The 72089-nt window shown below is 34.3% G+C and overlaps 3 protein-coding genes and 1 long non-coding RNA gene across 6 annotated transcripts; 1 reads left to right on the top strand and 3 right to left on the bottom strand.

The window, feature by feature from the left end:
* Positions 1-8177: 8177 nt before the first annotated feature.
* Positions 8178-11302, bottom strand: LOC124823085 (adenine nucleotide transporter BT1, chloroplastic/mitochondrial-like). Its single transcript, XM_047295225.2, has 3 exons — positions 10455-11302; positions 8996-9157; positions 8178-8827 (listed from the first exon to the last, which is right to left on the bottom strand). The coding sequence occupies exons 1-3, from the start codon at positions 11022-11024 to the stop codon at positions 8354-8356; spliced, it is 1206 nt and encodes a 401-aa protein (XP_047151181.2). The 5' UTR covers positions 11025-11302; the 3' UTR covers positions 8178-8353.
* An 8428-nt stretch (positions 11303-19730) lies between these two features.
* Positions 19731-20941, top strand: LOC148204917 (uncharacterized). The gene is made up of 2 exons (XM_088103423.1): positions 19731-20625; positions 20901-20941. The coding sequence occupies exons 1-2, from the start codon at positions 19731-19733 to the stop codon at positions 20939-20941; spliced, it is 936 nt and encodes a 311-aa protein (XP_087959549.1).
* A 14402-nt stretch (positions 20942-35343) lies between these two features.
* LOC148204916 (uncharacterized) lies at positions 35344-37903 on the bottom strand. Its single transcript, XR_015785092.1, has 3 exons — positions 37743-37903; positions 37521-37593; positions 35344-35591 (listed from the first exon to the last, which is right to left on the bottom strand). It is a non-coding gene; the product is annotated as an uncharacterized LOC148204916 (long non-coding RNA).
* A 3296-nt stretch (positions 37904-41199) lies between these two features.
* On the bottom strand, positions 41200-67792 carry LOC124838065 (AFG1-like ATPase family protein). Of its 3 annotated transcripts, none has more exons than XM_088100387.1 (14): positions 67485-67792; positions 67189-67325; positions 66876-67012; positions 66501-66646; positions 65681-65760; positions 65313-65570; positions 50015-50125; positions 49713-49835; positions 48541-48665; positions 48396-48465; positions 46813-46905; positions 46208-46335; positions 41865-42006; positions 41200-41600 (listed from the first exon to the last, which is right to left on the bottom strand). In XM_088100387.1, exons 1-14 carry the CDS (start codon positions 67609-67611, stop codon positions 41499-41501), a joined length of 1779 nt encoding a protein of 592 aa, XP_087956513.1. In that variant the 5' UTR covers positions 67612-67792; the 3' UTR covers positions 41200-41498. The 3 variants fall into 3 exon arrangements, with proteins under 3 accessions (XP_087956513.1, XP_087956518.1, XP_087956521.1); XM_088100392.1 differs by having other exon boundaries at positions 67226-67325; positions 67485-67508; XM_088100395.1 differs by lacking the exon at positions 67485-67792 and having other exon boundaries at positions 67171-67298.
* Between the last annotated feature and the right edge of the window lie 4297 nt (positions 67793-72089).

Here is a 72089-nt window from a genome sequence, read left to right as displayed (position 1 = left end):
TATTATTATTATTACTATTATTATAATTATCATTTTTATAATTTTGTTCTACTATTTTACACCTTTTTTATTTAATTCATTTTTTTATAAAAAATAGTCGATATATATATATATATATATAATTTTATTTATTCATCAAACTTATAATTAGAGTGTTTCAACAATTATACATAGTATAAATACTGAATAACACATTACTAATTAAAGTTTACATGTTATCATAACATAAAAAAATTTATATGGACTTATTTTAAAAAATATATTAAATTAAAATTAGACTTAATATCTCTTTTGGTCCCTCTTTAGGGGGCAATGTTCAAGTCCGTCCTACCTTTTTTAAAAGTTCAATGTCGTCCCAACTTGTAAAAAAAGTGTACAATTAAATCCTTTTTGGTCATAGCGTTAAATATTTAACGATCCAGCTGACAGCGTGGAGTGATATGTGCAACGTGGCTGTTTAGGTTCATAATGTGACAGTGACAGTGATTTTCATTAAAGTTCACGTGACAGTGGCAATGATTTTCATTAAGAGGGGTTAGGGTTTGGTTTCCTCCCAATTGGTCTTTAAGGTTTGGGAAGTGTTTGGGGAGACATAGGAATGGCTTCCCAAGGGTGTTCTTTGTTTTCGAAAAGCTGGGCCAAAGGATCTTCTCGTTTGTCCCATGATGGTGCTTGTAGAGGAAACCAAAGGGTTTGGTTTCCTCCCATGATTTTTACCACTGGATGGAATCAATGTTTAAGCTATGTTTGGATGATTTTGTCTCGAGTTGGAGAAGAAAGTAGAGGAAAATGTAAAGGAAGGTTGGTGATCGGATGGAGGGAGAGTATTTCCCCCCTGTTCTAGGATACTTGAGGAAAGAAAGGAAGCAAACCTTTTTCCTTTTCTTGAGATTTAAAGTTAAACCTTTTACTCCCCCTTGTTTAATTTTAAAAACCTTTTACTTACCCTTTTACCTGCTCTATCCCACTAAATTATAACATTTGAATGTTTGGATTAGAACGGCTGAAACACTTCTGCATCTTCCATATCTTATTAATCCTTGCTTTGTTCTTTATGAAACTTAGGAAAGCCCAATTGCAACCTGCTGCTTCTTTCTGGTGTTCATTTTTTGAGTTTCAAGCAAGTTCTATATTTAGTTATGAAATGCCATTTCGTAATGGCTACAATTCATTCCAGTTTAATAATCCTCTACAATTTATTTCGAATCCTCAATTTCAAGCATTGGAAGCTCATTTCCCTTTCAATATTAAATTGGGAGGAAACCAGACCCTAACCCCTCTTGATGAAAATCACTGCCAGTGCCACGTGATCTTTAATGAAAATCACTGTCATTGTCACGTTATGAACCTAAACAGCCACATTGCACAGATCACTCCGCGCTGTCAGCTGCATCGTTAAATTTTTAACGCCGTGACCAAAAAGGATTTAATTGCACACTTTTTTCACAAGTTGGGACGACATTGAACATTTTAAAAAAGGTAGGACGAACTTGAACATTGCCCTCCTAAAGAGGGACCAAAAGAGGTATTAAGCCTTAAAATTATTCAAACTATTATTCTATTGAATTGAAGGAATAAGTGTTAAAACTTTACTTCAGTTACTAAAAATTAGATATATCATTTTAACCCCTATCTTATGGACTGATTCTAACCGATTTAAAATTAAGACCCTTATTTCTTTTTCCATTCAAGAGGGAGATTTTTCTGAAGCTCCAACCCCCAAAACCCATAAAAAGTGGGTTGCGGTTGGGGATAGGATGGACTGACCTTGAAATCCTCCCTTTCCATTCACTAAAGCCACACATTCATGAACTCTCACACATAAAAAAAGCAAGTTATATACATAGATTTCAAGGCCTCAAATATATTCGTTGATAGTGTCACTATATTTTTTGTTAATTGATTTTATTATGTTATTTGTTAAGCTATCTTTTCTCTTATTTTTAGAGATGGAAGCTAAAACATTTGAAGTGTAAAATTGAGATGAACACAAATTTTACAATTTGTATCCCGTTTTTAGTTTTACCAACCAAACTAATGTTGAAAATAATAATTGTTTCGGATATAGAGTTGACGTCCTATACTCAAAGCACTCAAGATTGTGTGGATGACTGGACGAACTTTGAAGACTGGGTGGACGTTGCAGACCGGACAAACTAAGCATTATTGAAGATCGGACGGGCGGGACTCAGGGTGGACGGACGTTGCTCCATGCACTAGGTTAAAGACCGATCAGACGTTTCTCCGTGCGCTCCAAGTGGTCGTCCTCCTCCTTCTCCAAGCCGGGCGAGCGGGCACCTGGCAAAGACATTCTGACGCTCAAGTTAGTAATGTAACCGAGCGGTAAGTAATGCATATATATAGTGCATTGTGTACAGTCTGTTCTCGAAATCATACCTGGGACTTTTATTATATTGGTTGTAATGGACTTTTACCTTTCGTCGGCCTCATGACGGCCAAATCACGCCTTAATCTTCATTAGGGGATTTAATGAGCTATTATAGTTTATAACCTAACCATGTGGTCGGCCTGTTGGTTGGTCTGATGTTCGGTCGACTCGGATGGTCGGCCTGTGTGGTCGTCTTGGACGATCGGCCTGGTCCTGCGCAGGAGGCCGTACGGTACATCAGCCCCCCAAGCCCAAGCATGATATTTAATGATGCGAAGGGGTTTTGTAGATGACCTTCCTGAAAAGGACGAGTTCTCTGATTTGATTTCGTCTATAATTCCTCTTTGCTTGTTGATGAGTGGATGGAAAATGAGTCGTGCCTTCGTCGGCCGAGCTGGATAATCTGCTGATCCTTACTTTAAGTAACAAGTCATGAAGATCCACGATCGCCCACTCTCGTTGAGGCCGACCGATATATCTTTGTTGAAGATCCACGGTCACCGGTCGGGATTCCTTTGAAGAAGAATAGTTGAGGTCGAATGGACGAGAGCTGGTAGCCGAATGGTCGAGAGCTTGAAGCCTAATGACTGAGATGTTGGGGCCGAATGACCGAGAGCTTGAGGCCGAACGACCGAATAACTTGAGGCCACTATAAGGCTAGATGGTTGCTAGGCCATGGAAGGAAAAGTTGTTGAGGACGAATGTCCGAATAGTTGATGGTTGGAAGCCGAATTTCACTAAGTACCTGCGGGGCCATGAAAGGCCGAGCGGTCGAGGCCACATGAGACCGAGTAGTTGAGACCAATGTAAGGCCGAACGGTTGGGGCCAAATGGTCGGATGCTTGAGGCCAACGTAAGGCCAAACAATATAGATCATGTGAGGCCGGATGACCGAGCAGTTGAGGTCGAATGACCAAAAGGTTGAGGCCGAATGGTTGAAGCTTGTGAGGCCGAACGGCCGAATGACCGAGACATTGAGGCCACATGGCCGAATGCTGGATGCCAAATTTGGCTAAGTCCTTGTGAGGTCGGATGGTCGAGTAGTTGGGGCCGGATGGTCGGACAGTTGCAGCAGAATAACCGAAAGGTTGAGGCCGAATGGCTGAAACCTTTGAGGCCGGATGGCCGAGCAATTAAGGTGGATGACCGGACAGTTGGGGCCGAATGGCCAGATGTTGGATGCCATGTTTGGTTAAGTCTCTGTCAGGTTGGATGATCGAGCAATTAGGGCCGTATGGCTGAAAGGTTGAGGCCGAATGGCTAAAACCTGTCAGGCCGAACGACCGAGACGTTGAGGTTGGATGGCTGGATAGTTGGGACCGAATGACCAGATGCTAGATGCCAAGTTTGGCTAAGTCTTTGTGAGGTTGGATGGCCGAGCAGTTGGGACCGAATGGCCGAAAGGTTGAGGCCAAATGGCTGAAACCTGTGATACCCAATGACCAAGACGTTGAGGCTGGATGGCCGGACAGTTGGGGCTAAATGGCCGGAAGGTTGTGGCCGATTGGATGAAGCCCGTGAGGCCGAACGACCGAGACGTTGTTTCCGCATGGTCGAATGCTGGATGCCAAATTTGGCTAGATCCCTGTGAGGCCGGAGGGCCGAGCATTTGGGGCCGAATGGCCGGACAGTTGCGAACGAATAGCCGAAAGGTTGAGGCCGAATGGCTGAAACCTTTGTGGTTGGATGGTTGGACAATTGGGGGCGAATGGCCAGATGCTGGATGCCAAGTTTGGTTAAGTCTCTGTGAGGTTGGACGGCTGAACAATTAGGGCCGAATAACCGAAAGGTTGAGGTCGAATGGATGAAACTTGTGAGGTTAGATGGCAGAGTAGTTAGGGCCAAATGGCCGAAAGGTTGAGGTCGAATGGCTAAAACCTGTGAGGCCGAAACAACCGAGATGTTGAGGTCGGATGGCCGGACAGTTGGGGCCAAATGGCTGGATGCTGGATGCCAAGTTTGGCTAAGTCTCTGTGAGGTCTGATGGGCGAGCAGTTGGGGCCGAATGACCGAAAGGTTGAGGCCGAATGGTTGAAACCTGTGAGGTCGAATGACCGAGACGTTGAGGCCGAATGGCCAGACAGTTGGGGTCGGATGCTGGATCCCAAGTTTGGCTAAGTCTCTGTGAGGTTGGATGGACGAGTAGTTGGGGCCGAATGGCTGAAAGGTTGAAGCCGAATGGCTGAAATCTGTGAAGCCGAACGACCGAGACGTTGAGGCCAGATGCTTGAGGTCAATGTAAGGCCAAACGGTTGAAGCCATAGGATCGTCGTTCACCGCTCGTCCAAGTTGACTTGTTCCTTGAGAAACTCGTCGTTCATCAACTTGGGCTTTGTCTGGAATCGGACGACAATGGTTCTGTAATGAACTTGTCGTTTATCGCCCGGCCAAGTTGATAGTGGTTCCTAGAGGAACTCGCCATTCCTCAACTCGGGCTTTGTCTGGAATCAGGCGACAACAATTCTTTAATGAACTCACCGTTCACCGCCCGACCAAGTTGATAGTGGTTCCTTGAGGAACTCGTCGTTCATCAACTTGGGCTATATCTAGAGTCGGGCGGCAATGGTTCTTTATGAACTCACCGTTCACCGCCCAGTTAAGTTGGCAGTTCACTAAAGAACTCACTCCTTTGGCTCCGGGTGACAGTGGTTGATGGACGGTCGAGCAGTTGAGGTTGTGGACGACCGAGAAGTTGAGGCCGAAGGGCCGAATGTTTGATGCCAAATTTTGGCTAAGTACCTGTGAGGCCATGGACGACTGAGCAGTTGAGGCCGAAGGGCCGAATGTTTGATTCCAAATTTGGCTAAGTCCCTGTGAGGCTGGAGGGTCGAGCAATTGGGGCCGAATGGCAGGATAATTGAGGCCGAAGGGCCAAATGTTTGATGCCAAATTTGGCTGTACATAAGGTCATGGACAACCGAGCAATTGGGGCTGGACGATTACGGTCATGGGAGACCATGGAGTTAAGGTCAAGTTAAGGTCCGACAATTGGGGCCATGGTCGGCCTTGAAGTTGAGGCCTAAGATAAGGCTGGACGAATGCGACCATGGACTGCCGTGAAATCGAATCCAAGTGTAAAATCACTTAATGGAGAGAGTTTCTTCAATCCGGATCAATATGTAGGGGCCGGGTCGACAAAATGATGCTGAGACTGTGTCCTTGTCTGGTTCCTCGTGGATCACAGGGGATGTCGCTCTGTCCCACAGTGGGTGCCAAAATGTTTTGGATATAGGGTTGACGTCCTGTACTCAAAGCACTCAAGATTGTGTGGATGGCTGGAGGAACCTTGAAGACTGGGCGGACCTTGCAGACCTGACAGACCAAGCATTATTGAAGATCGAATGGGCGGGGCTCAGGGCGGACAGACGCTGCTCCATGCACTAGGTTGAAGACCAATCAGACGTTTCTCCATGCACTCCAGGTGGTTGTCCTCCTCCTTCTCCAAGCCAAGCGAGCGGGCACCTGTCAAAGGCACTCTGATGCTCAAGTTAGTAATGTAATCGAGCGGTAAGTAATGCATATATATAGTGCATCATGTGTAATCTATTCTCGAAATCATACCTGAGACTTTTATTTATACTGATTGTAATGAACTTTTACCTTTCGCCAATCCAATCACGTTTTAATCTTCATTAGAGACTTTAATGAGCTATTATCATTTATAACCCAACCATGTGATCGGCCTGCTGGATGATCTGATGGTCGGTCGGCTGAGATGATCAGCCTGTATAGTCTTAGATGATCGTCTAGTTGTATGCAGAAAGGTTGTACGGTACACTGGACTAGGATTAAGTCTTATAATATAAGCTTATCTGACATGGCAAAATAAGTCTTTTCTTCTTTAGTTTATTATTTTGATCATATCAGTTTTCTACTATTTTTAGAATTAGGAAAAATATTTTGAGAATTTTGTAGTGTGAGAATGCATTTTGGCAGCACGTGATATTAGTGTTGAAAGATTGACGTGGAATATAAAGAAAATATTTAGCTGATGAAAGAAGTTTGGGTGACAACACTACTTTTAAGTCTTGGATTTACGCTTTTTAATATCATTAAAAAATATATTTAGAATTGTGTGAACTAAATTAAGAAAGAAAATTAAAATTTTACAAATATTTGAATATTGAAATTAATGTTTCGCTAATAACAATATTCTTTAAGTTTTTTCAGAGGATTGTTATGTAGTATAAAAATCCTTTAAATATTGTGAATGTGTATATGCGATTACTATTATTATTTGACAATTAAAAAAAAAGGTGTGTTTCTCTAATATCGACTTTTTAATAATATTATATTTCGTTTATTTTGATATTTATTAGAATGATAAAAATATTTGTGTTTGTAGTTATTTGTGAATAAATTCCGTGACTGGATACTTGATACTTGTAAGTATTTATTATTTATGATTAATGGAAAATGAATATTTTAATATCTACTTATAAACAGATTATGTGCGAGTATTGTACTATATGTATCAACATGTATTTACTACCCGCAAAAAATAAAAAAAAAATTTTTATTTATATTTTATTAAGTTAAAATTTAATTAAAATTAAAATTAATTTATATCTTATTAGGTTAAATTTAAGTTACTTTATATTATATTTTATATTTTTTTATAATTTTATTTAAATTTTATTTTAAAATTTAATAAAATATTTTTTTTAAATGTTTGCGGGTATTCACAAATACATACAAGTTTTAAAAATACATGCGAATATTTTTTAAATATGTATGTACACAAACATATTGATAACAAATAGATTTTTTTTGTTGCGGATCCGATAATGAATAGATGTATTCCTAATCTTTAATAACAAAATTATTTAATAATAAATGTTATTAATATATTCTTATTAGACAAAAACAAAAACAAAACACAAATTTCATACCCATCAAATTAACAAATACTATTTCAAAAATGAAAACTACTAAGAGAAGATTAGCTCATTGAAAATAAGTTATTAAATATAATAGACCTATAATATTATCAGCATATCTATAAAAATAAATGATCAATGTATAATTTTTACATTAAATACCTCATATTTATCTCTTAAATTAAATATATATAACAAAAACTCCATTTTTATATGCATTTATTATCTTATAAATTAATGCAATATCTTCAATAAAAAAATATAATTTATAGCAACGTAAGGCCATACTAAAATGTTTATATTCCATGAAAAAAATTACAAATTTGTTACAAAATTTTGTAAAAAAATATTTTTCTTTTACTATTTCTTTTAAGAGTTTCAATTGACAAATAATTATTTCTTACAAAATTATAAAATTTGTGAGTATTTCTTACAATTTTTTTTGTGAAAAATGTTTTATACAAATTATTTTGTGAACAAATTGGTTGCTTTTTTTGCAAATCATTTTTCATAACAAAAATTGTAAGTATTTCCTAAAAAAAGCAAAACAGAATTGGGAGAAAATATGTCTTTTTTTTAAGTGGTGAGGAACATCAAAAGTATATTCGAAATAATTTCCAACTTCTCACTCAAACGTTTAAATCTTTGTAAGCATTTCCATCAACATATAACCCTAAAAAGAAGGATTAATAACTTTCATCCACTCATTAGAAGGTATCACCAAATTCCAGTGAGAACAAATAAGTGTTATCTTGCAACTTCAGTTAGATAAACAATGATTGGTATAAGATAAAACATTTTTTTGAAATTGCAAGGAAAAATACAACTAAAAACAATTGACTCTTTTCATTAAAATATGCAGTTAAGCAGAGATATTAGTTAATGCCAATAGGCAAGAGACAAAGAAAAGCCAAAAAAAAAAATTATTCCATAACCAATTTGTAATCAAAAGTTGCTATGGGGTAAACAAAATAATTCCAGTAACAATAAAAAAAAATCCAGAATAAGTTAAGGAAATATGCAAAATTTGAAGAATGAAGTTCTGTCTCTTAGCTCCAACACTAGTCCTTCTACAACCTTGATGCTACTCCTCTTCATCGTCCTCTACCAGTATCCTCTTGCATGCTTCATAGCACATGAAAGAAATTCCTGCAGCTGGCACCAACTTCATGCAGCTAGGTCCCAACCCTTTGTACAATCCTTGAATCCCTTCTTGCTCAAGAATGCTTGCAAGGGCATGAATCACATTTTTGTATATTTGCCTTCCACTCAGGGCTCCCACTTGCATGTGCTTGCGTGCCACTTCAAGAGGAAATGTGGCACTGCTTGAAATAGCACCAGCTGCAGATCCTATCAAAAGGGTTTCAATATTGCCAATCTTCTCCTTTTTGAAAATTTTTCTGTATGCTTTCCTCAAGGTGTCATATGCAAAGTAATTTGTTGCAGAATATGGTATTACTCCAATAAGGCTGGGAGTGAGGCCTCTGTAAAGTTCTCCAGCACCCTCTTCTCTCACTATTTTCAGGAATGCATCTAGTAGACCTTCATACACACCCCTCTGCAAAATTACTAGTTCAGATTAAATTCTGCTTTTATTTTTGTCCCATGATAAGATAAATAACAGAATATGTAGACATACTCTATGAATTTACATTGTTAGATTAATCAGAAACATGATGATTTCTAATTGGAAAACAAGTGTTTGTTTGCTTTTATATGTACACACCTGGATAGTTAAACGAGTCTTTAGCAACTCCAGAGGATATGTGCATATTGTTGAACTAACTCCAGCACAAGCACCTGCTATCAATGATGGAGGAATAGCGAGTTTAGGCTGCTCCCCTGGCTTTGGTGAGAGGTTCTTGTTAACAGTATCATATACAAATAGCTGCAGAAAACAAAGTGAAATGTTTTCAGATGCATAAAAACATATCATTTCAGATACTGTATCAAAAGGAATCAAAGAGGAAAATGCAGGACAAAACAAGTGTAAATATTTTTTGCTTTGTAAGTGAAGTTTTGAGACAGGTTTTATGCTTTTCTTCAGTGGGAAAAAAGGGCTGTGAGATATCATGTATGTGGTTGAATATGTATCACCAAAGAAACAAGGAAGATCATTACATTAGGTTGACTTAGATACAGTTTACTTGCCTTAAAATCAACACATATACATGACAAAATTGACACTTACCAAAAAACAGGACCATGAAAAGCAATATTGGCTGCGTGACTTCTAAAACTGTTTAAACATCTCAACTGATATCCTAAAGGGAAAGGTAACCTGATGATAAGACATCAACAACAGAAAAAATCCATTTGAGGATGTAGGCAGAATGCAGTTCACTTGGTTGCAATTTGTCTTGTCATATCAGAAAATGATTTTAGGACTTAATAGGATAAAAAGTTACACAACTCAGTTAAAGAGCACATATTCCATTAGAAACAAGTTGCATACTGAAGGATCATTTTATACATTTAACATTTGTTTAGTCTGTGAGCTACCAGTCTGCCACCAAAAAGAAAAAACAAAGGAACAATCAAGTTAAAGTTCCTTATAAACATTAAGACAACTAAGTTAAACAACAAAACTGCAGCAGGATTTAAGAAACAATCAGGAAGATGTAACTAAACAAATTCTTCCATCCAACAATTAAACTAGCTAGATACCAAACCAGATATTTCTATTGTGGTGGAAACAATATTGATCAGCCTGGGTGATTAAACCTAAATTCAAGAATCTCCCAGACACTTCTACTTACATTGACAATACAAATGGTCCTACTAAAGACAAATCCAGCCAATAGTAGCAAACCTCAGGACATAATGAAACACACAAACAAACCAAGAATCCAATAGAATAAAGCAAAAAACAAAATTAACGTCCAAACAACAAACAGATTGAGGCAATCAAATCAAGCAAGCAAAAACTCATTCACCCTAAACCCAAAACAAATTATAAAGTATAACATGCAAAATGTTGTAGATACACATACACATAACCATTCACCACAATCCCATAAAAACTGTAAAACATAACCATACAAAATAATGTACAAGTAAGGTAAACACGCGCGCGCAGGCACTTTGAGACAATCAAATAAGCAAACCAAAAACCATTCACCACAAACACAAAACAACCTGTAAAACATAATCATACAATGTGATGCACACACACATATAATTACCTCAATGGCCTTGCTGGGTGCAACCCGAATCACATTAACAAAATTACCCCTAAACAAGCCCTTCCATCCATCAGTCTTCATGATATTGCTGAAGACCTCCCCAGTAGAATTCCCACTACTTCCTACCATCAAATGAGTCCTAATGGTCTCCAAGGGTGCCACAGTGGTCCGTGACACTGCCCCAGCAAAGGCACCACTAATCAACCTCCTAAGAGAAGGGTTCTTCACCTTGATCTTCAACCCTTTAAAGACACCCTTCTTCTTCCCCTTAACACCCGCCACCCCCTCTTCTTCCCCAGGAACCCCAGTAATCTTCACCTTCCCCTCTGATTGAACATAGCTAACGTACAACTCAGTGCAAGGGATCCTAATGTTCATGCCCCCATTGTGCTGGGAATCACCAGAAGAAGGGTTTGGCTCTTGAACGCCAAACCCCATTCCCACTTGACTAACGCTAGCAAACATAGCCATAGGGTCGTTAACACGCTGACCCCATTGAGACCCAAAATTGGAAATTGAGAAAAGACCATTCCTTTCTTCATCAAAGAGCTTAATCCCTCTGCCACCCATCAATCAGAGCCTCTCAAAGATTCTTTCTTTCTGGGTTTCTTGTGAAGATAGGGAAGAAGATAGGGGTTGTTGAACAAGAATAAAAATAATATCAAGATATATGGTTTCAGAGATAGTGATAAGAAGATTTGGTTGGTTAGATTGAGAGAAAATTATTGAAGAAGATGGGCAGAGTATGGGTTTGGAAGAAGTGGCGGCGAGAACGAGAGAAAAGGGTAGGTGAATGAATCAGTGTGTCTGCGTTTCCCTTCAGCACACTGAACAGGGAACGCTCTTTGTTGGTGATAATGTCTATATATGTATGTATTATGCACATGTGAGAAAAAGTTGCTACTGTTACAATTTTGAGATAACTAATTATTCACATCAGAATCTTGGAAAATTATTGGAAAAAAATAATAGGAAATTGACCAATTGTGCAGATATTCTAGTTTATTTTAGCAACAATAAAAAAAGTTAGTTACATATTTTAAAATATGAAAAATTTTACCCTGCTTACTAAGAAGAAAATGTTCAAATGAAATAATTTTATTTTTTTCATCTAATTACAAATTGAAATATTATAACTTTATATAAAAACATTAAATAAATTTCATAGTAAAGAAAAATTGTAGATGTGGTTGAGGAATAATATCAAATACATACATATACATATATATATATATATATATATATATATATATATATATATATATATATATGTTAAGTATGTAAGTTTTTTCTAAAATTATTAGTTAAATGTTACTTTTTTATTTTTATATTTTGATATTTTTAAGTTTCGAATTATATAGGTTAAAAAAGTTTATTCACGTTAATTTATTTCAATTTGAACTGGTCAATTTTCTACAAAAATATTTGTATGTAAAGTTGTTTAATTTGTTTACCTAAACTTATAAAATAATCATAATAAGTTATTATTTTATTCAAAAAATCTAAACAAAATTAAATTGAAAATAATATTTTCTCAGAATTATTTAATAACATTATCATTCAAATACAAAACGATATATTCTAAGTTTAGGAAAACTGATCATATGTACTAACAACCTAAAATATCGCTAAAAAGTAATTAATTAGAGACAAAGAATAGTTAATCAGTATATTGATTAATTTACATACTATTTTATAAATCTTAAATTAAAAGTCTAAAATAATATTTAATATTAACCATTAAAATTTTAATTATTAATATCTAAATCTATATTCAATTTACAATTTAGTTAATACAATAACTAATTATTTTTATTTTTCAATTTTATTATTATTTAACTATTTTTATATACTGTATACTGTTATTTAATTACAGATTATTATTATTATTCTTTTATATATATACACACACACACATACATATATATTAAGTTCATTACTTTTATTGATTTTTTTTATTGATAAATAGGTTTTTACTGATAATGCAAAGAATTTTTTACAGGATCATGTAATCACAATTTGACATATATAATATAGTTATAGAAAAAAAATTAATGCAGCTTCTAAGACATTACTGGGTTACCCTTCTAGTGTTATACAGAAATAAATGAAAATAAGTTATACGAACTACAAAGCTAAAATAAAAAATTATGAGTTAATATAAATATTTTATCTTTTCAAATTCATATTACTTGATTCAATAAATGTTAATAAAACATTTGTAAATCAACATTAAATGTACTGATTGCATAAAATAAAAGAACATTAAACGAAAATGAATGATATATTTAGTAATATTTTTATATTCTTAAATATTTGTAATTTTATTATTTAATTTTGATTACATTCAAAATTGTAATTCGTAGTTAATTTTTTAATTCTTAATTACATATTTTTTTGAAATATTTATTAAATTATTTTAAAGATATTAACATCGCGAAATTAATTAAGTCAACACTCTATTAATAGACTTGGTCTGGTCAAGGTCAACAAATTTATGCATGGTGTTTTTCTTGACGGCAAAGTGCTTCAGTCAATAAAATTGACTAATAGAATAACACTGTTAAATAAGCTGCTTGAAAGTGTTGGAAAAAAAAGTCAATAAATTGTGACTGAATGTATATTTTTATTTTTTAATTATATAATAAAAGTTGATTTTTTTAAAATTATTTTCACTTTAATTTTTAATACCATTAAGTTCATAAATATTTATTCTATATTTTATTTTATTTTAAGTCAGACAATACTATATTATTTATCATTTATCATATTAATATTATTATATGTATTAAATAAAAATTTAAGTTTTATTTACAAAATCGTGTTTAGAACTATTATATTATTAATTCATATTTTTATAATATTAAAATTAATTTATTTAAATGAAATAAAATGATATATTAGAGTTAGCTTAAAAATAATTTTAGAAACATTTAACAAAAAGAGTCATTTTTGTATAAATATTAATATAAAATTTATACAAATAATAAATTTGGTTCAAATTTGAAAAATATAATATTATTTTATATTTTAAAAAAATTGGGATTGAATTGAATAAACAAAACATATATAAAAATTAAATTAAATGCAAGACAATGAAATTTGATATTCATATGTGGTATTGTCCTACCACATGAAATTGTCCTATCTTGTCACATTGATAATGTCACATATCACACATTGAACTTGACACGAAAACAATAAAATTTTTTGTAAAAAGATAAAAATTAAAAAACTAAAAATTGACATGTGGTAGTGATTTAAACGTCAGTAGTATAATAATCACAAAAATTACCTAATTGAATCAATGGCGGATTTAGAATGAATGTCGAACTATGGCGGGTTGTGCACTTGTGCTGGTGTCTATTACTGCTTTGGCCACAAAATCAAACTCATTGCAAAGGAAAACCTCAAGAATTAAACCTAAGGCTAAGTCATGAAGACTCATTCCCAAAGAAGTTATCTAAGGGGTTGAAGCACTAGAGCATGAGGCTTACGCCACAAAAGCAAAACCAACTAGGGAGGAAACCTCTGCAGCTAGAGCCACAAGTGCATTTTTTAGCACTATCCTAGACAATTTATAAAAGAAGAGTTGTGCCCCTATTTAGACAGACTTTTTGAAATGATTCTTTTAGGAGATTTTTGAGAGATATTTTTTGACGCTTACCTCTGTACTAAGTAAACCATTATTAAAGGGTATAAGAGAGTGTGGTTCTTCAATATATTGTATGATCACTAGGAGCTAAGTTTCTCTAAGTCTTGTTGATAGGGGAAGCACTGTGATAGTTGAACTCAATCCCTATGATATTGGTTTTTGATGATGACAACACATTGTTAATAAAAACACATGTATATGTACTATGTTATATGTGTTTATGCTTATTGTGAAATATACACATATTCTGATTGTCACATTTGACATATTGCGTTGACTGATGCATACTATTGTGTTTGTAAAGTGATCATATATGTGTATGCACAATATATGTTTTGAAATAGAAAAACCACATGCACAAAAGCATATTTGCATGACTTAATCGATTATAGTGTTGTGATAATCAATTAAGGCCATCAAACAACTTGAGTTTTAAACTGTGGCAAAACAACAAGTTTTGAATCGATTACGTTAGTTGATAAATCGATTAAAACTCATGTGTTTGCACATATCATTTTCAAATGTGCTGTGATAAGTTTTGGGAAAGAAAAGTTTTCAAAAATCTTCTAAGTGTTAAAGATTAATCGATTACATGGATTGTGTATTCAATTAAGTCTCTTAAGATTTGAAAACTGACTTATGCTTGTCTAACTGCTATAACGATCATATTTTTAAATATGTTTGACCAAGCATTTAATGAGAATCGATTGTATTAATTGTGTATTCAATTAAGGAGCCAAGTTGGTTGTAATTATGTTACACCTGTGTAATGTAACCGATTACATAAGTTGGCTAATCAATTAAATTGCGTCAGGATTGACTTAAACTATATATTGATGCATTGATTGAATTTCTGAAAGAAGAAAATTGAGATTTACACTTTCATATCTGATTCATATTCGTTTTGAGAAGTTTTATAGAGGTGATCAAAAGCTCCAAGAAACAAGAACTTCAAGTGATTTACTATTCTTGAAGATTTCCTAAGAGGAAAACTTGACTGGATTGAAAAGGTTGATCGTTCTGCACAACTGAGGTGCTTCTTGTTTGATCAGGATAAGAAGATTCACAATCTTTGATTTGTGGTTCCCTATGCGTGCGACCAAGAAGAAGAACGAGGAGTTCTTTGTACTTTGAGAGGGTTCTCAAAGGGGTGACTGCAAGAGAGGATTGTTCTTGCTGTAGGTTTTTGTATTGGCTATATTAGATTAGTGAGTTAGAGAGGTTGTTTACATTTTGACAGGTTGGTCGCTGTAAAAGCCTTGTTGTAAAAACTCATATCTCTATAGTGCAATTGACTTTCAGTCTCAGGTTGATTGGAAGGACACTGGATGTAGGCATTGAGGCCGAACCAGTATAAAAATAAGAGTTTGATTTTTCTTCTCCCTATCTCTCTACATTAGTCGATTACATATTGTCATTAATTGATTAAGCATATTGTTAAATTGCACGCATATTTCTTATTGTCCAAGAAATGTAAAGAACCATACCATTTGCGAAAAAGATTTGAAAAACGTTTATTTTGATAAACACCAATTCACCCCCCTCTTAGTGTTGAGAAACAAAGCTCATTAATTCTGACAAGTCTTAAAGCAAAAATGTAACTCTTTGAAACTCTCTTGTATTGATATTGTTATATTTATCAAAGTATGCTCTAATTACATATTTGTGAATCAGTTTATACTTGTTGTTGAATGAACTAATCACTCTTCTTATTTCACTAGTTTAGGATTGTGTGAAAAATGGTTTCAAGTTGTGGTCTAACTAATTCTTCTCCTGCTTTTAGATGCTAGAAATAAATCTAAGGCTTTAGTTGGCTAAAAAGTCCTGACCTTAAATTAAGTGATTCATTCAAGCAGTCACTAAGAAATCATATTGAAGTTTGATGATCTTAGAATTTAGGTGTCAATGATTGAATCAGTACAAGAGAGGGACAAAATGGTGAAATCTAGCTTTAACGCGTCTTTATTATCTTAAAGATAATCTTTTACTCAAAGTTATTTTAGTATGTTGTTACTTCTTTAAATCAACATTATTTTTACATCAAACCTGTTTTCACACTTCTTGTACAACTCAAACATTGTTTTTCTTCAGGTCAAACTAGTTTAAACTTTGTGTATTCTACCAAATCCTTATGGATTGTTGTACTACAAACTACCCAGTATACTTGCTACAAAAATTAATTGCATTGAGCATCACCATATAACATAACTACTTTGATACCAAAAATGACAAAAGAAAATAGATTAACCTACTTCTTTGAGTTCCTATAATGTAGTATTAAACAATTGCTAGGTTTTTCGGGTGTAGTGTTAAGCAACTACAAACTCCTTCACAATTTCCTCTACTGAGCTGCTCAGGTAGTTGAATCTTCGTCCAGTTTTCGTTCTTGCTCCAACCGTCCGAAGGGGTACCTGTCAAAGGTTCTCTGATGCCTAAGTCAGCAAACGGTCCATATGGTAGTCAGAATATAGTATTAAATGCACAATAAATGCAATCATCTACTCTTACCTTTGATCTATATTTATAGTTTTTGAGATAAGCTTGAAATTAGTGACACCTTAATCACCTATTTACCTTAATCCTTGCATAGAAGACTTATCTGTGGAGTGAGGTCGTCCGACATTACTAGGATCACTCAGTCTTATCTGTGGAAGTCCTGTAGCACTTATCCGCTGTTTAATTATTCCCTATCTTCTAGGGTCGTCCGGTCTGTGCGGTATGCCTTATCCTACAGAGTCGTCTGACCCATACGGTACACTGGTTATAATGTTTTAAAAGAAAATATACATAATCATACAATAGAGTGTAATATATAGTCCTTGTCACAACAAATTTGTTTTTCAAAATACATTAAGATAATAAAGTCCTTCGAAATACCGTAACAAGATTATTTCGTTACACCACATTATATAGCTATGCACATATATATACTAAACAATACTAAAAATACCACCCTCAACCTACTGGCTAGCACCACCACCGCTTGTGTCCACGCCACAAAAAGCGATCATTACAAAAGAGACACAATAACCAACCAACAAAAGAGAGTTAACTAATGATAACTTAGACATACAAATACAACTTTTATATAATACAAAAACAATTAGAATTAACATAACAAAGTAATCACTTCTTTGATCATGACACAATTCTCAAACATTGACAAAGATATAAACTTGATTATCTAAATTTATGCATGTACTCAAACTCAAATAGCTTTGCTTTCTCATGTAAAATGAAATCCCCAATGTTACATTTCCAGTAGTGATACTCGGTTCTCCTTCTCATCACAAAGTAAGTTACTCATACCTGGATCCATAACCCCAAAACCAACTATAAGAACCCCACCTAGACTTTTTCCCTTACATGACTCAATAAGTGTAGTAGAGTATAAGGATAGATTCCAAAAAGTGTTCCTAGTCAATGCATAACACTAAAGTATGTTAAGACAAAGTCGTCTAGATAGTAGACCAATTAAGCAACCAGGTTTTGAAGTTTAACAAAAAGCATCAAACGAAATATTATTGTGTACGAAAAGCTGTTTAAAATAGTAGGGTCTAATGGAGAGGTGTTTTATTACATTTAAAACTGAGAGTTGAAGTAATGTTTTTTAGAGTAAACTGTCTAAATGAAGTAGAAAATCATAAACAGAGTCTAAAAGAAAGTGTCTCTCATTGGAATCTCTCAATAGATTATATAAGCGAAATAATCTAACTTCTTATGAAAACAGAACTCTATCTCCTATATAACACTAAGCTAAAAGAACTTTCCATTCAATACAATGGTATATCAAGAAAAGTTTTGTAGAGAAAACATCATCTAATAAGTGACTGTTAAACTCTTTAGCCTTTGAGAAAACATCTTATGTTTATACCATTTGATTATTACACATTTTGTTTTACCAAATGATACATTTAATTAATGAAATGATAAATGGTAAAATGTCTTGAACACACTACACTACTTGACGTTTATCAACGTTCAAAACATTTAATGCATGTACGAAAAAGTACTTCGATGCATGTATATTTTGATATCCGTGCATATCAATAAAGTAGAAATATATGATCATAATCACGAAACCTAATAAAAAGACATTGTGAGAGAAGAAGAACATTATGAGAATGTTTCCTTGAAGTCATTTGTTTATTCACATCGTAGAAACTCAAGTTTCGCTTAAGACTATGAGAAAAAGCTCTGGACACTACAAAGTAAACTAAAGTGTTCTTATATCGTCTAACGCTTAATAATCTTTTGGGAGAAAAATCTTTAAAAAGAGAAACATTGTCAAGTATTGCATATTGTGTTGTATTTGAACATATATCCTATTGCTGAGAGTTAATCGTTTCACCTTGTAGAAAATTAATTTGTGGATTTTTTGTAAATTTTGAAGAGAATTCAAATACTTGGTTGTTCAACTCAGCATCTAAACAATTGTCTAGAGTTAGATCTTGGATAGGCTAAACATGTTTCGTGTTGACTAGAGAACCAAAAGTGGTACTAATAGTCGTTGTAACCAAGAGTAGTGAGAATATTCTGTAAATTCTTAAGTTCCTCAACACCTTCTAATACCTTTAACTCTCTAACTACACCTACAAGAAGATCAAATCAATGATATAAAGACTACACTCAAATAATCAACACGCTCTCCACATTTGTATTTTCAATTTTATCCTTTGAATATTTTTTAAAATTAAAATAATCATTTTACTAATTTTATCTTTAAGTAATTGTTGTCTTAAATTTATTCTTTTATTAGGTTTGAAACTAATTCATTACTGTCATAAAGGCAGTAACCATTTTCTGTTATTCTAGGTTTAGGGGTTTAGTTGTTAGTTTGACAGAGCTCTATAAATAGAGCTCTCCTCTTTGTTTTCGGTTAATGTTTTTGGATACAGAAATCAGTGAACTTCCATTTTGTAAGAACACAAAAGGTAATTACAGAATAAAGAAAGAAGGTATTTTTCTTACCTCTTACGTTGTGCTCCTCCTTTTTCTCTTCTGCACCGTCGTCCAAATCAACCTCTGCGACGCCTAGTTAACGCAGACTCCATCGTTGGTTTCTGCTTCTACTGGAATCTTCAAGAAGCTCTGCCCTCTCTCTTCTCACTCTCTCATCGTGCATAAAACACTGATTGCGTGGCATCAGTGTTTTGTCCTAAGACCCGTAAGTGGCAAACCAATATGGGCTGGGCCACATACAAAGTGCAACAGTGCTGGGCCAGAACTAATATGGTATCAGAGCAGGTCTAGTACCTGCTCTGCTTCCGTTGCCTCTGGTTCAAATCTTGGTATCTTCTTGGGTCGTTTCTTGGAGCCTCCCAGTTCTTGCTGCCCAGTTCTTGGAGACTCTCATGGATCAATCAATCAATCCACCCAGTTCTTGCTACCCACACCCAGCTGAAGCTAATAACCCATCCAGCCCATATTATCTGCATCCTGGTGAAAACCCAGGACTGACTCTCATTACCCAGATTCTAAACGAAAACAATTATTCCTCATGGAGCAGAAGCATGAGGAGAGCTTTGCTATCCAAGAATAAAACAAAATTTATTGATGGGTTCATAAAGAAACCCCAGAAGACTGAGCCGCTGTATGATGCATGGGAAAGATGCAATGTAATGATATTGTCCTGGATTACAAAGACACTCTCCCCACAAATTGCTGAGAGTGTCATATACATTGAAGAGGCCAAGGAATTATGGGATGAACTGAAAGAAAGGTTCTCCAAAGGAGACTATTTCAAGATTTCTGATTTACTACAGGATATACATTCTATCAAGCAGGGGGAAAGGGGAGTGAGTCAGTTCTTTACTGATTTGAAAATCCTATGGGAGGAGTTGGAATTCTTAAGACCCATTCCTACTTGTACATGCAAAGTCCCATGTAGTTGTGATCTTTCAAGAATCTCCCTGAAATACAGGGAGATGGAACATGTAATATGCTTCTTGAAGGGATTGAATGACTCTTACAACACTGTTAAGACACAAATTCTATTAATGGATCCTCTACCCAATATCAATCGGGTTTTCTCTCTCATTATGCAGCAAGAGAGACAAGAAAAGAATACATCTCCTGATGTCAAGATTCTGGCAAGCACCACTGATAAGAACAGCCAGTGGAAGGGCCAAGGGAGAGGTAATGGATTTCGTGGTCAAGGTAGAGGAAGAGGCAGGAATCCTAATCATGGGAAACAATGCTCCTTTTGCAACAAGATGAATCATACCATAGATGAGTGCTACTCTAAACATGGATACCCTCCTTGGTACAAGAAAGGGGACAGCAACCAAAGCAACCAAAACAAAACGGCTGACTGGGGCTCTGCAAATGCCTGCCAGGCCAGTACTTCCACTGAACCTGGAGATGTCCAGAGCACAAATCAGACAAACAATAAGGACATTTTTCAGTCCTTCACAGCTGAGCAAATGCACAAACTCCTCAGAATGATGGACAAAATGGATGAGCCATCTCACAAGGTTAATCAGGTGCAGAGAAGTGATAGCCAACACAAACAAGGTACCCTTTCTTGGATTATTGACACTGGTGCCACAGACCATGTGACACATGATAAAACAAATTTTGTGACCTTCTATAAAATTAAACCTATTTCTGTGAAACTGCCAAACAATTTCATCCTAACTGCTGAACATGCTGGAACAGTGCAATTTTCCAAAGATTTCATTATTTTTAATGTTCTCTATATCCCTGAATTTTGTTTTAATTTGATATCTGTTCAAAGCCTCATTAAGGACCTAGATTGCAGTCTAACTTTTTCCTCTAAGGTCTGCCAGATAAAGCAGAATCATACATTGAAGATGATTGGATGTGCTAATTCCTGGAAGGGACTCTATTACCTGCAAGTTTCTCCTAAATCTGATCAAAGATACACTGCTAAAGCTGTTTTTTTCTTTTAAAAATCTTGATGTAAACCTGTGGCACTGTAGATTAGGCCATCCAGGTGACAAGGTGATGAAACACATATCTGAAAATTTCCCCTATGTTAAACCTGATACCAATAACTTGCCATTATGCTAAGCAACGAAAGCTATCTTTCCCTAAGAGTATTTCTGCCACCACTGAATGTTTTGACATTGTGCATTGTGATATTTGGGGCCCCCTTAATACTGTTTCTGTGCATGGTCATAAATATTTCCTCACTATAGTAGATGATTACAGTAGACACACATGGATTTTTCTAATGAACAATAAGGGCCAAACTAGAGAATTATTGCAGAATTTTGTTACTAAGATTAAGAATCAATTTAACAAATCCATCAAAACCGTTAGATCTGATAATGGCCCTGAATTTAATTGTGTGGAATTCTACAACATGCATGGGATCAACCACCAAAAGAGTTGTGTTGAGACACCAGAACAAAACTCTGTTGTTGAAAGAAAGCACCAACACATCCTTAATGTGACCCGCAGCCTACTGTTTCAGTCCAATCTGCCTAACGCTTACTGGTCCTATGCAGTTGGGCATGCTGTTTACCTAATAAACAGGCTGCCCACTGTCACTCTTAATCACAAAACACCTCATGAACTTCTCTACAACTTGCCTCCCACCTACTTAGACCTCAAAACCTTTGGCAGCTTATGTTTTGTCTCAACTCTTGAGAGTAACAGGAGTAAACTCGATCCTAGAGCCAGAAAAGGTATCTTTTTAGGATACAAGTATGGTGTAAAAGGGTATGTTGTGCTTGACATTAATACCAAAGAACTCCTCATAAGCATAAATGTTATTTTTCATGAGAATATTTTTCCCTACAAGGAGCTACCAGGCAACAAAGAAGAATGTAACAGGGAGGTACAGAATAAGACTGATGCTTTAAGTGAGCTCCTAAAGGACCAACATCACATTGGTAATGGCAAACATGATGAGTTGAGTGCCACTCATCCAACAGCAGCAGAACACCCGGGAGAACAGCTCCCTGAAAATGAAGAAAATGACAGTCATGATGCTGAAACCAGCCATGAGAATCCACAGCAGAGAAGGTCTAACAGACCTAGAAGAACTCCTATATACTTGAAGGATTATATACACCAGGTGAATCAATCCTCATCTATTCAAAAATGCTTTAAAACACCCTATCCTATCTCTGATGCATTGTGCTGTGATAATCTTTCACAGAAACATCTGAGATACACTATGGCAGTCACTGGAAACAAGGAACCCACATCATACAATGATGCCAAAAAGATGGACGAATGGGTAGAGGCCATGCAAAGGGAAATTAAAGCTCTGCAAGACAATGATACATGGGTTCTAACTCAACTGCCCCCAGGGAAAAATACAATAGGGTGCAAGTGGGTGTACAAAACGAAGTATAAAGCAGATGGCAGTATTGAAAGGTACAAAGCCCGCCTAGTAGCTAAAGGTTATACACAACAAGAGGGCATAGATTATCTGGACACATTTTCCCCTGTGGCCAAACTCACCACGGTCAGATTACTCATTGCCCTAGCAGCCTCCAACAATTGGTTTCTACATCAACTGGATGTAGACAATGCCTTTCTGCACGGAGACCTTAATGAGGAGGTCTACATGGAACCACCCCCAGGGCTAAAAACATGCAATGAAGGACAGGTTTGTAGGTTAACCAAGTCGTTATATGGCTTAAAGCAAGCTAGCAGGCAATGGTTTGAGAAACTTTCTTCCTTCTTGATAACTGCCAAGTTTGTTCAATCTAAATCTGATCACTCTTTATTTACTAAGAAAACACCTACTAGCTTTACTGCCCTTCTTGTGTATGTAGATGATATTGTGTTAACAGGGAATTCCATGATAGAGATCAACCACATAAAGGAGCTTCTCCACAACAGATTCAGAATCAAGAACCTAGGAGAACTCAAGTACTTCCTAGGATTGGAAGTAGCTAGATCTAAAAGAGGGATCCACCTATGTCAAAGGAAATACGCTCTAGATATACTGGAAGACACAGGAATGTTGGGTTGTAAGCCTTCATCTACTCCATTTCTTAGTGACACAAGTTCCTTATACAAATTGGACAGCTATCTAGATGATCCGGGCCCTTACAGAAGGCTAATAGGGAAGTTATTATACCTCACAAACACTAGACCTGACCTGTGCTTTTCAGTTAATTTACTCAGCCAATTTGTTCAATCACCTACTGATTACCACTTTCGGGCCATCCAACATATTCTCAGGTACATCAAGTCTAAGCCATCCGAGGGGTTATTTTTCCCTGCTGACTCTCCTATGCAACTGAAAGCATTCAGTGATTCAGACTGGGCCACATGCCCCAACACCAGAAGATCCACAACAGGATTCTGCATTTTTCTAGGATCTTCTCTCATCTCATGGAAATCTAAGAAGCAGAGAACTGTCTCCAGATCATCTACTGAAGCTGAATACAGAGCACTTGCAGCCACTGTATGCGAGATACAGTGGCTCAGCTATCTACTACATGACCTTCAAGTAGAAGAGTCAGGAATCCCGGCCCTATAAAACTGAAATTCTTGTGCTGTCTTACAAACTGAAATTCTATAAAACTCCCACATTTCTTGTGCTGTCTTACAAACTGAAATTCTATAAAACTCATCAAGTACAACAGCAGATGAAATAATGTTGCGAGCCTTAATATCAAATTGAGCTCTTCTATTTTCCTCTGGAGTCCAGTTAAAGTATGGTTTTTCTACTTCTACACCATCAATAGTTCTTTTTGGAATATAGGGACCATTTAGTACAGCTTCCCAGATGCCTCTGTCAACAGACCCCATAAAAATTTCCATTCTGACTTTCCAGAATGCATAGTTATCACCAGTAAAGAGTGGTGGTCTGTTGATGGAAGCACCCTCGGCATATACTTGAGTTTGATGACCGGCCATTTTCGAAAAGATTTGAAAAAATATCAAAGCAAGCTCTGATACCAATTGTTGGAACAATCGGTACCGTTATAGAATTTTGCACAGCGGAATAACTTATAAAGCGGAAAGCGTGTTTAGTCAAACTCTTAATAAGATGGTCAGTTTTATAAATTTAATTTACTTAGAGACAAATTTCCAAACAGTTGATGTGTATAAAACAGTAAAGAGTATAGAGAGCAAGAAAATTCAACACAGAATTTTTATCCTGGTTCGATTCAAAAGAATCTACGTCCAGTTGTTAATCACTATAAAAAGTGATTAACGTTTTCACTAAAAATAGTTTCACAAGTTTACAATAGAGTGAATGAAACAGAAAACAGATAAAACCTTCCTTCGAACGAACGAACCGGAAGAACAGAAACTTTGCCAACTTGAAGAGAACCGCTCCGACCTTTGACCCACAAAGCGCGAGCTTCTCCTTTTCACAAGACCAGGCAATGTAATGAACAAGCTTTTGGAACTTCCTCAGATCACACTGTATTCTCAAAAGCTTTTTGTTCAACTGTTATTTTTCTAATTTCACCAAAACAAAATATATAGCCAAGTACACTGAATGCCAAAGGTCAACTCCCAACTGCCATGAATAATCGATTATTGTAAGTGATAATCGATTATTCAAGTCCGTTACAGGGTTTTCAAAAAGTGATAATCGATTATATGAAGTGATAATCGATTATTCCTGTATGACTCTGTGATAATCGATTATTGCTATTCTATAATCGATTATTGAAGATAAAAATGCAAGCTTACAAGGTTTACAAGAATTTCCTACTACATTTAATTTCTACAAATTGCTTTTAACTAATTTTAATATCTTCTTCAACTAAACATCTTGTAGCATCATCAAAACAAATTTCTTCAAGATTTACCAATACTCCTTATTGGTAACAATCTCCCCCTTTTTGATGATGATCAAAAATTCAATTTTAAAAGCAAGTTTGGCTTACCTGCAAAACATATAAGCTAACAAACAGCAACAAGGTTAGCAATACCTGTAATAATTTATACTTTTCCCTTTGTATTATTCTTCTCCCCCTTTTTGATCAGAAGCAAAAAGATCGAATGGTAAAGGCTCCCCCTAAATATGATCTCCCCCTCAATTAATCAAAGGATGCATATCATCAAGAGATCATTTTATTTATGAAAAGAAAAGTACATTATAAGAAGACACATAACAGACTGAATTTTAGCATAGATGAAATGGCAAGTAAACAACAAAACAGTCTAACAGAGAACCTATATCTAAAACTCAGGACTAGGAGATCTCGCGGGAGGTTGAATGTTGAGGTGATTCTCGATGTTAGATAGGCGAACATCAAGATCAAGAAATTGATCAACCATGTGCTCATCAACAGATCGTTGCCAATCATAAATCGCCTCAAAGTGAGTCTTTTGTGCAAGACTCATATCCTCCAATTGTTTAGATAACCTTGCAAAATGTTCTTCCATAGAAATTGAGGAAGAGGAGGGTATGTTGGATGGTCCAGCATCAGACGGAGCAGCGGCACTTACGGGGTCAGCCATACGAGTGTCCATGTCATCATCTTCATCTACATCAGGATGATCATCATCTTTGTGAATAAGGACCCTGCCTCTAGTAATGAATCCCATCTGACGAAAGGTAGTATCGCCAATTTCCGAGCCAACAACTTGAGTGGCTTGGACAAGTTCTCCTTCAATATTGACCCCTTTGTACTCCAAGATTCTAGAAATAAGAAGAGCATAAGGAAGGTGATAAGAATGGGATTTCTTAGCTTTTACCATAGTGTCAGCAATGAGAGCAGGCCAATCGATGTGGATGTGATTCAGGATCCCATACAGAAGAAGTAGATCCTGTTCAGAACATTGAGCATGATTGGTTGCTCTAGGACATAGGATCCAGACAAGTAAGTAGTGAATCATCCTTTCTTCAACCTTGAAACCTCCAACAAGCAATTGCCTTCGATTAGTCTGTTGTTCAGGGTGACGTAGGAAGGATTGGAAGGTCGATAATCGATCGAAATCTTGGAGTCCGAGATGAACTTTAACAGCATCATCCCAGATGGGTAGTTGGGCAACGTTGGTCCACACATCATCATCTAAAATTATAGGGACACCCTTGACTTTGGTGGAAATAATCTCATCTCGATATCGCAAGTTGAAGTAGAACACTCTGATGAGATCGGGATAAATGCAACCGTTTTGCTCCACCAGATTTGAGAGTCCTTGATCATTAAACAGCGCTGGAAATTGAAATCCATAGAAACGGAAAAAATCAAGGCGAATATACTTTACTGCCATGATTCGTCTCTCTTGCCAGGAAGAAACATAGTCCGCATGTCTTTCTTGATCTGAAATCCATCCATCAATCGTTGCCGGACGTGGTTGAGAGGAAGAGGATGCTCCAACAGCTCTGCGGCGATGTCTCCTTGAATCTGCCATGGAGAAAGGTTGAGGGAGTGATAGTTTGAGAGAGTGAGTAAAATTGGAGGGATTTGAAGCTCAAGATTTTGATTTCAGTAGTTTCTAGGTGCAAAAAGATGGCTAACAATCGATTATAGAGGCCTATTTATAAGAAGAAGGGAAGAACTAGCCGTTTATGACCGTTTTGAGCCGTTATGGAGTCTCCAACGGCTTTATTTTTGAAACTGGTAGCGTGATAATCGATTATCGTAAGTGATAATCGATTATCTGCTCGTTGGTCACTTTCCAGAAATTGTACGATAATCGATTATGTATGAAGATAATCGATTATTTGCTCATGATTTTCCAGGTATGAGTTTGAAAATTCATAATCGATTATGGAGTAAGATAATCGATTGTCTTAGTGTAGAGGATGTATCCCAGGTTTGTAATAATCGATTATGACCTGATGATAATCGATTATGAACGCTGATCTTACAAAAATTTGCAAAGAACCATAAATGTGGAGTCTAAGACATGTCTAATACCCCTAACTCTCTTCTAAGCTCATAGAATCTATCTTTAGGCAGGGCTTTAGTAAAGATATCAGCTAATTGATGTATCGTGTCAATGTATTCAATTTGGCAATCTCCCTTTTGAATGTGATCTCTCAAGAAATGATGTCTAATTTCAATGTGCTTAGTTCTTGAGTGCATTATGGGGTTCTTAGTTAGGTTGATAGCACTAGTATTATCACATTTCAAAGGAATGTGATCAAGGAAGATATCAAAATCCTCCAGTTGCTGTTTCATCCATAAGATTTGGGCACAACAATTGCCAGCAGCAATGTATTCAGCTTCAGTAGTAGATAAAGCTACACAAGCCTGTTTCTTTGAATGCCAAGACACTAAAGAACAACCCAGAAAATGACAAGTGCCACTAGTACTTTTCCTATCAATTTTACAGCCACCATAGTCTGCATCAGAATAACCTATTAAACTAAGTGAAGCATCAGATGGATACCAGAGTCCAAAAGAAGTGGTTCCTTTAAGGTATTTCCAAATCCTTTTGACAGCAATTAGATGAGATTCTTTAGGATTAGCTTGGTACCTAGCACACACACATACACTTTGCATAATGTCTGGTCTACTAGCAGTTAGATACAGTAAGGATCCTATCATTCCTCTAAACATGGTTTCATTTACCCCTTCACCAGATTCATCCTTATCTAAATAGCAAGACGTTGCCATAGGTGTGTTGGCTTCTCTACAAGTATCCATACCAAACTTCTTAAGTACTTCTCTACAATATTTAGTTTGAGAGACAAAAGTCCCCCCATCTATTTGCTTTATTTGCAGCCCTAAGAAGAAGGTAAGCTCACCCATCATAGACATCTCAAATTCACCTTGCATTATTTGTGCAAATCCTTCACATAATGAATTATTTGTAGACCCAAAAATAATGTCATCTACGTATACTTGAACAATCAAGATATGTTTTCCTACTTTCTTAATAAATAGGGTGGAATCAACCTTTCCTCTAGAGAAATCATTTTCAATCAAGAAGGTACTAAGTCTTTCATACCAAGATCTAGGTGCCTGTTTAAGACCATACAAGGCCTTTTTTAACTTATAAACATGATTAGGATATTTAAAATCCTCAAAACCAGGAGGTTGACTAACATATACCTCTTCTTTAATAAAACCATTCAAAAATGTGCTTTTCACATCCATTTGGTACAATTTAAACTTCATCAAAGAGGCATAAGCAAGTAATAATCTAATTGCTTCTAACCTGGCTACTGGAGCGTAAGTTTCATCATAGTCGATACCTTCCTCTTGACAGTAGCCCTTTGCAACTAACCTGGCTTTGTTCTTTGTGATGTTTCCATCTTCATCAAGCTTGTTTCTAAACACCCACTTTGTTCCAATGACTTGAAAATCATCTTGTCTAGGAATGAGTTGCCAAACATCATTCCTTTCAAATTGATTAAGTTCTTCTTGCATAGCAACACACCATTTATCATCTTGAAGAGCTTCCTTTATGTTCTTAGGTTCTACCTGAGACACAAAAGCTACTGTTAAGCAGAAATTATTAAGATTGTGTCTAGGAGTTACCCCTTTTAATATATCTCCGATGATGTTGTCCAGAGAAAGTCCTCTTGGTTGTTGATAGCTTTTAGGATCAACTACTTGATGTTCATTTTGAGTTTCTGGTGGATAGTTTTCATTTAGATACATCTCTTCAAGAGCTTCCCTCAAATAATCCTCATCACCTGCAATTGATTTATTTGACTCAAGAGGGTTCACCTCAAGGTCCACAATTTCATCAAAGACAACATGCATTGATTCTTCAATTGTCAAGGTTCTTCTATTAAACACCCTATATGCTTTGCTAGTTAAAGAATATCCTAAGAAGATTGCCTCATCAGATTTAGCATCAAATTTGCCTAAATTATCTTTACCATTATTCAAAACAAAACATTTACATCCAAAGATTTTCAAGTGAGATACATTTGGTTTTCTACCGTTAAACAGTTCATAGGGAGTTAGCTTAAGAATAGGCCTAATTAGCATTCTGTTCAACACGTAACAAGCAGTACTAACTGCATCAGCCCAAAAGTATTTTGGCACATTTGATTCATTTAAAAGAGTCCTAGCTAGTTCTTCTAATGACCTATTTTTCCTTTCAACAACACCATTTTGTTGGGGAGTTCTTGGAGCAGAGAAATTATGAGCAATTCCATGTTTTTCACAAAACTTTTCAAAAGATTCATTTTCAAACTCACCACCGTGATCACTTCTCAAGGTTTTGATTTTCAATTCCTTTTCATTTTGAACACGTTTTGCAAACGATTTGAATGCTTTAAAAGCTTCATTTTTAAGGGTTAAGAAGAATGTCCAAGTAAATCTAGTGTAATCATCAACAATCACAAGAGCATAGTAGTTTCCACCAAAACTTTTAATTCTAGATGGACCAAACAAGTCCATATGCAGAAGTTCTAAAGGTTTTGATGTTGAAATCATAGTTTTAGATGAGAATGAGGATTTGGTTTGCTTTCCCTTTTGACATGCAGAGCAAAGTTTATTTTTCTCAAATTTTAAATTTGGCAAACCAATCACAAGATTTTTTTGAAATCAATTTATTCAAATGTTGCATATGTATATGTGCAGCTCTTTTATGCCATAGCCAAGGGTTTTCCTCTTTAGCAACTAAACATGTTATATTATGACTAGATGCATTTTCAATATCAATCAAGTAAATGTTATTATGCCTAACACCTTGCAAAGCAATTTCAGTAGAATCTTTAAAATATACGGTGCATCTATCACGTTCAAAAGTTACCTTGAGACCCTTGTCACATAATTGACTTATGCTTAGGAGATTATGTTTGAGACCTTCAACACATAATACATCCTTTATAGTCAATGTGTTTCCTCCTCCAATGTCTCCATTTCCAATGATTCTACCTTTGTTGTTATCTCCATAAGTCACAAAGCCTTGCTTCTTCTTCTCAAAAGAAATAAACTTTTTCTTGTCACCGGTCATGTGTCTTGAACAACCACTGTCAAGATACCACAGTGACTTCTTTGACTTAATAAGTTCCTACAAAACAAATTTGAGCAAGACTTTAGGTCCCCAATCTTATTATGGGTCCTTGGGGTTAGTTTATGCCAACATACATCATTTTACAGTTTTAACCCATGCATATTTACCATTTGGAACACCAAAATGTTTGATGCTGCATTTGTTTGAGGTGTGACCAAGTTTCATGCAGTAAAAACAACAAGCCTTATACACGTTATTTTTCACAAAAGTCCCTTTTTCTACCCAAACTCTACGGGTTCTTATCACTTTAGATTTTTTGTGTAGATGTGTGTTTCCACTTCTTGCATTGCTTTTCTCAAAGTTTGTTTTGGCATATGATTTAGACTTAGTTGCCTTTGCAAGTAAGTGCTCAAGAATGTCAATATCAAATAGATGACTTTTACATGATAGACATTCAATAGGATGTACAATAGTATCAGATTCAGATAATTTAGTTTCCAAATTACTAACTGTGTTTCTTAAAACAACTTCGTCATCTAGAACTTTTTCATATCTCAATTTCAATTCATTATGCTCTTTCTTTAGCTTTTTATGAGCAACATCAAGTTTTTCAGATTCATTTAACAAATCAAGAAATGCCTTTTGTAAGTCAAACTCATTACTTGACTCTAAGCTAGAATCACTTACTTGGCTTCCTGCATCTTCTAGGTCTGCCATTAAGCACAAATTTGCTTCTTCATCTGATTCGCTTGAGCTTGAAGAACTAGAAGCATTCTCTTCCCAAGCTATGTAAGCTTTCTTCTTCTTTGGAAACTTTCTTTCTTTCTTTTCTTCACTTTTCTTATTTTTAGGACAGTCAGTCTTCACATGACCTCTTTCTCCACATCCATAACATTTAATGCTTGAAGAAGATCCATGATTTTCTTTCCTTTCTTCACGGTATTTGTCTTTTCCCTTTGCTTTCATAAATTTTGCAAACTTCTTAATCATAAGACTCATGTTTTCTTCATCATCATCGGAGTCATCATCTTCAATCCTTTTAGAGTTCTTTCCTTTGGAGATCTCGGACTTGAAGGCTAGTGTCTTTCTTTTGCCTTGATCTTCTTCAGCCGTCAATCTTCTCAAGTCAAGTTCATGCTCACGGAGTTTCCCAAACAAGATTGGCATAGACATTTGAGTAAGATTTTGAGACTCAGAGATGGCAGTCACTTTTGGTTGCCAAGACCTGTCCAATGATTTCAAGATTTTTACATTTAATTCATCAGTATCAAAAGTCTTACCCAACCCTGTCAAGTGGTTCACTATGTGAATGAATCGCTTTTGGACATCAGAAATTGTTTCTCCAGGTTGCATTCTGAACATCTCATACTCTTGAATGAGAGTGTTCTTCCTTGCACGTTTCACGTCCTCTGTTCCTTCATGTGTGACTCTGAGAACCTCCCACATTTCTTGTGCTGTCTTACAAACTGAAATTCTATAAAACTCATCAAGTACAACAGCAGATGAAATAATGTTGCGAGCCTTAATATCAAATTGAGCTCTTCTATTTTCCTCTGGAGTCCAGTTAAAGTATGGTTTTTCTACTTCTACACCATCAATAGTTCTTTTTGGAATATAGGGACCATTTAGTACAGCTTCCCAGATGCCTCTGTCAACAGACCCCATAAAAATTTCCATTCTGACTTTCCAGAATGCATAGTTATCACCAGTAAAGAGTGGTGGTCTGTTGATGGAAGCACCCTCGGCATATACTTGAGTTTGATGACCGGCCATTTTCGAAAAGATTTGAAAAAATATCAAAGCAAGCTCTGATACCAATTGTTGGAACAATCGGTACCGTTATAGAATTTTGCACAGCGGAATAACTTATAAAGCGGAAAGCGTGTTTAGTCAAACTCTTAATAAGATGGTCAGTTTTATAAATTTAATTTACTTAGAGACAAATTTCCAAACAGTTGATGTGTATAAAACAGTAAAGAGTATAGAGAGCAAGAAAATTCAACACAGAATTTTTATCCTGGTTCGATTCAAAAGAATCTACGTCCAGTTGTTAATCACTATAAAAAGTGATTAACGTTTTCACTAAAAATAGTTTCACAAGTTTACAATAGAGTGAATGAAACAGAAAACAGATAAAACCTTCCTTCGAACGAACGAACCGGAAGAACAGAAACTTTGCCAACTTGAAGAGAACCGCTCCGACCTTTGACCCACAAAGCGCGAGCTTCTCCTTTTCACAAGACCAGGCAATGTAATGAACAAGCTTTTGGAACTTCCTCAGATCACACTGTATTCTCAAAAGCTTTTTGTTCAACTGTTATTTTTCTAATTTCACCAAAACAAAATATATAGCCAAGTACACTGAATGCCAAAGGTCAACTCCCAACTGCCATGAATAATCGATTATTGTAAGTGATAATCGATTATTCAAGTCCGTTACAGGGTTTTCAAAAAGTGATAATCGATTATATGAAGTGATAATCGATTATTCCTGTATGACTCTGTGATAATCGATTATTGCTATTCTATAATCAATTATTGAAGATAAAAATGCAAGCTTACAAGGTTTACAAGAATTTCCTACTACATTTAATTTCTACAAATTGCTTTTAACTAATTTTAATATCTTCTTCAACTAAACATCTTGTAGCATCATCAAAACAAATTTCTTCAAGATTTACCAATACTCCTTATTGGTAACATTCACAAAGTTTCCTCACCGCGTCAGATTCAGATCGATTATTCCCAAGCTTGGACTGACGACCATCCATCGTCCAGCTTGAGGGGAGGCTATTAGGTTTGAAACTAATTCATTACTGTCATAAAGGCAGTAACCATTTTCTGTTATTCTAGGTTTAGGGGTTTAGTTGTTAGTTTGACAAAGCTCTATAAATAGAGCTCTCCTCTTTGTTTTCGGTTAATGTTTTTGGATACAGAAATCAGTGAACTTCCATTTTGTAAGAACACAAAAGGTAATTACAGAATAAAGAAAGAAGGTATTTTTCTTACCTCTTACGTTGTGCTCCTCCTTTTTCTCTTCTGCACCGTCGTCCAAATCAACCTCTGCGACGCCTAGTTAACGCAGACTCCATCGTTGGTTTCTGCTTCTACTGGAATCTTCAAGAAGCTCTGCCCTCTCTCTTCTCACTCTCTCATCGTGCATAAAACACTGATTGCGTGGCATCAGTGTTTTGTCCTAAGACCCGTAAGTGGCAAACCAATATGGGCTGGGCCACATACAAAGTGCAACAGTGCTGGGCCAGAACTAATATCTTTTTTTATTTGACATTTTTTTAAACTTAACTACTTTTTAATAATAAATTTACCAACAAAATAAATAAAAACCATAAAGTTATAAAAGTTATTTATATTTAATTTAATAATAATAATAATTTTATTATTTTTATTATCATAGGCACATGTTTTTTCTCTAGTATAATAATAATAATAATATTCTAAATAAAATTCAAAAATATATTTTTAAATTTAATACAACATTTAAAATTATATAATTATAAATTTTGTAATCCAAAATTTTAAATTTTAAAATTTCAAACTTCAAATTCTATAACTTATATAAATTATGATATTATATAAAATTAAAATTTTATTTTAAGTTATATAATCTAAAATTATATTTTAAAATTACATCATTTAATATTATATTATGTTTAAACCTTAAATTAATTATATATTATTTTAATAAAAACACAGTTATTTATAGCTATTAATAATGAGAGTTCTTTTATAATTGTAATAATTTTTAATGTACACATTTTACTATCAATTATATTTTTATAAATATAATTTACTTTATTATTTTATGTTTTATATTTTGTAATTTTTTTATATTAAATTAATTATTTATAATAAAAATTATCTATATTAAAATTATTTATTTTATGATTATAACTTTTATGAAATTTAATAATAAAAACCACTTCAATAATAACATTAAAACTTAATTTATTATTTCCAATAATAAAAAGATAGATACCTACCTATTGGTATGAAGGAGGGTAATGGTGACAAGAGTACTCTGATTCTTTGATTTATAACTTATTTTTTTGTGCACACATTTATTTTTTAATTTTACATTTAATAAGTAATTTTTAAATTAAAATAATTATCTCATCAATTTTATCTTAAATGGTTTTTAAAATTTAACCATTTTTTATTTGATATATTTTTTCAGCTTAACAACTTCTTAAATTAAAATAATTATTCACAATAAAAAATTATAAAATAAATAAAAAATATTTTTTTATGATAATAACTTTTTAAATTTACTTTTATAATTATAATTTTATTACCATAAAAAATATGAACGCAGTACTACGTACTAGTACGAAAGTGAAGAATTTGGTAAAAAGGACAAATTTGTATACTATTACTAAAATTAAGCACATGCCTATGTTAGTTACTAAATTTAAGCATGTGCAATGTGTCTGTGGACTCTACCAATAAAATTTTGGAACTTAGTGCAAGATTTCGAAAATAGATTCCGTTGACGCTTAAAACAAAATAATTCAGAGTGGATGAATTCCTATTAATAGAGTAAAAAACTCAAATAACGATGAAATATCATGACATTTAAAACCATTATAAAATATTAATGTACAACTTTTTAATATTTAAAATACAACAAAAGTATTAAGCAAATAATTTATCTTGCTTTATATTGAAGTTTCAATAATCTTCATCAATATTTTTTTAATAATTAAAGGTTTATAGGTATAATACTACCAAAGAAAAGTGAAAATATTTCAGACTGATTTTTATTATATTTAGAAAAAACCATACATTAAGCCCAAAAAAAATGTATTATTAAGTTTTGTTGTTGAGGTATTTTCCTTTTATTCATTGAAAATTTTATTTTCAAAATAATTATGTGATTTAATTGTTATCGATACATTTAGTCCGCTTCTATTTCTTAATCATACTTTATAACTTTTCTAATAAAGAAATTTTTGACAAATAAAGGTTTTTTTTTTTTCACACTATACTTATCATTTTTAGAAGCGAGTGATCTAATAACGGCATGAATTTAAACCCTAATTATTTCAATATTTAAAAATAAAAGAAAATATTATTTTCAAAATATTATTGAGTGAATGCGGAAGGAGTAGGAAAGACAAATAAATCAATATCTCTGATCTGTCTGAATTCGTCGCCAGCTGAGAATTCCTGCATTCACTTGGTACAGTTAAGAGCATAGATAATATGGAATTCTTTTAATTAAGTATGTAGACAGGGATTGTATGTATGTATTTGTATTATTCCGTCCATATTCTTTGATTTTATAATTTCTTTTTCTTTTCTTATACATTTTTTTTTCTTTATTATGATTGGTTGACTTGTTTTATATCTAAGAAATTCACTCACATATCTAAGATATTTTAACCATTGTGAATGTGACACCCCAAAATATAACAACCACATCATATAATTTAGGAGTCGACATCCCCAATAAAGAGAACAGTTAGAATATGACTTGCAATTTAAACACGAAATTACAGTCATCTAAAACATAATACATAGTTAAACTTAAACAATTTAGAGTATTTAATATCCAAAGGTCTAAATATCTAAATCCTAAGTAGACGGTGCAGCATCATCATTCTCCTCTAGCTCTTGCTCCAAAGGTATCTCCTCACCAACATCTGCTCCCATCCAAGAGGATGATCATCGCAAAGAAAACATACACAAGCAACACACAACACAGAAGCAAGGGTGAGCTAGATAAACAAGCAATAATCATACTGTTCAATCACTTACTAATCATCATGCTTAGTACATATAAAACAGTTAATACATAACACTTTAAACCATGACTCCAACACTCACGCGACTCAATCCGGATTAGTATAATTGTCGAACTATTGGTCGTCTTTGCACTTGCGTAGTTCAGTTGGCACTCCCCAACACTATGCAAGGTAAATCCCCCAATCTGTCTATGTCTAAACTCTAAGACTATAGACGAGGACCTCCCTCTACTCTCACCACTTACACTGCTCTCCTCTATCTGAGTATGAACAATGCTTCGAGTATAGGGATAGACATACCAGTTCAAAGCTCCATACAGTTATACAGAACATCAACAACACCCCACATATCACTTTCATTCATCTCTCCCCGAGATGTCCAACTCATACTCAAATTCTACATTTACATTCACAAGCATATTATCACAATAATTTAAACATATCTCAAGCATTCACATACTGTCACATAAATCAAATTACAGTATACATTCCAAACATGTTACACATTTAACTCAACCCAAAAGCAAGGAACCTGGAACCGAACACTACTTGCACGAGAGATCAACCATGCTAGGACGAACGCTCAAACCGAACACCATTAGATTGAACACAATTGGCCGAACGCTAAAACCGAACGCCTGGACACCATTGGCCGAACGCTAAAACCGAACATCATAATGGATCGCGTACGGTTTGGACGAACGCTCAAATATCAAGCCTAATCATGACCAAACGCTACCCATGACCAGTCCCTGAGGACGAGCCTCATTGAGAACGAACGCTAATATCACTAGGACGAACGCTAACACTCGCTACATGAGAATATAAGACCGAACGCTATTATCACTTAACCCATGATCAAGACCGAACGCTAACATCACTAGGACGAACGCTTCAATATCAAGCCTCATCATGACCGAACGCTAACCCTTGCTACCTGAGAGTATAAGACCGAACACTATTATCACTTAACACATGATCCAGACCGAACGCTAATATCACTAGGACGAACGCTAACTGATTACTAACACTGGCTCAAGGACGAACGCTAACTATCACTAACACATTCCAATGGACGAACGCTAACTGATTCCTTACACATACCCAAGGTCGAACGCTAACTCTCGCTCGGAGGGCACAAGACCGAACGCTCATGACATTTTCGCCGAACGCTAAATTGGTCTAGCAAAGGGACGAACGCGCGTTCTGCATAATTCTGCAGAATTCTGCAGAATTATGCAAAATCGCATCAGACTTCCAGAACCCCATTTTTTCACCCCTTTTTCCCAGATTTGCATCAGACGCAGTTTATTTCAACCTGAAATAATCCGTGTATCCACTCATTGCCCCCTTTAACTATTTCCAGAGTTTTATTTGATAAACTACTTCTAATTTTAATCTTACTTTCCCCCAATCTATAAGACCCATGGATTCTCTAAGGATTCTATGATCCCGCAAATGTCACAAAACCAGATTCATGCCATAAGCACCCCAGACAAAGCACATACGTAACCAATATTTTCAAAGAGAATTAAAACCATGAATATACTGAACAAGACAACAACCATTATCATAAAGTGCTTAACATCCCTATCATATGGCTCACAAAACATTCTTCAGATAACCCAATGAAAACTGAACGAGACCAAAGAAAAAAAAACCTAACCGAACTCAACAATTAACAAAGATGTATTAATCACAACACACATGAAATCGATCGGAGATACATTAAACCATCCAGCCAGCCAAACAAGCAGAACAGTAAAAATCAAAGAAATCAAACAAGCATATCATACATCATCCAAAATTATAACTAGCTCCCCTTACCTTGAAGATGAGCAGTATATCCTATTGGAGTTCTCTAACAGTACCCTCCACACAGAGCGGAACTTGACAGAACCTACAAATCACCATATTGGTGATAAAACATAGCTCTTAGAGTCCAAATAGACAGAGAATGGAAGGAAAACGTACAAGGTACGTGAACCCAGCAAATTCACATGCCCTATGTTCTAGAACAGTGAAAGAGAAGGGGAAAAGGAAACTTACCGATTGGAATAGGAAATTGTTCCCTGGAAACGAAACCCCCTACTCCACAGACACTTAGGCAGCACCAGAATCAACTCTCTATGGTTCCAAGTTCAGAGTATCTAGAGAGAAGGCAGAGAAAACCTTTAGGGCAAAAGTTTCTTTTTAGAGTGAGAAAGAAAAATAGAAAGAAGAATCTGACTTTTGGGGAAAGACCCTTGCTAAGGTCATGTTCCCTTAGTTTGGGCCTGGCTGCCTCCAACTGGGCCCAATGGCCTTATAATTTTCTAGGCCTTTACAGTGAAGTTGTGTTCAAATAATGTACCACCAATTACAATGAATCAAATAGCCTTTTTCTCTCATATTTGAATATATCTACTATTTTTAATACTTTTATTTTTTTTTCACATAAAAACTTTTTACTCTCAATTTCAAGTGTTCAATTACACAAATTCTTCATTTAGTAGATAATATAAAAACCTTATCTTTTTTATTCTCTTCTATCCTTTAATTTAATTTTGTTGTTTCTTTGAAAAACTTTTGTTTTGCTAAAACAATTTTCATTATTTCTCAACAGTTTAACTATTTGATATGTAAAAAGAATTTCTTATATCTTCAATGTACTTTTCGGTCTTTATCACTCTTGGATTATACATATGTTTTCTTTGGTGGGATTTTATTGAATGGTGTATCAAATTATTTACTTTTACTTCTTTCTAATAGTTTTATTTGTTTTTTATGTTTATATTTAGAATTTTTTTGGATAACTTTTTACATAATTATTTTTATGTTCTAACTGATTATAATAAATGTAATTTTATCATCACAATTATATAAAAATATTTTATTTACTATAATGTAATAATTTAATATTATTATCATGAATGTTATTTATCACTATTGAACAAATTGAAATTTAAAAAATGAAATATTTATACTAAATTTTAATTATTACTTATATGTTTTTAGTCTCTTGTTGGGCACAAAATTAAAATTATTCTTTGATCCAAACTTTGATATGTTTTAGTCTCTAAAATTTAAAAATGAATGTGTAGTCTTTTTAATTTAAAATGTATATATTTATAATATAATCTCTTTATAAATATTTGATATTACAAAAATAAAAATGCACTATTTTAAAATTGGATATTTAGTGACATCTTGTTTCTCTAAACATAGATTAATGAATTTTGGAAAAATCAATCTAGAAACATAAACATGCTTTCCAACAAAGTCATTCTAAAAGTATATTATTCCATTCTAAAAAGGATTTTCTTAATTACCTTTTTCATCTTTTCATCATACTGGATTTCTCATTTTGATTAAGGAAAAGAGAAAGGGGGACAAATACATAAGGTTATTTTTTCCAAAGCACTAACCATTGAAGTGTTAAGACACCATCATCTAAAAAGAGACTAGATTATCTAATAACGAAATATTGTTTATATGTCTAACAAATTGTATTAGCTAAAGAATAACACTAAATAAAAGGTTTATCAATACGATTGTTTATCGAAAGTCCTGAACGAAATAATTATTTACAATGTTTTATAAATATAACATTTTGAAGTAAATAATGTCTAACTAACATGATTGACAAACAATGTTTGATATAATAGAAACATTTAAGTAAACGTTGAACTTAACACTGAAGCTCAAGATTTAATATCCAAACATTGTTGAGCCAATAAGCGTCTAAATGGAATGAATCGTCTAGGATAATGATGTCAAAATAGGTTAGAACTTGCGGGTCAACCCGACCCACCATAGGTTTGAGTCAGGTTGGGTTTGAAAAAATGAAATATTTTGATACGGACTAATTTTCAATCCGGCTCACTTAGAACCCGACTCACCAGGATTGAACCCTTGGTGAGCCGGGTTGACTCACCAACCCACCTAGTTTAATTTAATTATGGCTTAATACCATTATTGGTCCCTATTTTTGTCAATTTTGTTCGATGTGGGACTCATTTTTTTCGAATGTTCAATGTAGTCCCTTATATAGTTATTTATGTTCAATTTAGTCATTTTGGTTGACAACGTTTAAATCGTTAATGACACAGTGTCAAAGTCAACAATCAGTAAATGATGTAACCTATTTTGGGTTTGTTTTTTTGGATAAACCAGTAAATAATGTAACCTATTTTGTGTTTGTTTTTTTGGATAAACGACAACACACAATGTGAAAGGAAAAGAAGGAGTTAGAGTTAAATTTCAAAACTGTTATTTTTTTCATTTCATATAATTAAGAGGATACAAGTAAAATTTTGAAAGAGTGCAGAAGTAATTGTCTAGCCTCACCAAGGTTTTCCTTGTACTCTTGTAAAATACTCCATTGGCCATTGCTTCCTATACTTCCATAAACTTTGAAATACCAAGTATACTCTTATAAGTAAGTTATTTTTCCTCTTTTAATTTAAATTCTAGATTGGATAATCCGTAAATCTCCTTAATTACACAATTTGAAAAAAAAAATCATTTTTATATTCTAATTTATATAATTCAAAATGTAAATTTTTAAAATTTATAATTTAAAATATCAATTTTACATTTTGGATTGTTTAAAATGAAAATTTTATCCTGTATAATATGGAATGCAAACTCTCTTCCTTCAATGGCCTCCATAGTTGCCCTGATGTCACTTCCCCTTGAAAACACCCTCCAAAAAAACAACCACAATTGAGTCTTTCACCATAAATACTAAGAGAGGATAGAAAATACCCCTAACCAAACAGAGGAAGTTGATTGGAAACACTATTGACGAAAGGAGAAGCTATCAATTGGACTTGAGAACTTTGACGACTTCAACCACTGTGTTTGTGTTCTCTAGCATTGGCAACCCTAGAGTGTTGGACTTTAAAGTAAGGACTTTTTTATTGAAATTAAAAATGTATAAAATAAAATTAATTTCAATATTTAGGTGAAATGATTTGATATGTAAATTTAAAAAATTATTTTTAATATATATATATATATATATATATATATATATAAATTGTAATCAAGCTTAATTACTAATTTATCCTATTTTGAAAAGAGATAAGATCACTCAATTTAAAATAAAATTAGGATTAAATTAAACTAAAATTTAAGATATAGAAAACAAATTAAATACAAGACACTCTCGTGTACTGTCATATGATACTAACATGACAATGCCACTACTACTACATAGCACAATAGTAACATGACATGTGACAAAAAAACTTAGAACAAAAAAAATATTAAAATATTATGAATTGACATGCGATGTATACCAACATGATGGTAATGCCAATTTAAAGAAATGCCAGTCTAAAGAAAATGACCTAATTAGATCACTTTTACAAATTAGATGACTTAATTACACTAAATAAAAATTAAGACTCTAATTGAATTTTTCAAACAAATTAAATAACTAAAAGAGGATTTTAGCCTAAAGAGAATGACGTAGTATTTAAGAAAGCTGATGTTAAAGATGGATTATTCCTACACAGAATTCCTCCGAAATCATGTTCAAATATATTATATTAAAATAGATACAGAAAATTTTGTTCACTGAGGGGGTTGATTGCCACGTAGGAGGTAACCTTTTTCCTCCCTTATTTGTAAGGACTAAAGAATAAACATGTAATTTGATCACTCAAGTCTATGATGCTTACTACTGCACCAATGTTCACAGATTATTATACCTAATATATAAAGTCAGTTTAACATCAGACAACAGTTTCAGGCAGAACAAGGAAATTAAAAAAGAAAAAATAAAAACTTCAGGTTAACGAATCAAAATATAGGCTGTCACAATTGTTGTGACTGTTTATATTGCCTCTGAAAATAGGGGTGGAAATCACTTACTCCATCCAAGTATAATGGAGTTTGCATTTCAATCAGGCGTGAGACCTATAAAGGAAGATTCAAATGTTAATAGGTAATTTCTTATTCCATCCAAGTATAGGATCTGTACAAATAATTTAGGAGACACTCCCTCCATCCTACTTTGTTTGACGATTAAGATTTTGACACAGAAATTTAGAAATGTAATTAATATTTTAGACTCCATAAAAATGATTTTTATTTTGTAAGATATTCCTTGTCCTTTATATTGATTAATTTCTCTCTTACATATACTTTCTATACTAAAAGCAGAGAACAGTTGCTACTTACAGCTCTGTGAAAAGCAAACAACTCTTCTTGACCAGATAGTATGGATGTGATACTAGAAGGGGCACCTGCTGAGCTCACCCTGCCTTCTGCCAAGACATTGCGACGAAGTTTCCCACCATCAATCTCTGTTTCGAACTGGAAACTGGAACCAAAACAGGAGTGAAAAGGTTCAGTCAACTGTGAATCATTTAATTAGGACTATATCAAAAGCAAAGCTGATAAGTCTGAAGTCTGCATTGCTTAATTCATTATTTGGAAACTCCTAGTAAAAGGACTTGAAAATACATGCAAATGAGGAGGAAAACTGATTCAAATGCATTGATAGTAAACCGCTGCAAAATCCATGGGAAAGAGGGTCAGATTAAGCCCGAAAAAAGTGACCCAAAAATGAATTTGACACACAACATTCAATAACTTTTTCCTTTTATAGATTGGGAGAAATTATGATGATCATGGTAGTTGGGGTGAAGTACGCATGTGGGTATCTCAAAATTAGAAGAAAATAATTTCTCTCTTATTCAGTCTCATTACATATATCTAATATATATATATATATATATATATATATATATATATATATATATATATATATATATATATACACACACATTCAATGGATAACTTAGAAAACAAGCACAAGCTATTCTAGGAAATAAATCCCCGAGATTAAAGGATTGATACGCTAGTAATAAACCAAGATATAGTCCATATACAAAATTAAAACCAATAGGAATAAAATCTGAAACTTTCTAAATATCTTGACGGAATAAATATAAAGCCTCTTAAAATATCTTGACATGGTACATATAGAACTTTACCATCTATTTACTTGGGCATAATGTGTTGAAATCTATTTTGAGCAATACTAATAATTGATTTATTATTACAAAAGAGAGTCACAGATTCTTCATTTCACTTTAATATTATTCAACTATAACAATTCACATACCCCTTGTTCCATAACTCAAAAATTTTTCCTCCAAACTAAACCTTCCACTCAAGAGTATGCAATATCCTGAGGTAGACCTCCAATCAATAACAAACTAAACACAGTTTGCATCAATATACATCTCTATTTCATTTTCCATTTATCTTGATCAACAATTCCCTTCATGGACTTGCCTTCAAATATTGAGGATTCTATTCAAAGCCTGAAAATGTCATTCTCTTGGATCATGATGAATTAATTAACCACACTCACAATATAAGCTATGTCTAATCTAGTGTGAGCTAAATAAGTAAGCTTCCCTACAAGTCTCTGATATTGGCCTTTATTCACTACAAAACTATCTTCGTCGCTCTCAGTTCTATTTTTGTTCTACATGAGATCTGGTGGCCTTGCAATCAATCTTACTCGTTTCTATGAGCAGGCCTAAAACATATTTCCTTTGGAAGATAGAGATGCCCCTTTTAGAGTAGGAAACTTCTATTCCAAGGAAGAACTTCATGTTTTGTAGATCCTTCTCGAATTGAGCAACAAACTTTTCTTTCAAGATTAGTTTATTATGTTCATCATCCCTTGCAACAGTCATGTCATCCACATAAACCAAGAGAAGAGTAAGTTTCCCTTCAAAAGAATGTTTGATAGATAGGGTATGGTCACCTTGACATCAATGGCATCACAAGGAAATCATAATTTGAGTTAGTCTAGCAAACCAAGCATGGGTGAGTGTTTTGAGTCCATACAAGGCTTTCTTCAACATAAACACCTTATTCCTCTCTTCAATAGACCCAAAGTCATGTGGGATCTCCATATCAACTTCTTCTAGATGCCCATGCAAAAAGACATATTTCATATCAAACCATTATAGATCCCAACTAAAGTGTGTTGCCAACAAGACAATGATTCTAACCTTATTCATCTATGCCACATAGAAGTGGCTCCTAACCAAAGTGTGTTGCCAACAAGATGATGATTCTAACCTTATTCATCTATGCCTTACAAGAAAATGCTTCCTCTTAATCAACATTATAGCTTTGAGTATATCTTTTTCCAATTGAGCTTGCTTTGTAATGATCTAATGTGTCATCAGACCAATATTTAACAATGTAGATCCACCTACGTTCTACAACCTTTTTATCTTGTGACCAGTCAACAATCTCCAAAGTCTGATTCTTTTCTATGATACTCATCTCTTCATTTATGACTTAAATCTAATTCTTATCCTTTACTGCCTCTAGGACTGATGTAGGAACTCTAAATACACGAATGCCAAAGAGAAAAATTTGGTGTTGCACACAAAGATGCTTAGTGGACACAAATTGACCGTTTTCCTTTTCTCAAGGCAACAGGCACATCATTAAGATTGGGCTCAGTTACTATTCAAGGAATTTTCTAGAGGTTCATGAGTATAAATACTTACATCCGGATCAGAAGAGTGGAGCTGTTCTTGGACTAGTGTAGGATCCTCCCGTCTCCATTGATATATTGTATACGAAAGAGACTCTTTGTATCACTAATATCTAGTATTGATCCTGGCTTAGAAACAAAATTGCCCTCATAAAAACAGCCTTGCAGGATGTATCAATGATAATAAAAATATGAGAAGATCCCTAAACTAAATGAACAAAGGACGTCTCAAGTGACTCAAAAGGCTCAACTTCTATAGAATTCCCCCCTGAAGTTGAGAATGCATGTAGAAAGATTCAACTTCATAAAATGTGACATCCATTGTTAGGTAGTGGGTTTGGAACCTAACAAGAACACACTCAAAAGATAGAAAGAACAATGAAAGAATGGGTTTTTGTATTGATATTGTGAACAAAGTACACTGATAGCACTAATGGAGGCCTAATCCCCCTCTTAGCCCTAACAGAGGCATAATCCCCCTCTTCTGGCCAAAGTCCAGATTTACAAAATAATACTCAAAAGCTCTCCTCTAACAATGAATAGAACTCTATTTATATAAGATCTCTCATCCCGCCCTTCCTAACCGCTCTCTCATTTTCCCGCCTTTCTTAACTGCTCTCTCATTTCCTCTTCCTTCTATCCTCTTACCTTAGATCCTATCATCCATGGAGGTATAATTTCTGACTCAGAGCATGGTAACAAAGATAAACCTTTTTTACCAAAAACATAACCAATGAATATATACTTAATGACTTTAGGATTTAGTTTCCCAGGAAACTATGTGAAAATGGACAAACGCAACACACCCAAAAACAAGAGTTTGAAGGCTACACAAAATGAACAAATAGAAAGAAAGATGATATAGATTAAACAAGACTAAAACCATTCAGAACACACATGGGTAATTTGTTAATGAGGCAGGCAGCTATAGCCTGCCCCTAATAAGACTTAAGGATAGGCACTTCGAAAAGAATGACCCAAGTCACGTCAAGGAGGTGCCTATCTTTTCTTTCAAAAATATCATTTTGTTGTGTATCCACACATTTTCTTTCATGAACAACATCATTTTCAAAAAGAACATGTCATGGTTTTACATGTTCCCTCCCATAATCAATATGCACACATTTAACTGACTTCCCAAATCATGTGTGTATCATACAAAAACGTTTTATAAATAAAGAAAAATTTTCAAAATTTTCTTTCATGAGGAAAATCCGTGTGTTATGAGTAAAATCATCAATAAAAGAGAGGAATCATTTAGCATTTGGTAATACTAGAATTTGACGCAAGACCCATATATCAGAGTGAATTAATTCAAAAGAAATCAACACTTTTTATTACAAGGAGAATGTGGCACAATGCTGTTTTGCTCCCTGACACACATAACACTTAAATGATTCAACAAACTCTTTTGAAAATAAAGGAAACATAGACCTAAGAACATAAAATGACTAATGTCTAGGACAACAATGGAGAAAACTCCAAAGTAGTGAAAGACTAGAGACAAGAGATAAGTTACGAATGAAATAAAAAGTTGCATCTTTTATAATCTGATTGATCCCAAAAGTCTGTTGGGGCCACTATCTCAATGTGCTTGATAATTTGGATTACAACTATTTAGAGGAAAAATTATTAGAAATTTGCTACACAAACCCATTTGTTTCCAGCTACAAGGCCTAACTAGCATCAGAACAATGACTAAATAGTGTATTGAAGTACAATAACCAAAAAGGAAGCATCCAGTAACACAACACTAAAGTTGCACCTTGGTCACTGGTTGTTAATGAACTTGAATCCAGAAAAATACTATTCGTATGCAAGGGGAAGATTGTACACAATGACTCTCCTTCACACCTTCACAAACTGAGGAACCTTAGGCTCACCCGATTAGACTAGTTTAGTTTTATTTCCGGTGAGGCAGGTCTAAAACAACTATACTATGTAATCCAAAGCTCTTCATGCATCATATAGCTCACAAAACAGATAAAATCACCTTTCCAGGTCAAAAAGTGTGCCCTCCTCAGTTCCTTGAAATAATTCATCAATTGAAGAGGATGCCAAACAACATAGGCAGCAATGATGATTGTATAACTCATCAATAAGGGTAATAAATCTCCGTGCCTGAAATGTAGATTTCTTTTTCTCAGAACAGAACACCGATAGCAGAGACAAGTGTTTTGTAAATAAATGCAAAGTGTGAAAAATAAGACTGATTTATTATTCTCAATCATAAAAAATACATTCTGATACTCTCTATTTGTAATAATCTAATTCTCCTAAAAAGGGAAATAGGAAAACTAGGAAAGTAAAATAAAGGAAAATAGAAAAACTAGGAAAGTAAAATAAAATAAAAGATTATATATCTATTTCCTCTAATTAGGAAGATTCTAAAGATATTATCTATCTTTTAATAAAGATATTATCTCAAATTACAACACAAAGGATAATAGAAAAAAAATTAAGCAATGTACTTGAGGAATATCTTTAAAAATATACTGATGCAGAATAAGAAAGCCAGTTTCTGATAATATTTTGCAGTAGTAAATTAGGCAATTACCACTACATTGGGGCTAACTAACTTATCTGTACTGATAATACCTTGTCACGGATGCGCATACTCATTACTGGAATATCAGATATGAACACAGTGTGAAAGTTTTCGGCAACTGCAATATAATCTGCTGCACCCAACTGAAAGTAAAAATAATTAGAGAGAGAGCATATGATGTGCACTTGCTTGCATATGAAAAATCACACTGAAGAATTAAAATCATGATGATTTGAATCCAAGCCAAATAGTAATTGAGGAGAAAGGGAATAACAACAAAGCTTAGGATTTGTACAATCATTAAGGTCTTCACAACCAACCACCTAAACATCAACCCATGGTGGTATTTTGGGTACCCTTTCTCCAACTAGATTTCCACTCAACTTAGCCTTTCCCTCCTTTCCTACTTCAGGTTAAACATTCCTAACTCAAAAACTTAGAAGGCTAATTTGTTTATTATTAAAGAGTTATAGAAAAATTATGCTAGAGATCCCACATCTGACTATAAAAATATGACCAAATTATAATTTATAAGTAGATGCAAACTCCACCTTACAAGTTGGACTTATCATAGTAACGTTTGTTGGGTCTAAAGTGTCACTCACTATTCGACCATCCACAAATATTTAGTCTAGCTCGAGATGTCTAGGTTTCGGTGTGAGGGAATGTGGTTAAGTTAAGTTTAAAGTTTATTTTAAAAATTTCAATTGTTTACTGCTATAAATATAACTAATTCTATGTTGTAATCAGAGTAGGAATATGCTGTAAATACCTGTATTTCCATAGTTTAAGAAATCCCTAAATTGTGGGATCAATTTTCAAATATTTTCAATAACGAATCAGGGTTGAGAGGATACCTTTGAAGCACTTCTAAACAGTTTTGGATTTCAAGTCTTACCTTATTATCAAAGGTTTTACATGATTCCAAATTTGTACTCTAATACTCTAATACCTCACTATCCTTGAGGCAATAGTAGTTACAAAGGTCACCAAAACAATAATAAACATCAGAAGGCAAAGAATTAATTCAAATGTTCCCCTATACGTGTGAAGTATGAACTAACTCTTGTAAGTTGTTCTTACCCATTTGGGCCATGAACAGTTTAATGAAACACATAATATCAACTTGCCATTTAAGAAAAATAAATAAAAGTAAACCTCACAATAATATTCAAAGGCTTAATGACTTTTTTGGTCCTACTATTTATTTATTTTGTTCAATCTCATCCCACTATTAATAAATGAATCAAACTGGTCCCTTATTTTTTAAATCAAATACAGTTTGTTCTCTTCTATCCAAATTGACTTAAAATTTTGATGTTAATTAACAGCAACCGTTACTATCACTAAAAGGTTGTCACTAATTAGTGCCAATGGTTCTTTTTAGCGACACTGTCATGAACCGAGACTAATAGTGGTAAGTCAATTTAGACAAAGGTACAAAGTTGGTTCAATTTTAAGAAAACAAAGGACCAAATTATGTCCACTTGAAGTCAAAGAAACATATTAAACCATCTATTAATAGTGAGACAAAATTGAATACAATAAATAACAAGACCAAAAAGGCAATTAAGCCTGTTTGCATTAGTTGGAAAAGTACTTTAGAAAACAGCCAAACTAAGAAATAATGTACCGGACGACCACAAAGATATTCAAATGTAAAGCGCGCAACTCCATCAAAGCTTTTGGGAACCTCAAGTGTCCTGGGATTGAACGAAATTATACTGTCAATGTTTATTATTCATCTCATTTAACAGAATTAAATTTCCAAAGGGTACCTTCCAAACATCACTGAGATGGTGGTGTTGGAAACTATTCTTCCTCCCAATCTGCTTGTTACATCATGCCACTTTTTCTCAAATTCATTGGTTGCTTCCTTTCCAATAGGCCAGAAAAAGTGCACCTACGTATCAATAGCCATTAAAATTCCAATATGTTCCAATTTCAAATTGCATAATAAGATTACCCAACTATTGTGATTACATAATGGTACATATCCACCAATCCTAATTATTATGGCTTTTAACTGTGCCAAATGGCGTTGTGAGATGATTACATTATGATCCAAAGCTGACCGAACAAGACTTTGATGTTGTTCTTGTACATAATTTCTAATGATGAAGATACACAAAATTAAGGAAATTATAGGTTGATAAAGCTCATGATCCATACCATAAAGTTACGGTAAAGGGTAGCTAAACAAAATCTAAGAGATCCACACAACTAAATAACAGTCTGGTTTTATGCTGGGCAGGTTGACCATAAATTTCTATAACATTGGATTGACCCATATATGATTAGTTAAAAAGACTTACATGTGACTTTTTTAAAAATTGTAAGAATTTATGTATAGAGGGAAAAAGAGAGATAAAAGAAAATGTATTTGAGATGTAATATTACGTCATGTATAGATGTATTTGTTCTAAAAACCTAAAACACTGACTGCGTTTGTGCTAATCATATTCCTAAATAATTAGGAAAAGACTTGGTTGTTGTTGTTGCTAGATTACCCTTCCTCTACTATGAAAGAAATTGCAGCACATTTTGATAGGATATAATATGATAGGTTATAATGGGTAATAGGTGTGCAGGAGAGAGAAAACAGTTTAGGAATTAATTGTTCAGTTTAGGAATTAATTGTTGTTGGGTAGTTAGAAGTGGGTTGCCTTCATAAGAAGGCAAGGGGGGTCTGGTAGAGGGGACAGTTTTTTATATCAATTGTATAGACAGGAACCTTGATCCTGTGGAGGGGATTATGCTCCCATTTACTGGTTGTACATGACATTGGTTGATGTGAATACATATTTTCATTCTTTTCTTACCATTTGGGTGCTATTGTATAAGTGTGTGCTGTGAGACAGTTAGGTTTCATACCCAGAAACCTAACACATTTGCAGTTATTTTTTCATAATTGAGACAGGTTCAGAAAAAAAAAAACTTCAATTCTCACCTGGTTTTCTGATTTTTGTGCTAAAAAACGACGGTAGTCAATTTCGCTCCCTATCAATACCTTCTCACAATGGTCTTCCAATTTGGAGACAAGTTTCCGAAATATTTCTTTTTGCATACCAGCCTGCACAAAATCAAGAGTGAGAACTTGTTTCAATTTTTTCTATGATGAAAGGGGATCTAATTCTTCTGAAACAGAAAATTATAGGCCATGTCATTGGTGTAGTTATTGACTCTAACACAATTAAAAACTGGTTAAAATGATAGCAGGTACTGTGAAAGATTGACTACTAAAGAAAACACCTCATTTAAGTCGCTTGGTGCTCGATTACTGGTAGCCACAATTATAGTTCCACTGCTCAGCAATCTGCTTAGAATTCCAGATAAAGCCACAATAGCAAATACATCAACAGTCTGAAATATAGAGTACCAAAACTTAGTCATATTCTACACTAAAAGATATAGAATGAAGAAATAAATCATTGCAGTACAGAGCTAGCTCAACAATCATGCTACGAATGAGTCAAAAAGAAACAGAAAAATTGGTTCAACTCCATCTAAAAACAGTGGTGCCTCAATGCCATCAGAGTTTTCACTAGATACTATGAAACAAAATTGAAGTATACATACAGATAGGGGAAATATTTCTAGGCAAGCAATCCATAAAGATCGCACATCAGAAAATAGAGCATGCTTGGGGAGAATGCTTCAAACCATAAAAGGAAGCTTACACACAAGCCGAGAATCACCCAAGTAAATGTTAGCAAAAATCAAAGATGAAGTTTTGATGATGAACAGATTTGCACAAGTCAAGATCCATAAAGACAAATTGAAGATCTCTGTATTTTATAAAGCTTTTATAATAATCAAAGTTGATGTAATAGTGCTCAAATATCTATTAGGGTTGATTCTTGTAATTTATATTTGATTTATTTAGTTAATCGATTATTCCTGAGAATAATCAATTAACACTAGCCGTTGGGGGTTTCAGATTTGAAAAACTAGCCGTTGGGGGTTTCAGATTTGAAAAACTAGCCGTTGTACTCATTATTAATCGATTAATATTTATGTTAATCGATTAAATGCGTTAGATGGCCCGTTTTCGAAGAATGGAAGGGTATTAGGCTGAGTCTATAAAATGGCTCACTCTTTATCTCAAAAATAACTCTTCCCTTGTGCTCTAGTACTCATAAATCATTGAGACTTGTGTGCTCTTATTCGGCTTGTGAAACTCTTGTCTGTGGAGCTGGTGAAGTGCTACTACGGTGACAAAGGAAATAGCCGGTTCATCCTTGGTGTGTCTAAGGAGGTGTTCGGAAGAGAATCATCCTTCGTGAAGTATTCGGAGGAGGTGTTCATCCTTTGTGAAGACTCAAAGGAGGTGTAGGTTCATCTCTTGTGGTATCAAGAGAGGTGGTTTCTAAACTTTTACAAATTGTGTTTCTTTGTGATTGTAATTTGTAATTGTTTTGTGTTAGTGAAAAAGGTTTATCTTGTTTGAGATAAGCGACTGGACGTAGGATTGGTAAGATCCGAACCAGGATAAAATCATCTGTGCAAATTTCTCTCAACCTTACTCTCTTTATTTGTCTTTATTATTTGCTTGGTAAGTTTAATTGAGTAGAAATTAAAAGGCACACGTTCGTATTAAAAACCCTCTTGGTTTGTTATTCCACGCTAATAATTCCGTTGCAGCGATTCTAACAATTGGCATCAGAGCTTGCTTTGATAGTCATTCAAATGGCAGGATCACATCAAACCTTTGCAGAGGGTGCATCAATCAATAGACCCCCACTATTTACAGGTGAGAACTATGCATTCTGGAAGGTAAGAATGCAAATATTTATTGAATCTATTGATTGTGAAATTTGGGATGTTATTGCATCTGGTTCTTCTGTTCCTACTAACAATATACAGGAAACAAAGCCCCGTGGTCAATGGACCATTGAAGAAAAGAAAAGAATTCAGAATGATGTAAAAGCTCGGAATATTATTGCATCAGCATTGACTTTTGATGAGTTCTACAGGGTTTCTGTCTGCAAAACTGCTCAAGAAATGTGGGACGTGCTCAGAGTGACACATGAAGGAACGGATGACGTAAAGAGGGCAAGAAAGAACTCCCTAATTCAAGAGTATGAAATGTTCCGGATGAAGCAAGGAGAAACAATTTCCGACGTTCAAAAACGCTTCACCAACATTGTCAATCATCTCATTGGACTAGGTAAGTCATTTGATACTGATGAATTAAACATTAAAATCTTGAAGTCTTTAGACAGGTCGTGGCAACCTAAGGTGACTGCAATCTCGGAGTCACAAAACCTCAACACCATGACTATGGCGGCACTATTTGGAAAGTTGAGGGAACATGAATTAGATCTTGGAAGACTTGATGAAGAAGAAGCAAAAGCCAAAACCAACAAGAAGAGTTTGGCATTAAAATCAGAGGTTGAAAGAAGCAAAGCTAAATCGGAAGATGAAGATTCAGACGAAGAGGAAAACTTAAGCCTAGTGATCAAAAGATTAAACAAGTTCATGAAGTCTAAAGGTAAAGGAAGGTTTAGATACGAAAAGAAAGATAATCAAGCATCTTCCTCAAATTACCGATGCTATGGCTGTGGAGAGAAGGGGCATCTAAAGGCAGACTGCCCAAATCAAAAGAAAGGTGAAGACAAAAAGGAGAAAAGATTCTTCAAGAAAAAGAAAGCATACATCGCATGGGAAGATGACAACGAAACAATTTCCGATTTGAGCGAATCTGATGAAGAAGCAAACATTTGTTTAGTGGTGAACGACGACGCTGGAAGCCAAGTAAGTACATCTAGCGATTCTGATAATTATAGTCAAATTAGTGAAGATGAATTGCATGAAACTTATGCTGCTTTAATAGTAGAATCTGAAAAATTAGATAAAGCTCATAAGAAATTGAAAAAGGATTTCAAAAATTTAAAATTAAATTTTGAAAATATTTCTGAAGAAAATAAAAATTTGAAATCAGACTTTGAAAATATTCTTGAAGAAAATAAAAATTTAAAATTAAATTTTGAAAATATTTTTGAAGAAAATAAAAATTTGAAATCAGACTTTGAAAATATTCTTGAAGAAAATAAAAATTTAAAATTAAATTTTGAAAATATTTTTGAAGAAAATAAAGATTTAAAAAGTAAAGTTTTATATTATGAAAAAGAAAAATATATTGCTAATAATGAATGTGAGTCTTGCACACAATTCAAATATTTTTCTGAAAATACAACCTTAGGAGAATGTAGTAAAAATAACGAAAATAAGGTTGTTAAAAATGAGTATGTTCCTAAAATTAAAAACAAACAGGATAATAGAACCCGTAGAATATGGGTAGAAAAAGGAACAACTTATAGGAACACAAACGTTATATCATGCTTTTATTGTATGAAAAAGGGTCATACTTCAAATAAATGTAAAATTAAGCATTATGGTGTTCCAAGTGGTAGATATGTTTGGGTTGTAAAATGATTTCTTTTTTCTAAATCTAACCCAAAGGACCCATACAAGTAGTTGGGTACCTATTGTTTAATATTTACAATTTCTTTAAAACAATATTTAAGAAAATTTTATTCCAAGGCCGAGGAAACTATTTTTTTGGATATCTTCTAATATACAAAACATATATAGTTTCCAATCGGAAAACATTTGAAATAGAAGAATGTGTGCATGTTGTCTTTGATGAAATTGTAGACCTTGAGGCAAAACCTCTTGAGTCAGTTGAATTAGATGCAGGCAATGATGAAGATTTGTAGAAGACAACAAATGAAGCGAAGAATGATGACAATCCTCAAGATGAAGATCTAAACAAAATATGGAAACAACCTAGAGGATTATCATTACGAAGTTGGAGGCATATCTAAAGGGGTAAACATTAGAAGAGATCTAAGAATCTTTAGAAATATCTTAGGATTGAATTTTTAAATGCGTTCCAGTTTTGCAATTTTGAAAAACTAGCCATATTTTTGTATGCTTTAAAATTCCTATCTTATATAGTTCAATGTATGTTTAAACATGTTTTATAAGTTCTTCATCCTAAAATTATTTACTTTAAATATCCTATTGTGTATGTTTGAATGAATCTTTAAATTTGAAATATTTTTAGCTCATATGCATACATGCTTTTATTAAGGGGGAGTATTATCTTAGGGGGAGAACATCAAACACACCTTTTTAATTATGATCAAAAAGGGGGAGAAAATGTTTAAAGCTTATTTAAGCTTATTTGCTTATTTGTGTTTATTCACTAATGCACTTTTTCTTCCATAAGTTGTGTTTTATCCAGATTATTACTAAAAAGCTTTATCTCAGAAGAATTTTTTATCATCATCAAAAAGGGGGAGAATGTTAGCAAAAATCAAAGATGAAGTTTTGATGATGAACAGATTTGCACAAGTCAAGATCCATAAAGACAAATTGAAGATCTCTGTATTTTATAAAGCTTTTATAATAATCAAAGTTGATGTAATAGTGCTCAAATATCTATTAGGGTTGATTCTTGTAATTTATATTTGATTTATTTAGTTAATCGATTATTCCTGAGAATAATCAATTAACACTAGCCGTTGGGGGTTTCAGATTTGAAAAACTAGCCGTTGGGGGTTTCAGATTTGAAAAACTAGCCGTTGTACTCATTATTAATCGATTAATATTTATGTTAATCGATTAAATGCGTTAGATGGCCCGTTTTCGAAGAATGGAAGGGTATTAGGCTGAGTCTATAAAATGGCTCACTCTTTATCTCAAAAATAACTCTTCCCTTGTGCTCTAGTACTCATAAATCATTGAGACTTGTGTGCTCTTATTCGGCTTGTGAAACTCTTGTCTGTGGAGCTGGTGAAGTGCTACTACGGTGACAAAGGAAATAGCCGGTTCATCCTTGGTGTGTCTAAGGAGGTGTTCGGAAGAGAATCATCCTTCGTGAAGTATTCGGAGGAGGTGTTCATCCTTTGTGAAGACTCAAAGGAGGTGTAGGTTCATCTCTTGTGGTATCAAGAGAGGTGGTTTCTAAACTTTTACAAATTGTGTTTCTTTGTGATTGTAATTTGTAATTGTTTTGTGTTAGTGAAAAAGGTTTATCTTGTTTGAGATAAGCGACTGGACGTAGGATTGGTAAGATCCGAACCAGGATAAAATCATCTGTGCAAATTTCTCTCAACCTTACTCTCTTTATTTGTCTTTATTATTTGCTTGGTAAGTTTAATTGAGTAGAAATTAAAAGGCACACGTTCGTATTAAAAACCCTCTTGGTTTGTTATTCCACGCTAATAATTCCGTTGCAGCGATTCTAACAATTGGCATCAGAGCTTGCTTTGATAGTCATTCAAATGGCAGGATCACATCAAACCTTTGCAGAGGGTGCATCAATCAATAGACCCCCACTATTTACAGGTGAGAACTATGCATTCTGGAAGGTAAGAATGCAAATATTTATTGAATCTATTGATTGTGAAATTTGGGATGTTATTGCATCTGGTTCTTCTGTTCCTACTAACAATATACAGGAAACAAAGCCCCGTGGTCAATGGACCATTGAAGAAAAGAAAAGAATTCAGAATGATGTAAAAGCTCGGAATATTATTGCATCAGCATTGACTTTTGATGAGTTCTACAGGGTTTCTGTCTGCAAAACTGCTCAAGAAATGTGGGACGTGCTCAGAGTGACACATGAAGGAACGGATGACGTAAAGAGGGCAAGAAAGAACTCCCTAATTCAAGAGTATGAAATGTTCCGGATGAAGCAAGGAGAAACAATTTCCGACGTTCAAAAACGCTTCACCAACATTGTCAATCATCTCATTGGACTAGGTAAGTCATTTGATACTGATGAATTAAACATTAAAATCTTGAAGTCTTTAGACAGGTCGTGGCAACCTAAGGTGACTGCAATCTCGGAGTCACAAAACCTCAACACCATGACTATGGCGGCACTATTTGGAAAGTTGAGGGAACATGAATTAGATCTTGGAAGACTTGATGAAGAAGAAGCAAAAGCCAAAACCAACAAGAAGAGTTTGGCATTAAAATCAGAGGTTGAAAGAAGCAAAGCTAAATCGGAAGATGAAGATTCAGACGAAGAGGAAAACTTAAGCCTAGTGATCAAAAGATTAAACAAGTTCATGAAGTCTAAAGGTAAAGGAAGGTTTAGATACGAAAAGAAAGATAATCAAGCATCTTCCTCAAATTACCGATGCTATGGCTGTGGAGAGAAGGGGCATCTAAAGGCAGACTGCCCAAATCAAAAGAAAGGTGAAGACAAAAAGGAGAAAAGATTCTTCAAGAAAAAGAAAGCATACATTGCATGGGAAGATGACAATGAAACAATTTCCGATTTGAGCGAATCTGATGAAGAAGCAAACATTTGTTTAGTGGTGAACGACGACGCTGGAAGCCAAGTAAGTACATCTAGCGATTCTGATAATTATAGTCAAATTAGTGAAGATGAATTGCATGAAACTTATGCTGCTTTAATAGTAGAATCTGAAAAATTAGATAAAGCTCATAAGAAATTGAAAAAGGATTTCAAAAATTTAAAATTAAATTTTGAAAATATTTCTGAAGAAAATAAAAATTTGAAATCAGACTTTGAAAATATTCTTGAAGAAAATAAAAATTTAAAATTAAATTTTGAAAATATTTTTGAAGAAAATAAAAATTTGAAATCAGACTTTGAAAATATTCTTGAAGAAAATAAAAATTTAAAATTAAATTTTGAAAATATTTTTGAAGAAAATAAAGATTTAAAAAGTAAAGTTTTATATTATGAAAAAGAAAAATATATTGCTAATAATGAATGTGAGTCTTGCACACAATTCAAATATTTTTCTGAAAATACAACCTTAGGAGAATGTAGTAAAAATAACGAAAATAAGGTTGTTAAAAATGAGTATGTTCCTAAAATTAAAAACAAACAGGATAATAGAACCCGTAGAATATGGGTAGAAAAAGGAACAACTTATAGGAACACAAACGTTATATCATGCTTTTATTGTATGAAAAAGGGTCATACTTCAAATAAATGTAAAATTAAGCATTATGGTGTTCCAAGTGGTAGATATGTTTGGGTTGTAAAATGATTTCTTTTTTCTAAATCTAACCCAAAGGACCCATACAAGTAGTTGGGTACCTATTGTTTAATATTTACAATTTCTTTAAAACAATATTTAAGAAAATTTTATTCCAAGGCCGAGGAAACTATTTTTTTGGATATCTTCTAATATACAAAACATATATAGTTTCCAATCGGAAAACATTTGAAATAGAAGAATGTGTGCATGTTGTCTTTGATGAAATTGTAGACCTTGAGGCAAAACCTCTTGAGTCAGTTGAATTAGATGCAGGCAATGATGAAGATTTGTAGAAGACAACAAATGAAGCGAAGAATGATGACAATCCTCAAGATGAAGATCTAAACAAAATATGGAAACAACCTAGAGGATTATCATTACGAAGTTGGAGGCATATCTAAAGGGGTAAACATTAGAAGAGATCTAAGAATCTTTAGAAATATCTTAGGATTGAATTTTTAAATGCGTTCCAGTTTTGCAATTTTGAAAAACTAGCCATATTTTTGTATGCTTTAAAATTCCTATCTTATATAGTTCAATGTATGTTTAAACATGTTTTATAAGTTCTTCATCCTAAAATTATTTACTTTAAATATCCTATTGTGTATGTTTGAATGAATCTTTAAATTTGAAATATTTTTAGCTCATATGCATACATGCTTTTATTAAGGGGGAGTATTATCTTAGGGGGAGAACATCAAACACACCTTTTTAATTATGATCAAAAAGGGGGAGAAAATGTTTAAAGCTTATTTAAGCTTATTTGCTTATTTGTGTTTATTCACTAATGCACTTTTTCTTCCATAAGTTGTGTTTTATCCAGATTATTACTAAAAAGCTTTATCTCAGAAGAATTTTTTATCATCATCAAAAAGGGGGAGAATGTTAGCAAAAATCAAAGATGAAGTTTTGATGATGAACAGATTTGCACAAGTCAAGATCCATAAAGACAAATTGAAGATCTCTGTATTTTATAAAGCTTTTATAATAATCAAAGTTGATGTAATAGTGCTCAAATATCTATTAGGGTTGATTCTTGTAATTTATATTTGATTTATTTAGTTAATCGATTATTCCTGAGAATAATCAATTAACACTAGCCGTTGGGGGTTTCAGATTTGAAAAACTAGCCGTTGGGGGTTTCAGATTTGAAAAACTAGCCGTTGTACTCATTATTAATCGATTAATATTTATGTTAATCGATTAAATGCGTTAGATGGCCCGTTTTCGAAGAATGGAAGGGTATTAGGCTGAGTCTATAAAATGGCTCACTCTTTATCTCAAAAATAACTCTTCCCTTGTGCTCTAGTACTCATAAATCATTGAGACTTGTGTGCTCTTATTCGGCTTGTGAAACTCTTGTCTGTGGAGCTGGTGAAGTGCTACTACGGTGACAAAGGAAATAGCCGGTTCATCCTTGGTGTGTCTAAGGAGGTGTTCGGAAGAGAATCATCCTTCGTGAAGTATTCGGAGGAGGTGTTCATCCTTTGTGAAGACTCAAAGGAGGTGTAGGTTCATCTCTTGTGGTATCAAGAGAGGTGGTTTCTAAACTTTTACAAATTGTGTTTCTTTGTGATTGTAATTTGTAATTGTTTTGTGTTAGTGAAAAAGGTTTATCTTGTTTGAGATAAGCGACTGGACGTAGGATTGGTAAGATCCGAACCAGGATAAAATCATCTGTGCAAATTTCTCTCAACCTTACTCTCTTTATTTGTCTTTATTATTTGCTTGGTAAGTTTAATTGAGTAGAAATTAAAAGGCACACGTTCGTATTAAAAACCCTCTTGGTTTGTTATTCCACGCTAATAATTCCGTTGCAGCGATTCTAACAGTAAAACCAAGGGGTTAATCTATATAAACTTCTTCCTACAATTTACCTTATAGGAAGGTGATAGGATATTGGGTAATAAGATAGAAGGGGGCCGAACGGTAGGAGGCAAGGGGGAGCCGAACGGTAGGAGGCAAAGGGAAGCAAGCCGAACGGTGGAAGGCGGGGAGAGGTCAAGCCGAACGGTGGAAGGCATGGAAAGGTCAGGTTGAACGATGGAAGGCGGTGAAGAGTTGGAGCCGAACAGTAGGGTGCAGGGGAAGCAAAGCTGAATGGGAGCTGAACCCGATCGGTTGAAGAGTGACTATCCTAACTGGGACAACAGTTAGGATAGGCGGGAAATATTTAGAAATAATTATAGTAAATAAGAATATATCTTAGGGAAATATTTTATATAGAACAATATTCATATTTTATTCTAGGAAAAGATTTTATTCTAGGGAAATATTTTATTTAGGAAATAATTAATATAAATAAAGGGAGAGTCTAGGGTTAAAGGTATGTTTTTGATTATTGAGTTGTTGACAGGCGGCTACCGTCTTGTGAGGGAGGTTATGCTTCCAAAGTAATTGAAGGAGGTTATGCTTCCAATTATTGTTTACCTTTGTTTATTCAGATATTACCATCAATAAAAGAAATTCTTTAGTTCAATTCCATTCTTTCATTATTATTTTGCTTACTTTGAGTGTGTGAGAGGTCGTTCTGGTTAAGTTTCATACTCAGGTACGTAACAGAAGGCCTTTTTAATATCCTACTGTCGAAGAGTTCAATGATGAACAACAGCCATAGCCATAGCCAAAAAGAGACAAATGAAAGTAAGTAAGTTATTTAGCCATAAGGGAAAAAGTATCCCCATAATCTTAATTTTGTATATCATTTGGTGACCAAGACAACTTTTAACTTGTCAACATGACCCATTAGGTCTAATTTTCTCTGTACAAACTCAATGACCAACCAACAGTTTTCTTGCCAGGAGATAAAGGAACAAGTTTCCAAGTGTCTCTAGGATGTAAAGCGGCCATCTCCTCGACCATTACCTAGTGCCATCTAGGATCAGCCATGGTTTCTCGAATAATCTTAGGACTAGACACAAAATCCAAAGAAGAAACAAAAGAGAAATAAGATGGAGACAAATGACCACAATTAATGGTCAAGGAATAAAGGGTTAGAATTATGAAACATTTACCTTTTCGTATTGGAATACGAAGTTCAAGAGCAAGCGATGTGGGTGGAGCAGTCATAGGAAAAAGAGATGATGCTTATGGATCATTTTGAGTGATTCACAACTAGATTTTGAGACCGTCTATGATATTGAAGCAATGGAGGTGGAGAAGCAACAATTGTTTGAGGCGAAACAAGCAAGACTTTTGAAGATTCTATTGAAAAATTGGCATCCAATATAGTAGAACTTAAGAAAGGAGTAGTGTTGAGAAAGGTGACATTAATAGAAATAATATATCGTTGAAGTTAAGGACAAAAACAATGATAGCCCTTATGAAGGCATAAATAACCAAGAAAAAAAAACTTGGGAGATCTAACAGAAAGTTTATCTTTACCTAGAGTAAGGTAATGGACGAAGCATGTGTAACCAAACAGTTGAAAATAAGAGTGATTTATTATTCTCAATGATAAAAAATACATTCTGATACTCTCTATTTGTAATAATCTAATTCTCCTAAAAAGGAAAATAGAGAAGCTAGGAAAGTAAAATAAAATAAAAGATTATATATCTATTTCCTCTAATTAAGAAGATTCTAAAGATATTATCTCAAATTACAACACTCCCCCTCAAGCTGGATCATACAAGATTGTATGAACCAAGCTTGGAATAGTCAAACTCAATTGTAGAGAACGTCAATAAACCTAATTGGACAGCAATGGACAAAAGCGAACTAGCACAATGAAACTTCAACTTGGACAGCAATGGACGAGGGTGAACTAGCACCATGAAACTTCAACTTGGACAGCAATGGACGAGAGAGATTTCCATCAAAAATAGATGATGACTTGCAGCAGCAAACAGCAACAAACTACAAGAACAAATGAAGGGCCTCCAGTGGCGAACAACAACAAACTGTAGGGAGTGGATTGCCATCAATAGTGGCGAACAACAACAAAACTTCAAGAACATGATTTTCATGAGTAACATATGGGAGGCCTTCAAAGGCTAATAGCCACAAACTTGTAGGGACTTAACCACCCTGAACAACAATGAACCTTTAAGGACTTAATTTCCCTAACAACAACGAACCTTTAGGGACTTAACTGCCCTAACAACAACGAACCTTCAAGGACTTTACTGTCCTGAACAACAACAAACCTTTAGGGACTTAACTGCCCTGAATAACAACAAACCTTTAGGGACTTAACTGCCCTGAATAGCAACAAACCTGCAGGTACTGAACTACCCTGCAGCGGCTAACAACAACAATCCTGTAGGGACTTAACCACCCTACAGCGGCTTAAACTTTTCTTCTCCTCACGACTGAACGACATATGCACGTCAATGACAGAACATGAAGGTGGAAGAACTAGTGAGAACCGATCCGTACTTCTTGGGAACAAATCGAAACCCCTAACATCGAACGAGTCAAATCAGCGGATGGTTTCATAGAACAACTCTCAGTAAGTTGTTAAAACAAGGCATTGAAGGTGAAAAGATCCTTTCACATGGCAGAAAGCAAATCACTTATAACTTATTATGGCATCAAAAGACCAATGAAGTGAGGTAGTGGCGTCCAAAGAGTCCGGGGTCTAATGAGATCCCCCAACCTTGAACACGTCAACCCGGCAAGAAAGTGAATTAAGTGGTGCAGACAGGAAACAGTCGGGTCTGTTTTCCTATGATAGGAGAACACTTGCAAGAGAGAATCACGGAATTGTAACCAGATGGTGGAGACACATCAGTGGCTCACAAGTTGAATCAACGGAGCAGCAAGGAAAGGAAGAGCAATCGCTTGGTCCCAAGAAGGAGCGTACATGGATTCCAACTCCTCCAAGTTGAATTGGAGGTGGAACACCCGAACATCAAAGGATTGTTCAAGGATTGTTCAAGGATTGTTCAAGGATTGGCGAGACTCTTGTCTGTGGTGGCAACGACTGACTACAGTGGCGGTTGACTACGCCGGCACCGGCGCCGACAATGGCATCAGCGGCATCAAAGCAGCGGAGAAGACAGCAAAGGGTAGGATGAAAGACCAAACCAGAATGCAGAAACGAGAGGAGGTCCAGCGATGCGGAAGTGTGCTTCGAGAAGACGAAGATGTTGTGAAGACAACGAAGATGGCAGCCATGGCTGCTATGGAGGGTCAGAGAGATGGAGGTCCGGCGACACGACCGGTAGCGGCGCGTTGCGATTCCGACACCGAGAAGGCGGCGCGTGACAAACACGCACCAGAGATCATATGTAGAAAGGCAGTGCGTGGAGGCGCATTGAGTGGAGTTTGGTCCTGACTCCGGCGGGGTTGGCCATCGCTCAAGGAGGCGGTCCAGATCCGCTGGTCATTGGACGAAAGTGCGACGGTGGCCGGCGGCAGACGGTGGTCGGCGGCGTACGGAGGACGATGGTGGTCGATGGTGAAGAGCACGATGCACAACAGAATAAACAGTGAAGTGGCCTTTCATGGGTTCTTTGAAGAAGAGACTTTCGGTCTCTTTGATTCAACTGACAGTCAATAAGAATGCCAAAAAGAGCCAAAATTGATTGGGCATCAACAGATCTAAAGCACCAGTTTCAGCTACTAGTCTGAAAGGGAATGGGTTCGAATTCCATTCTGATCATACTCAAATAAACTCTGTATTTGGTAATACTGGAAAAAAGGCTAGAATTCTAAGGCAGAACTTGACTAGGGCACTTGGAACCCATTAAAAACACATGTTAAAGAAGAGACTTTTAGGAGCTGCCGGCGGACAGCAAAGACAGCGGTAGCGGATTAGACAAGCTCTGATACCAAGTTGAAAATAAGAGTGATTTATTATTCTCAATGATAAAAAATACATTATGATACTCTCTATTTGTAATAATTTAATTCTCCTAAAAAGGAAAATAGGGAAACTAGGAAACTAAAATAAAATAATAGATTATATATCTATTTCCTCTAATTAACAAGATTCTAAAGATATTATCTCAAATTACAACACAAACACACAAAGAGGAATGGAGTAAGGATCTTATGTTGGATACAAGAGAGAGTGAGGGACCTAATTATTAAGGACAGAGGAAGGAATGTGGTTGATCATATAACATGATGTGAGAAGCAAATCTCCCCCGAAGTGAAAAGGAACAATGTTGTGAAGAAGGATATGGGGCAGTTTCAACCAATTCTCAATTCTTTTTTTCAGCGACACCATTTTTTTGTAGTGTGTGAGAGCAAGATGTTCGATAAAGAATACCTTGTGAACTAGAAAAGGGTTGAAACTAGGAAGGCATATACTCGTGAGCATTGTCAATGTGTAAAATTTTAAAAGATGTGTCAAATTGATATTAAACTTCAATTAAGAAACTTTGGAATGTAGAAAAAAGACAATAATGATTTTTTATTAAGAACAATTATTCATTAAGAATAACCAAGTACATAGAGAAAAATCGTCAATGAAAATAACAAAGTAATTGAAACCCAAAGTTAAACTGATGCAACTGGGACCTCAACTATATGAATGAACCAAGTCAAAAGAGGACAAAAAACTTTTATTAACTTGAGGACCATAGGTATGATGAGTGTGTTTTCCTAACTGACTAGACTCACATTGAAAAGACGAATTGTGAGAAAAACTTGGAACAGTAAGACACATTTGGGTAATACTGGGATGACCTAGTGTTGATGTCCAAGTGCTTGAGGAGTTGTGGAGATACAAGCAACCAATTGTAACAAATAGTATTATCCTTGCGACTAATGTCCTGCTCTAATTGTTTGTCTGGTACACTGATCCTAAATAAGAACAAAATAATTATAAAAAACAATAGGGTAATTTTGGTTGAGTTAGCTTGCTAGGGAAGATTAAATTAAAAGGACACCCAGGATATAAAACACAAAATCTAGGGTAAGATTAGGAGAGGGTTATGTTTGATCAATGCCATGAAATTTTATTTGGGAACGAACTACCATGAAAATAGAAGGTAAAGAATTCAAATAAGACAGTTGAGAGAAAAAGGAGTTGTTACCAATCATATAATTAGAGGTGCCAAAGTCAAGAATCCAAGGTCCCAAGGGAAAGACTGAGAAACAAAAGATACCAAATTGAGCAATGGCAGCTATAGGTTGTGTATGATGCACAGTTGTCTTGTAGGCATCAATAGAAATTGAAACCTCACTAGTTGCTCCTAGAGAAACAACTTGAGCAATATTAACCGTCTTTGGTTGTTTTTGTGTCTTTGTACTACATTCTACCTCAATATGGTCATCTCATTGAAAAAAGTTACAGCAAGGGCGTTGACCACAATAGCCACCATGATTTTCACTTTGTCCCCACCCTAGTTGATAGAATGGGAGTAAAAGATAGAGGAATTTTGTTGTAAGTTCAGAAGATTGCCAAAACATGAGAGGAATTGAGAGATGAAGTGTCCACTAACAATGTCAGAAGATGGAATAATAGTGTTCAATAATATCTGATTATGGACAAAATCAAGCTCAAGAGAAAGTCCAACAAGTGCAAACATTCCATGTTGTTCAGCATGGTTTTTTGCACCATTAGTGAAATGCATGAGTGCATCAAAATCTTTAATTAAGCAATCGAGCTCATTGAGATAGGTCTTCAAGCTTTAGAAAAACAAGGTTGGAGATAGCATTGAAAAGTTGATGAACATCATTGGACTAAATGCTCTTCGCTTTGGAAACCAAAGAACGCTATGAAGAGGCATCAATTTACTTCTATTGGGCTTGATCAATGCTAGGAATATCTTTGGCTTGCTTGGTCAAGTGGTCATCATGACCTTAACCCTAGAACCACAATTGAACAACAGCAACCCAAGGGCTGTAGTTGCTTGTCCCGGTCCACATGGAATCAACGAAACAGTAGTGTAAGTCTTTGCAATAGCGGTATTTGAGTGGTAGTTGTCAAAAGCCACGGGAAATGAACCTAAAAGAGGGACACTTGAGTGTGAGTAAGGAGGCAAAGGGTGTGTCGTCAAGTAGGTCATCTTAGGAAATCTGTTATGGGTATGTGAAATACACGGAGAGCTGCGAACAAAGCTTGGTGGTCACCAAGAGAGGGTGGTTCTGGTTGCAGCAGTCATTAGAGGAAAAACACTTAGTGATGAAGGAAAAGAGCATGCCATGGCCATGGGTACTATTTAGCCAGGATTTAAAAACAGGGATCGAAAGTAAACCTGAACTAATCATGGCATATAAAAAAATGTTATCTGAATGTTATGTGTCTAATGCAGACCATACAGTATGTATTTATACCAATTTGTAGAATCAAATACAGTAAATTACTGTCTAATAATTAGGAATCAATGACCCTAATTTCCTTAAATTTGTGTTAACTAATGACTAAAAAAATTTTAACAGCTAATGGCTAATTACATTCTAACACTAATTATTAAATAAAAGAAAGTAGTGTATAAAATCTATTACCGCCAAGTGATCAAATCAAGGTTTGATGGATAGTGGCAAGGTAACAATAATTTAGGATACAAATATGAGGAATTCACAATTCATTATAACAAAATGTATGTATTTTCCTTTACCTGTATCTCATCAAAGCACAAAATGCTAGCTCCTTTCTCATTTTCTTCTCCATCCAGGAAAAACTTATCTGCTACAGCTGGAAGAATGTTCTTTATTTGCATCTCTTGCTTGTATCTTTCCTCAGCAGCCAACCACTCCTTAGCTTTAATGTCAAATGGAAGACTCATAATCCAACCAGCAACAGCCGATTGCAAAGGCTTCTCTTCAATTTGGCTCTTCCATATCTTGTGCATATGTTCATTAATTCTGAGCATGGCCTGCATATTAGTGAAGGAATTGTTTTCAACACCATGTTCATAATAATTACCAATGCTCTGACAAAAGTAAGATGGTGCATACATTCTAGAAAGCAACATATAAGACTCACCTCATGAAAGTGATACCTTCTTCGATGTTTTACAATTCCTTTAGTAGAACTATAGAACATGTCCATCAACATTGTCTTTCCTTTCAACATTAGAATTGAACCAATATAGTTAGAGAAGAGTTGGATATTGTGTGTGTGTTTATTTATGATAGATAGGAAATCTAGGTGGAAGGTTAATTGTATGAGTTATGTGTGGATAGTGTGAGTGGAGAACTTCCATTGAACTTTTTAATGACAAAACAGGAAAAGGTAATCTATTAATTAAATAAGTGGCAATAAGTCCGGCTTTCCCCCAAAAAATTTTTGGACATAATTTTGATAAAGGAGTGTTCTACTTTGTTGTAGAAAGTGCCCATTTTTCTATTCAACAATTCCATTTTGATAAGTACGAAATTGTAGAAGTTGCTAAATTATCCCTTGATGAGTTGCAGCTAGAGACTACATTTAGGCCTTGCCTTGCGTAGATTGGCAAGGTGTTCTCTTGGATTTTTTTGTTCAATGATGATGCCTCTTAGTATTTTCTGGAGACTCATCATATTAGAAATTGTAAATCTATTTTAATAACTTGTTTTGAGGATAATATATGAATCTTAATTCTCAATTAGACTTTTGTAATGTTGGTCACATTTAATATGTGTGTGTGTGTAGTGTCCGGATGTCTTATATTTTAGACATCAGTTGTACCCTAGTGTAATACCCTTGTGTAATGTGTGTCTCAAAGTTCATAATTCATATTTAGAAATCAAATCAGCCTGATATAAGTTTACATCATAGGTAAGTATAACAATCCAAAAGAAGAAAAGTACAAGAAGGTAAATACCGCTGCCAACATTGCCATATATGTAAAGTCCTTTAGGAGCTGGGGGAGCAGTTGGACGACGACCAACAAGTGAATCCAACTTCTTCTCACGTTTAAGATACGATACCCATTTTCCCACCCCTGGCTCCATATTCTCAGGTCTTTTCCTGAATCACGGAAAAGGACATGTAGCTTCAATACATGTCACAATACAAGTAGCTTCAATCAAAGAACACATTCTAACCAAGACAGAAAAATGAAATCAAATCAGCGGTGAACAGACAGAAGCTGAATTTGAAATTACAGCCATCATTGAAAATCCATAGAAACATTGAAATTGCATCGTCTTAAGCGTCCAGTTTAATCAAAACCATGTTAAATTAACCCAGAACTCACCGGGATGTCCATCTTTCAGTAAGCTTATTGTTCAACCGCTTCCACCAGTCCTCATCCTTCTGGTGCAGCTCAACTTCCTCCATAAGAAGTCTCCGCCGCTCATTCTCCCGCTGCTTCTTCCAATTAGCTAGATTCACCTACACACAGTGAGGACAGATTCAAAAACCACATACACAAACAAAAACAAAAACCAAGCCTGCAAATAAGTTTAAAGAAAAGAAAAACTTCTTTTTTTTATCGGCAAAAGAAAAGAAAAACATGCTGGTTAGTGGAACAAATAAATTAGTAACCGAACATCCAATTCCAATTATACATGATACTCCTCCATATCTTTCTCATACTGCTCCAACCTGGCAAGCAAACTCTCAAGCTCTGAAGCAACACTCTCTTGGTAAGGATCATACTGCAACTTCCCTTGATCAACTAGACTTTTGTACTGAACAAGCGGCCCTGGAAAGCAACAATTCCGCACAGAAATTAACGAATCACGAATTCCATTCAAAAGTTGAAAAACAAACACGGTTAATTCCTAAAATCAAATTACAACAGAGCGTGGATGATTATGACAATGAAATTGAAATCGAATTGAAAATGTGAATAAATATTAACCTGGACGGTTCTGCCGATACGATTGATCGCAATAAGAGCGAAACACAGTGACGCGGAACTTGGAGGCTGGGCTTGAAAACGCCGCGAGTTGTTTGGATTTGGAGAGAAGATTCCATATTCTTCTCATTTTTTATTTTTTTTTGTTGAGAAATTTTGTTTTCAAAAGTGAATGAACTTCTGTACTTGCATTTGATCAGAAAGTAGTTGTAATGACAGACGCGAGTTGAGGAGTTTAGAAGGAAGACAGAACGTGTATGTGAGTGACGTGGCTGCTTCCCTCACCACCAGAAGAAACTAAATTGGAAAGTGCAACATTAATATTATTCCGGACTTGCTTAGGCTTTTCTTTTTCTCCGACGACGAGAAGGAAAGATACCTACTTTAAAGTTTAGGCTATTTTTTTTATGTGATTTTATTATAAATTTAGATATTATATTTCAGTTTTTATAAAATTTTGAATTAGGTATGTTTTAGTTCTTATTAAGAAAGATAACAAATTATACAAACTTATTTTTATAATGGTTCACTCTAACAAAGTTAGGATATGTTATTTCTTAAACTCTAATAAAGTTAGGATATGTTATTTCTTAAACACACTTAAAAGTTTTCACTAATATTTAAAAGATTATAATGAGTTTTATCGCTATTAGTTTACAAACTATTTAATCTAGGTAGATAAGTTTAATCACTTATGGTTCAACACTAGTATACTTAACTAGACTACTCCACATAATTAAACAACAAAGTGTTTTAATTCACTTCTGAATATACTAATACAACAAAAGTGTTTTTGAAAAACAAGTACACATTAAAAGCTCTCAAAGAATGCATAATTTCAATACAAAGTCATCTTCAAAAAAGATTCATTACTCAAAGAGTTGATTTCGGTGAGAGTAAGTAGTCTTTAGGTACGAAGTCAAATGTTAGGTTGCATTTTGGAAGAACAACTTAGCAGAGATGGTGTGTACGACTTGTTTAGAGTATAAAATACTAAAGAAACATTCCAAGAATGTTTTTCTATCTCTTAACATCTTTCTTTCAGGTGTAGGACTTTTAAATAAAGAAACAAAGCACCATAGAAATAAGTACAATGCATTTAATGTTTTAAATGATATAGATCATTTAGGCATGTTTCGTGTACTAAGCATTTAACACATAGATTGGTTCTTTTTTAGTAATACATTGTTTACAATAAAAAGGTACAATATTAAATAAAACTTTGTTTTAGTCGGTTTATAATGTTAAATGCATTTTTATCAAACACTATTTGTAAGTTATATATCATCTTATACAATCTTATTAAGGATTATTTACTTATATTGTTCAAGGTTGTTCTTAGAAAGCATATCCTTTGAACGTTATTTGGTTAAGTATTTGTTTGTTAAACTTCAAAACAAGAGTTACAAAACTGTCTTGTTTCTTTAAACGATTTTGTCTTAAAAATTTAATAAAATTAATTTTTGCAGACTTATTAAATAGTTTTTCAACGTGATATTTTAACGTCCCAACGACATTTAATAAGCTCAAGAAAAAATTAATGTTACTAAATTAAAAAAATTATATTAATTCATTTTGAAAGGTTTAAAAATTAAAATACATAAAAAAGATTCAAAGTTTAAGATAAAAAAAAATTCAATTTTATTTTAAGTTTATAAACTAAAAACATATTTAGTTATAAAATTTTTATAATTTATTTGTTTGAGTGGTTTTTTTAATAGAATAAGTAGCGAAATCGGAATTTGAATTATCCACGATATCAAAAAGAATCCACTAGAAAATCTGAGTGGTGATTGCTATCATCCATAACTATATATTAAAAAGATATAATTTTTTAGTATCTCTTTTGTTTTTTCAATTTTACCCTATTAATTATTATTTTATAAATTTAAATAATTAATGTAAGATTCAAAAAATTATAGTTTTAACACTATTATAGAATCATCACATCTTTAATAAATAATAATAATTAACTAAAGAAAACATATAAAATATGATTGCAAGATATCATACACTAAGAATATCTAAAAAAGAACTAAAGATTCTTCAAAACAACGAAATTAAACCAAGCTACTCTATCTATCTAGGGGTTAGCACTCTCATCATCCAACACTTGTTCCTCTGAAATATTTTCTTTTGGTCACACCGATCAGGTGATTATTGCCATAGAGAAAAAGTCAAACAAACAAAAGTAACAAAGTAAGCTAAATGTATAAAAGACTCAAACATGCAATTGAATCAAGTCAGAAATATAACAACTCCATTATCTAATTCCATGAAAACCAAATATATAAAAATATATATAGACTCTAGACTTGACCATTCGGATACATGTATTGATGTCAAACTCTTGGAAGACATGCGCATGCGTGGTGGAACAACTAACCATCTAAACTATCACACAAGGTTAATCCATCAAACACCTATGGTCAAACTGACTCTAGGTTAAGGATCTCTTGTTACTCCTCACGACATAACCACCCCTCTCGACTTGAGATTGGATGGCTATTGAAATGTTAGGATCATCTCTCATTTTGGAGCCCTTATAACAATACATTACACTAAAGCCCAATACTAGAATTTTATTCCCTAGGAAATTCCTTTTACCACATATTTAAACTGAATACACATCCATCATTATCGTTCACAAAGCATTCATAATATATCACAAATTGTACATAACATCAAAATAACTAACTTAAAACCAAACAATAAATTAAAAGTCAAGGAAAACAGCATAAAAGGCCGGAAATAGGGCGCCCAGCGAATTAAAAGAAAAAGAGGTCCAAACCTACAGTGCAAAAGTGGCGCTCAGTGTCCAATTCCACCACTCAATGCCCAAAAGTCAAAGAGCTCTCAAATTTGGCAATGCTCAATGCCACACATGACCGTTCAACGCTATACTAGATGAAAAAAACTTGATTTTCTGATTTGGTTGCACCCTAGACCTATCCAAATGACTAAATTGGTATCCATGACGTTAGAATTGATTCAAACATATGTTTATAACTAAAATTGAGTACCAATTTGCTTATTTGGTCAAGAATGAGATCAACCAGATCAAACCAATAACTCAAAAGTTCACAACTCAAATTTTACAAGTTACAAACCATATTTTAGTGATCTAACTGACTAAACAAGTCACAAATGACCTAAAAACATACCACAAACATTAAACTTCGTCCCAATTAGATTTTCACCTATCAAAACCTAAAATAAATCCTAAACCAGCCCAAAACTCAACCTATGGACTACATCAAGAAGTAACAATTTTTTTTTAATTAATTATGACCTGAATACCTTGTCTTAGGTGATCAAAATATTTAACAATCAACAAGCATTCACAATAATGCTTTTCCAACTCAGATAATGTACATTTAGTTCAATTTCAAGCATTTCTTCTACCATACAATCATATTACAATAAGCTATTTATTTAACACCTCACCAAATCAATTTTATTTCAATTAGAGCACATCAAAACATATTGTCAACTTCCTAAGACTGTATAGACACACAATTAGCTTCCCTTGCCTGATTGGAAGCTTCAACTGCTCTAAGAGACCAACAACCACTCCTTCATATCGGAGAACTCTATCTACACCTACAAATCACATAATCATGATAAGGATATGTAGTTAGAACCACTGATCAATAAGAAACATACTAGAATACTAGGAAAACACATGCAACAAAAAATCACTCGCATGCAAGGAAAAGAATACAACTCAAGAAAAATAGTAGAGATTAACTTCCTCTTTTAAGAAAGCTGATCGGATGAAAATAAAGATCTTGTTGTTGCGATCACCTATACACTTTCTAATTTTCAAATAGATGACTCATTGATTAGAATTTGAAAAAAAAAAGTAACGGAGACTTAGAGAACAAGTTCTAGAGAGATAGTTTCTATTTTAAGTTATGAGACCCTTATATAAATTTTTTATTTATACTATTAGTTATTTTAATATTAAAATAATATGATTTCATTATTTAAACGCCGTATAACTCTTAAGAATAAATTTTCTAAGTTATTACAACTAATCATAATAAAAAATTATTTTTTGTTTTATCAATTTAGTAACTATTTTTAAAATTCAAATAATTACTCAATATAAAAAAATTATTTACTACTTTATCATTTTAGTAACTATTTTTTTTAAAATTAAATAATTATTCATAATAAAATTTTATTTACATTATATTATTTATAATATTTTATGTATAGCTATATCTATAACGATGTATATATATATGTTTTAGTTTATACTTTTTACTTATTATTTTTTAAATTTAAATAATTGTGTTTACGCCAGTTTTTAATAATTGTTATCACATATTATTTTATAATTTTATATTTTTTTAATTTTAAAGTTTGATATAATATCTATTTTGGTCTCAATTTTGGTTAGAAATGTTTGAAATGGTCTTAATTTTTTTGTTGTTGTTTAATGTAGTCCTAAAGAATGTAATTTGTGTTCAATTTGGTCGTTTTTACAAACGCCGTTTAAATCGTTAACGGCCAGATGTCCAGTGCAATTACACAGTGAAATGTCATGTATTGGCTTACATGGAGTCCTTTGTGGCGTTGTGTGTTGGAAGGCAGGAAGAG

This window comes from Vigna umbellata, chromosome 1, assembly GCF_029865625.1.
Source record: "Vigna umbellata cultivar VRB3 chromosome 1, Vumbellata_1.0, whole genome shotgun sequence".
NCBI lineage: Eukaryota > Viridiplantae > Streptophyta > Magnoliopsida > Fabales > Fabaceae > Vigna > Vigna umbellata.
Note: the sequence above shows the minus strand (reverse complement) of the source record. Positions and strands in the feature narration are given on the sequence as shown.

Excerpts from the sequence above, each read along its gene's own strand:
- LOC124823085 (XM_047295225.2), bottom strand. The coding sequence starts at position 11,024 with ATGGGTGGCAGAGGGATTAAGCTCTTTGATGAAGAAAGGAATGGTCTT. Across the intron at positions 9,158-10,454 it reads CACCCAGCAAGGCCATTGAG|CTATTTGTATATGATACTGT; the intron begins GTAATTATATGT and ends TGTTTTCTGCAG. Across the intron at positions 8,828-8,995 it reads AGACTCGTTTAACTATCCAG|AGGGGTGTGTATGAAGGTCT; the intron begins GTGTGTACATAT and ends GTAATTTTGCAG.
- LOC148204917 (XM_088103423.1), top strand. The coding sequence starts at position 19,731 with ATGATATTGTCCTGGATTACAAAGACACTCTCCCCACAAATTGCTGAG. Across the intron at positions 20,626-20,900 it reads TGATAGCCAACACAAACAAG|ATAAAGCAGAATCATACATT; the intron begins GTACCCTTTCTT and ends AAGGTCTGCCAG.
- LOC124838065 (XM_088100387.1), bottom strand. The coding sequence starts at position 67,611 with ATGAGAAGAATATGGAATCTTCTCTCCAAATCCAAACAACTCGCGGCG. Across the intron at positions 48,666-49,712 it reads CACAAAAATCAGAAAACCAG|GTGCACTTTTTCTGGCCTAT; the intron begins GTGAGAATTGAA and ends ATTGATACGTAG. Across the intron at positions 46,336-46,812 it reads GTATGCGCATCCGTGACAAG|GCACGGAGATTTATTACCCT; the intron begins GTATTATCAGTA and ends TCTACATTTCAG.